Genomic DNA, 72,089 nt, shown 5'->3' on the forward strand with positions numbered 1-72,089 from the left:
TGAATGATATAGGAGACTACATATGGAATCATCTTGAGGCCCCCAATCGGAACGAAAGTCTCATTTGCTTGATATTCGGTGAGGATGTTGGAGTAGATATCTTCATGATTCACTATATCACCAAAGTTGGAGTATTTTGGATTCCAATAAATGCAAGGGCCGGTATTGGGAACTTGAAGCAAAGATGCAAGATCATCGAGAGAGAGTTCAATGGTGACGCCATTGACGAAAGAAGTAAGCTTCAAATCTTCGGCCATGCCACTACATCAAAGATTATTGTAAAAGTAGCGGACTAGGGTGGGGTAGCAAATTTATGGAGGGTGAAGAAGAGATGCCCATCCTAGTGCTTTAAACAAGTCTTGGAGATGAATACCTTTGAACGAGGTGGTGTCAACGGAACGGCCTTCTTCAAGTTTTCTTGAGCACAACAAAGGCCAAGTTTCAACGAATTCTTGAGATGGAAAATGTTGAACGGGTAGATTTTCTTGATGAGAAGCTCCTTGAGATCAAGAAGAGGCACCCCGAATAGGAGTAAAACGTCCTCCTCCTCGTCGTCCACGCTTGGAGGCAGGTTCTTCTCCGGTCATAGGTGCTTTTTCTCTTTGACTCATATTGAATAATTATGAGAAATATGAGAGAGAGTGTGGAAATTTGAGTATTTGAATAAATCACACTTGCTTGGGGTAAATGATAGATGAATAGTGAAAAGTAATGCCAAGAGAGGTGAAAAAGTGGGGTATATATAGGCACAAAACAGTCTTCCAACGGCTAGAAAATAGTCACTGAACCTAATTCAGTATGCCGAATTAGGATCCGGTATACCGTTTCCTGGTCAATGGCTACAAACAGCTAAAAATTTAAACTGATTCGGTATGCCGAATCCGATAAAACAGTACAATTACATTTGAAAGTAAATAGCCATTGTGAATGATTCGGTATGCCGAATTTGGAATCGGTATACTGAATCGGCTGTTTCAGCAACAAATTTCAGAAAAATCATTTTCAAGCAAAACAATACATGTACAAACAAACTTTAATCAAAGGGATTGCATAACCCTAGGTCTCTTCTAAGAGAGCAGAACCTCTCTTCACTCAAAGGTTTGGTGAAGATGTCCGCAAGTTGCTTCTCGGTCTCAATATAATCAAGACGAATTTCACCTCTTTAAGCAGTATCACGTAAGAAGTGATGACGGATATCAATATGTTTAGCTCGAGAGTGTAAAATCGGATTTTTATTGAGATTAATAGCACTGGTGTTATCACATTGGATTGAGGAAGTGTCAAACTTAACCCCATAGTCTTGGAGAGTTTGCCTCATCCATAACACTTGTGCACAACATCGTGCAGTGGCGATGTATTTAGCTTTGGTGGTAGATAGAGCAACTGAATTTTGCTTCTAACTAAACCACAAAACTAAGCATGATCCAAGAAAGTGACAAGTACCAAATGTAAATTCACCTAGAGGAGGGGTGAATAGGTGAAGCTAGTGGAAATTAAAAGAAATAATGCGAAAATAAAACAATTAACAAAACTAAGCAAGTAAATTGCAAAAGTGACACAATCGTTTTATAGTGATTCGGTCAATTATGCCTACGTCCACTCCTCTCACCTTAGAGAGAATTCCACTAATAAGAATCTTGAGAATGAGCAAGGGAACTCGTACAACTCTTGATTAGGAGCAAGAGGACTCACACTACCAACTACTCTTGATTGACGAGTAAGAGGATTCAACACAATTAACTACTCTTGATTTTGAGCAAGAGGACTCACAACATATAATAATGAAAAGTTTACTAAGTAAGGATTACCTCAACCTTAGTGAATGTGTAGCTAACTTCCACTTTGGAGCTTTAATGCTAAGTGAATATAATTAGCTAGAGAGGGAAGTGAACTTGAATGCCTTGATGAATGAATGCTTCAATACTTTGAATGATCAAGTTCGAATGCCTATGTGATGCTTTTGATTAGCCTTAATTGATTGTGATTAGTCCAAATGAGCTTACCTATTTATAGGAAAGATGCTCAAACCATCTAAGGTTCATTGCTAATTTAGGATATAATTCTGTCCTAATCCGGTATGTCATTTTCCAATTCGGTATGCCAGATCATGGAATATATCCATTGTCTAACTGCTAATTCCCAACAGTCATATTGCAATTCGGTATGCCGGATCAGATTTGGCACATGCCGTTTGCTTACTGCAGAAAAACCTTGAGATTACATATGACAGGCCAAAGAGGATTCGGCATGCCGGATTGGGATTCGGTACGCCGGATCAGCTTATTTTGTTAAAAATATCTAAGTCCTTCTGTGGACAAGTGCGGGGCCATTTTCTTGGATTAAGTCCATATAGGAAAGGTCTAAAATAACCTCCTAAGGTCTACTACATGTATGCATGCGTGAGTGTGTGCATTACATAATGTTTGAGGACTTTAGACTTAATTACATCTTTACAAAAAGTTGACAAATGCTTTAATGAACTTGTCTTGGATAGAAGTCTTGAGATATGTTCTTATTCATCAACATCTTTAGTTCAACATCTTGAATTCTTTGTCATGGCGCATCAAGCTCTTACATGCTCCCCCTTATTTTATGCTCAACTCTTATGAAGTCTCTATACATACTAGCACAAGTTAGTACACCTAACTTATTTGTTATCATCAAAATCATACAAGGTGATGTGTGGATTTTACCCCAACACATAGCTCCATTCTGGGGAAGCGAAGTCCTAACCGCTGCATTGTTTGGTCGTGTCGGCTGGCTGGACGAACTTCCTTCCTGACAAAAAACTCCAGGATAAGATCCCTGAGCCGCTGGCATGCCGGCTCCTGTTCCCACCGTGCTACCAACTTGATCGACTGGAGTTTGGCCGATACGGAGTTAAGCAACCTGAGGCGGCCGCTGTTGGGCGAGGAACATCCTGACTAACTCTTTGAAATGGGCCTAGGTGCCATTATAAGCCTGGGCCATGGAAGCCACGATGGCTTTCATGTCCTCTATCCCTGATTGCAGGCACCCTTGTGTCTCAGCGGTCGTGCGGGCTTGCCCTTGCAAAAATGCAGCCACGTAAGGGGGCATAGCAGCATCCAACTGTTGTTCACCTTGCGCGGCCAGCTGATCAGCATTTCCGTTGTCAAACTCATCCGAAGTGCTATCCATGTTACATTGACTCGCTCTAGTTTCCACCATCGCTATCGAGTGTCCCATGCTGAAAATCCTTCAACCAACGTGGTGTGGTTGGAATGGGGTAAGACACTTTGACCGGTCGTGGCTATTTAGGGTTCTACTCGTGCCTCGGTAATCCAAGGACTTCTCAGGAATAGCAAACAGGCGAATGACCCAAACAACGAGGTAGAATTGCACTCTGATTACTTGACATGAACGATCTACAGTGCAAATCAAAAGGGTGCATAAAGTGAAACAAGAAACCGTAAGTTCACACCATCATGGAAGAAAAGAAAGACAATGCAGGAAAAGTAAAGATAGATAAAAATTGCAGGTTGGTTATATGTTTGCTCGATGCCTTCTCTCTGTGCCTCCTGCTTATTTATATAGCAGGTGTAACTGCTGGAGATGGTTCCCTTGATTATCGGCCATGATTGTGCCACATTCAAGCAACCACTCCTTCTCTGTTCAAACTGCAAAGAAATTGCCTGTAGTGGTAACCACCCCCCACCTTGGCCGAAGGAACAACTTTTGACCAAAGGTGCCATGGCACTATCGGTCATTCTGCCTGGCCAAGCTGCCCTACGACCGAGGACTCCTTCTCAACCGTGGCAAGGTAGAGCGAAAACTGGGTGTAAACAACCACCAACTGAGAATCGCTGTGCACGGTGATATTCTTTATCATCAGACTTTTTGCCAGATTCAAACCAGCAATTAGGGCTTCATACTTAGCTCCATTATTCGTAGTTTGGAACTTAAATCTTAGCGCGTAGTGCACTAAAAACCCTCTCAAACTTGTCAATATTAACCCTCCACTGAATCCGGTGCTGCTGGATGAGCCATCCATGTACAAAGTCTAGGATTCCGCCAGTTTCGGGGCATCGCCGTTGACCACTACTTCATCGTCGGGCAAGGTAAACTCAATGACGAAGTCTGCCAAAGCCTGGGCCTTTGATAGCCATACGGGGCTTATACTGGATATCAAATTCTCCAAGTTCCACCGACCGTGCTACCAGGCGTCCCGAATGATCGTGTCTTGCCAAAATTTTCTTCAACGGCTGGTTTGTTACTACCTCTATAGTATAGGCTTGAAAGTAAGGTCTCAATTTTCGCGTGGCCATTACAAGAGCATAAGCATGTTTCTCAATATTGCTATATCTGATTTTCGCATCTAAGAGCACCTTGCTGACATAGTAGATCTATTTTTGCACTCGGCCATCACCTCTGACTAACACTGCGCTTATCGCCACTGTAGTAATGGCAAAATAGAGTTGAAGAGTGGTGGGTCGGTTAAATATTTCTTCAAATTTGCAAATGCTGTCTGACATTCTTCCATCCATTCGAAAATTAGTCTGACCCCTTTTGCCTGTCTCTCCCATGCTCTATTTTTTAATGCCTTCAAGAAAGGGAGACACCGATCTCCTGAAGCTGAAATAAACCTCCCAAGTGCTGCCACTCTCCCTGTTAGCTCCTATAAGTCCTTGACTCTGCCCGGTGGTCGCTTTTCTAGTATAGCTTTGATTTTGGTGGGATTCGCCTCTATTCCTCTCCTTGAGACCATAAAACCTAGGAATTTCCCTGAGGTAACACCAAACGCGCACTTCGCCGGGTTCAACTTCATTTTGCTTTTCTTCAAGACTTGGAATCCTTCTTCCAGGTCGGTTACGTGATTTGATGCCTTCAAACTTTTTACCAACATATCATCCACATAAACCTCCATGTTGATATTCCGCACTTCATCATTACTCCCACATTGATGAAGATCCAAACTGCCTTTACCATTATTATCGAAGCCCCATCCAAACGTCAAAACTATGAGTGGAGAGACTTCACCATGGGTGAAAGAAAACTTGGTCTGATATTTTTTTTTTCTCTTTTTCTTGATTTTTTTTAATTTTCTAAAAAACAAGGGTATATCCAGTGCATAAGGCTTCCGCCACTGTAGGTCTGAAGAGGGTCATAATGTACGCAGCCTTACCTCTACTTTGGCAAAGAGGTTGGTTCCATAGTCAAACCGTAACTAGTTTTTAATTGTTTTTCAGAATCATGGTCAGACTAGTCAAGATTGGTCAAAACTACCCATAACCGGAACCAGCCCCATTTACAGTTTGGGTTGCAAATGAAGAGGACGTAAGATTGCGTACTCTCGTTGTCTCGTTGTTGAGATTAACTACTGCCAAGCCATATGATGTTGCTACCTTTTCAGTATTTGCTCCCTCTTCGTTCTGCAAACAATCTAGCGCCAAGAAATAGAGGATGAGGGTAGTATTCTGCTGCAGCTGCTCGATTCCCAGACGAATAACGAATATCATTCCCAATCATATTTCTCCGAAATTTCTCTGTTTTAACTCTGAACCCAGCTATTCGAAGCACCTCAGCTTGAAATGGCCCCAGAGAGTAATATTCCATGCGCTTACAGGTGCTCTCTCATTTGGGTTACTTTTTTCTGCTCCTTTTTCTTCTGCTACAGAGTCTTTGTTACTTCAAATCCCATCACCACCTTCTTCCGAGTATTGTCGGGAAGAAGAGCAAGACCAGACGGTGGAAACAGCTCCAGAGTTGGTTACTAATGAAGCAATTGTGGAGGAAGCTTGGGAGATCGTCAATGATAGCTTCCTCGATGCTGGGAAGCATCGTTGGTCCCCCGAAAGATGGATGGTACTATGCCCACTTTGCCCATAATGTCATTATGTGTGTGGTGCGGTTCTCTGTTAGGTCAATAGAAGTTATGGTATTAATACGATTTTATAGGTTTGAACCCATTCCAGCGTTGTTTGATTTGAGTTGGAATTGCCCATGTTTTGTACTGATTTGCTGGGATCACAATTTCAACTTTTTGCTCAACCAACAGTTGAGCGGGGAAACATGTTACTATGAATAGCATAGATTTGGGGAGTATTAGTTTTGTAGTGGAAAAGGATTTGAGTTTTGATTTTCATCCCTAAATGGTCATATCACGACTGTTGTGTGAGTTTTACATGAAACAACCGTTTGACAAGTTTCAAATTAAGGAGTAATCAGGTTCAGGAATGCAAGCCATAATAATAGTCATATTCGGTTATATTCACCTTCTGTGTTCTATATTTTTTGGTGCCTATATGCTTATATCCACCATTTGGTATTAAGAGTCTTGATCTATAAATTTTAGGGGGACTTGGACCCTCTTGTTTTTGAATGATAATAATAGTCATTTTCATGTCTTGACTGAAAGAAAAAAAAGAAAAAAAGAAAAAGGAAGGAGACTGATTATATGGTGTCTTAATTAAAGCATTGATGTAACATGTTGCAATAAACTCTATGGATGTGGGGTGTGATAAAAATGCTTATGTTATAGATTCTGGGGATAGTATATCGGAACAGGATTCACTTAGCATGTCCCATTTAGTTGGGATAAGGTTTAGTTGAGTTCAACTGTCTGAGCTATTGGTGAGATATTATGAGACTGAGAATTGCTTGACCTGTTATTGTAACATCTTGTTTCCCACCTTCCTATTTATTTTACGTGCAAAATCACGGATTAGTGTTCATATATTGCCCTTGCCCTTCACTATTTAACTCTAGTAATGTGATTATGAGATAGTGAACATGTATAGGAAATCATTATTCCTATATAGTCCTCTTTCTTTTCCCCTTTTTCCTCCCTCTTTAGTTATAACAAATATTAAAACCTATTGTTTATCTTTTTCCCCCTTATTAAAGTTCACAAATATATCATTAGTTTCAAAAGGACAAAGAGAGTATTCTTCTCTTTGGAATCTGCAACTCCTCAGTCTTACCCTGACCGGTTTAATGGGATTACTTGGAAAATTAATGACACCGATGATAAACTTTTTTTTCACTCCTTTTTTGTGGCTGTTGTTTAATATTATTCCTAATTCATTAGTTATTGGCCTCTTTTCGGTTTGTCTTACTCTCACAGCTTGGCCTTTGTTGATTGCGTAAAGATGGACCAATTCTAAATATTTTTCTTTTCCATTTTTCAGCAAAAGAGGGAAGATCTTATTAGTAGCTCAATCCAGACAAGGTCTAAAGCTCACGATATCATCCGACGGTTGCTGGCTAGCTTGGGTGATCCTTATACACGGTTTATTTCTCCTTCACAGGTAAATTTTCTTAATAGTTTGTTATGAATTCTTATTCATTTACTTTATCTTTTTCATAAATATCAAATTTTATTGAAAAGGAAAAATGAGAATATAGGACTAGTATAAAACAACAACACCACCACCAACCAAGAAGGGTTGGGAAACCTCATTCCTTTCTTGATATGTGTAGTTTAGAATTTGTCAAGTTCAAGCATGTTGTTTGCAGACACTTGTCTGTTTAAACAGTGTCAAAACTCAGAAAGGGTGAACTAATCGAGAATGTCAATACTTCTGATATGAAATTGGCTAAATTTCATACTAGTTCTAACTTTTAAGAGACTATTTTGAAAATCTTTTGCCATATAGGGGTGACATACCTTCCTCAATAATATTCACGTCACTTGTCAATCAGTTGTTCAAGCTTGTTATCGTAATGTTTTTTGTGTTACATTTCCTTTTCCTCAAGTCAGTTCAGTTATCTCGGTTTGGCAGTTCTGTTCCTCCCTTCCACTTATTTAATGTTGTTGCTGCATTTGATTCATAAGCATTCATGTCTCTTCACTCCATCTTGACATCATCTTAGCCTTCCATTGTCCTCCATACTTCTTACGTTAGAGTTTTACTAATCATGTTAAATGTTAATATACACCATGCTTATGCTTGACCCTTTAAGAACCCTTTTCTTTCCATCAATTGTAGGCACTTGCATCAATGTTTAGCATTCAGTGATAAGAATTTGCTGATTTCTTATTTCATTTCTTAATATGCTTTCATCATTGATGAAAGTTCTCCAAGATGGCTAAGTATGATGTGACTGGGATTGGAATAAACCTTAGGGAGCTTCCTGATGTTGATGGACGTATCAGATTGAAGGTATTAGGGATTATTTTGGATAGTCCTGCCCATGCTGCTGGAGTAAGACAGGTAGTGATACAACAACAATTACTCTTAATATTTCTTTAAACTTTGTGCTTCTCTGTATGTATCCTGCATTACTCTTTCTATCTTGCACAGACACACACACACTTGTGCACGTGCACACACATAATATGTTAGCGTAGTTAGTGTGTGAATGTATTTAAATTTACTTGCTTTTAAGTTAATTGGCATTTTGTTTAGCCTTCTCTTAAAAAATAAATAAAGTTGGCATTGTGGTTGTGGCTCTCCTTGTGATTTATAAAGTAGCATTTTGTAGGTTCTTGTTATTTGTTTCCTGAGTCAAGTAATGGGAATTCTTAGCACCATGTTGCGTCTATGGTTGTGAGTCGTGCAATCTGATGTGTATCTGGAGTCTAGGTTTTGATGAACCCTGAAGAAAAAAATTCCTGGAAGTAGCTGTTTATCATAATAATGTAAAAGAAAATAATTCAATCCATAATGTAATTAGCATCTATGGATTATATCATGTACCTGTTGGCATATGTCAATGTCAATGAGCAATATTTTCTTTGTAGACTTGGGGACTTTCTATATAAAAGCTTGAAACTTATGGAGGATGTGAATTTTTTCTATGAAAGTAAGAATAAGAGAACCAATATTGACCCAATCTTTTTGGGTTGACAACAATTTTATCTAATTTGAGAAGATCAAACCTAAAAAAAAAAAAAGGGAGTTGCAAAGAAACTGTGTTTTGTTTGAACCTCAACATATTTTCAACATTTATGTGAGGTTCAAGATTTCGGTTTCGACCCTGATAAAAAACGAAATATGGCACCAAAATAGCCGAAATGACACCAAATATGTTCCATTTCGGTAACTGAAACATTGAACATCCCTCAATTCACATGCCATTTCGTTTCGACCTTTCTTGAAATTGACACAGGTAGTTGAAATTTCGGTATATTGACCAAAATTTCAAAATTTTGAACCTTGCATCTATGAGAGTCCATGCTAGATTCCTTTTACATCTACTCAACTTGGTTCTGTGTATTGTTAAATCTTTGCTACAAGGTAAAGGAAAACTGTCTTTAGTGGGCGTTTTTATTTTATTTTTTTAATTGAATGAAGAATTCCATATTTAATGGCTGCTATCACTGCAAAGAGTCCATGCAAAGTAAGGTTGCTTATCAGATAAACGATCTATCTTGGTCATATCATGTGGATGTGGCTCCTTGTTGCAAAAGAGGGAGGCTGCAAAGGGATTTACCCAATCTATTTAGAGAAAAATCTGTTGGTGCATACAACATGTTTGTAACAGAATCAGAACAATATTTATCAATGTTTAGGCATAAACACAAGAAGAAAAGAGAGAACGAGAAAGGAGGAGAAAGAAGAGAGAAATTTAAGGGGAAGAAGAAAGCAGATCGATTAGGGAAGAAAATATCCTAAGCGGCTGCTAAGGCTTGTATTTATATAAATTTTGTAAATTACAAAGTAGTACCCTGATTTTTTTTTTGTATTTACACAAGTGATGCAACGCCGGGTTCCAAAAACCTAAATTTTGGTTGTTATGGGCCCCCACCTAAGTGAATAAAATTCCAAATATAAGAAACAATGGCAATTCTGTAAATTTGTTTAAATACAAGGCTTGCAAGTGAAGAGAAATAGAATTGTCAATTGTGGACTTAACTGGAATCAAATAGTTAATGGGTGTGTTTCTGGAAACTAACAAAAAGGATGGGGAATGAATACAACAAATTAAGAAGTAGGGGGGCTTTTATGTAAATATGCACAATAGGTTTTAATTCATTTCATGGGGAGCTTGTCTTTAACCTGATGAAGAACAATAACCTGTAGGACCGATTATTGAACACAACTAAACAAGACAGGATCACAATGAGACCAGAATATAGAAACTATGATATCTCAGAATCTAACGGTCGGATGGGGCTGAAATTTGAATTGAATAGTCCTCTAAAGAAGCTGTTTAAGCCCTCCAAATATCAGCTTGATCCACTGGTCGGATAGGCCAGAACAGTTGGAAACAGAAATTAAAAAAGTTAAGAAGATAGAGTTTAGTAACAGAAAACAAGTAGTAATATCTCACAAACCAGACGTCTGAAAGGCCTCCAATTCTGGTCGAAGGAAGTAGTCTTAGGGTAGAATACTTGGCTAAACTTTGAGTCCTATCCAATGGCTGGATTGGGAGAAACAATAGGACAAAGAAACTGTTTGAAAATGAATATAACCAGAAACCATTGGATAGGGGAAAGCAGAAAATAAACCTGCAGAAACAGCGAGTAACAACTGAGAATATTATAGGTATAAAAGAGGGCATAAAAGGGAATATATATTACCTACTGATGGCCACGCCTAGCCCCTGATAAAACGCTTTGTCGCCTAGGTGATGCCTAGACAACTGTGCTGCCATGTTGGAGCTGCTGCACCCGCACCAGGGAAGCTCTTAACTTGACATTTGGACCACCATTAGAGTACCCAAGGGTGGTCTAAAAGGTACTAGTTTCATGTCCTAAAAGACTATGATTGATGGGAGAGAAAACTCTGCAACCATACCTAGCAGATTATCCTGTACACTTGGAGACAGTGATGGTTCATATAGTGTGATTCCAAACCGTCTCAGAAGTTTTGTATTCTCAAATCCAAGGATTAGAGATGATCCTCACATGCTCTTGGTATATAGTAACCCTTCTTTTCTGTTGGGTCCCTTACGCAAAGAATGGGAGTTGTGAAAGCCTTAACCGACTCTCAAAACAATAAACTGCTCTAATACCAATTTCAAACTGTTGTGGTTAGATGCATTGGAGAGGTTAGGTAGAGAGAAGAGGATAACCAGAGGGAAAAAAGAGAAGAAGAAGAGAATACGAAGGGGGAAAAGAGAGCAAGTGTAGAAGTCATCGACCCCCACATATAAATTTTACATGTATATGACCAGAATACCCTCATTAGCTATTCCAACAATAAGAATGCATACAGAATTGAGACGAGTAACAGGGGAAAACATCTCAAAATAATCAACTACATATGTTTGGGTCTAGCCTTTGGTGACTAGACGAGTTTTGAGACTCTCAGTAGTGTCATCAGGGTGATACTTGATGGCATATACCCAACGATACTTCAGTAGTACCTTACTTGGAGGCAAGTCAACTTCCATGTCTTGCGACTGTGGAGTGCATCCATCTCAACATCTATAGCCATCTCAGCATAAGAAAGATCCTCGTGATAAGTTTGGGGAACAGAATTTTCAGATAAGGGCAAAGCAAAAGTATGAAGTGAAGTAGGAAGATGACATACAGAAATAAAGTGAGCAAAAGGATAAGTTACAGGGGATTTTTTAGTGCACGAGCGGGTACCTTTCCTAAGGGCCTCAGACAAGTCAATGTCTGATGCAGAAGGTGGTGGAGCTCCAGAAAGGAATCTGACATTAGAAAGGGCCGCAAGGATGTAGCTTTACCAAGTGTCTTACAGCAACTCTGGTATTGAACTGGTTTAGAGACATACTTGATGTGGTCCAGATCTACCTACTTGCCTATTGCAGGTCGAGATCTCAGTGGACACATTGATGGCACCATTGTTAAACCAACTGAGGAAGGTCCTGTCAAGAACATAGTTATCAAGGCGGCAAGGCGACCATGGCGTTTGAGGGTCTTCCTAAGCGCCTTGGCGATAGGGCGGCCGCAAGGCGTCGCCTTGGCGCACAAGGCGTTCTAGTGTTATTTTTTTAATGTAACCATTTTATTAGGCACAAATAGCATATTAATTTTTGTATAATGCTACTTATATACTAAATAAATATGAAAGAATTGAACTACACAATCAGGGAATTGCAAAATAGAATAATCACAGAATTACAAAATCATTGAATCACATAATTACAAACTCAATGAATCACATAATTACTTACTCACATAATGATAGAATTACAGACTCACATAATCACAAAATAAATAGTTACTTAATCACAGATTGCTAACTTATAATAACAGATGCATTTCATAAATTAAACTAAGAAATGCACAATTTACATTGAATCGCAGAAATTACAGCAGTAGCCACTCCAGCAGCAGCCAAAGCTAGAAGAAGAAGGTAGAGGAGAAGAAGCTTCAGACGTTCAGGGAGAAAGAGGGTTTCAGACAAAAGAGGGTTTCCTTGTCCGAAGAAAAAGAAAAGATGAAGAGGGGGTTTCAAGGAGGATATGAGGTAGGGAGGAGCCACTCAAGTATCCGAAGAAGCATTAGAAAAAAAAGAAAAAAAAAGAAACCAGGAACCAGAAGGAGAAGAAGAGGAGGACACCAGAAGAAGAAAAAAAGGAAACAACTATATACGAGGAGGAGGCCGGAAGAAGAAGAAAAAGAAACAAAAAAATAGAAGCCGGAAATAGAGGAGGAGCAGGAGGAAAAGCAGACGAAGAAGGAAAAAAAGGAGGCAGAGGAAGAAACATACCTGAAAGAATCTACTCGACAGCAGCATCTGCGTCATCTTCGTCGGTTGCAGCAGCGTCATGCTCCATCAAGTTCCCCTTCAAGTTCTTCTTTCTCTTCGACTTCATCTTTGCCAGAGTAGTAGGAGCTGAAGCTTGAGCTGAACAATAAATGAAACAATCAGAATAAAGAAAACAAGAAGGAAGTCGAGGGTTTTATTTTCTCCTTTAAAGACGAAGAAGAAACAGAAACTTAAGGAGAAGATTCAAGGTCGCAGAAACTTAGCGGGAGAAGATTCGAAGTCGCAGTCCGTCATGGTCGTGAAACATCATCATCGAAGGCACTGGAGTCGTTGAGCAGGAGCAGGAGAGTCTGGAGCAGGAAGTCGAGAGTTTCATTTTGTCTAAGACTTTCGTTTTTGTTTGGCTTAGGTGATTCCATGTAACTCAATGTACAGAAATAAGGTATACAAACCTATGAAAATATAAGAAATAGAATAAAATTCTACATATTTTAATTTTGTTTTGTTTTTAAATGATTCGGTGTATCGCAGTGTATGAAAATAATATACAAAAAACCAATAAAAATATAGGAAATAGAATAAAATGCAAATAGAATAATAAAAATAATAAATTAACGCCTTTCCACTAAGGCGCCTAAACGCCTTGACTCTTGAAAACCGCCAGGACGCCAAGGCGACGCCATAGCAACGCCTTGATAACTATGGTCAAGAAAAGATGGACTACAAATGACTCCATGGTGATGTCCTTCTTACTCTACTCTATGCAATCTGATACCTCTAGTGGGTACTTGCTACTTGAAACAGCAGCCCAGATCTGGGCTGGTGCAAAGTAGATATATGGTCAGGTTGGGAATGATGCCCAGGTGTATGAACTCTGTAAGAAGACTCATGACACCAACCAGAAGGAATTATCTGTCTCCCAGTACTGGGCAGCCCTCTGAAGCTTATGGCAGAAACTTGATCATTATACCGACTACCAGCCTACCAATGCGTAGGACATTGCTACGTACCGCAAGCATGTGGACAAGATTCGAGTGTATGATTTTCTTTTTGGTTTGAATGTCGAGTATGATTAGATTCGGGTTCAGATTTTGGGCAGAGTTCCTTTTCCTTCCTTGGAGCAGTCCTATGCATTGGTCCTTAGAGAGGAGAGTCGCCGAACTGCTATGTTGCACACTCTCACTATTGACCAATCAACCCTCCAAGTTGGGGCCAGCCCTACTCCCACTACCGAGAGTTCCGCTCTTTTGGGAGCTTCTTCGGAAGAGGCTGTTCGATGTGAGCATTGCAACAAGCCATTCCATACGAAGGCTACTTGTTGAAAGCTCCATGGGAAGCCTGCTGACTTCGAAGCCAAACGTGTAGCCAAGGATAAGTCCAAGACCAAGACTCATCACACAGAGACTGTTGCCACTCCACCCCCTACCGATCTGGGTCTTTCTTCGGAGGAGCTACAAGCCTTCCATCGCATGCTGAGGGCCTCATCTGCTTCCGTTGCATCCTCCACTGCCTCTGCCCCAGCCTCTTCAGGTTCCCATTTTGACTAGTCAGATATTCCTTTCGATGGTCATTGTGCATCGGTTGTTTCCACTCCATGGATTATAGACTCCAGTGCCACTGATCACATGACAGGTTCTTCCAATTTATTTCATAAGTATTTTCCATCATCTGGTAAAGACAAAGTTCGAGTAGTAGATGACACCCTCTCTTCTGTATCTTGGAAGGGTTCCATAAGCTGCTCTCCCTCTTTTACCTTATCTTCAGTCCTACTTATTCCTAACTGTTAGAATCTGAGAAGAAGAGTAATAGAGCTGAAGTGCTTGAATGATCAATGAGATCAGTCAAGCTTCTATTTATAAAGAGTCACTTAGAAGTGAAATTACATATCTACCCCTACTTTAATTAACTCTAATATTTAGAGTTATTAGATAAGGGAAAAAGGGAAATAAAGAAAGGGAAAATTACATAATAGAATACCAAGTATACCCCCACGGTATACATCATGCAATTCAACACTCCCCCTCAAGTTGGAGCATAGATATCAATCATGCCCAACTTGGATACAAAAGGATGAAATAACTTTCCACTCAGCCTTTTAGTAAACACATCAGCAAGTTGATCTTCAGACTTCACGAAGGGAGCACAAATAAGACCACTTTCAAGTTTTTCTTTAATGAAGTGTCTGTCAATCTCCACATGTTTAGTACGGTCATGTTGAACTGGATTGTGGGCTATGCTAATTGCAGCCTTGCTGTCACAATATAGCATTATAGAAAGAGGAGTAGGAACACCAATGCCTTGAAGTAAACCTCAAATCCATAACAACTCACAAATGCCTTGGGCCATTGCATGAAATTCAGCTTCGGCACTTGATCTGGTCACCACATTTTGCTTCTTGCTATGCCATGTAACAAGATTGCCTCTAATAAAGGTGCAATGCCCTGTTACTGACTTACGATCTAGAGAGCCACTCCAATCAGCATCTGTATAGGCTTCAACCCTCAAGTGATCATGTGGGGATAAGAGAATTCCTTTCCCTGGAGTTGCCTTCAAGTAACGGAGAATGCGAAGAACAACCTCCATGTGTGTGAATAGGGATTATGCATGAACTGGCTTACAAGGCTAACACTAGGCTGAAGGAAGGCGATGGAGAACCAGTTGAAAAAGGTCGTTATCAGAGGTTGGTGGGAAAACTGATCTACTTATCTCACACACGACCTAACATTGCCTTTGCTATGAGCCTGGTAAGCCAGTTCATGCATGAGCCCTATTCCACACATGGAGGCTGTTCTTCACATTTTTCGTTACTTGAAGAAAGCTCCAAGAAAGGCAATTCTCTTATCTCCACATGATTACTTGAGGGTTGAAGCCTATACAGATGCTGATTGGGGTGGCTCTTCAGACCGTAAGTCTGTTACAGTGTATTGCACCTTTGTTGGAGGCAACCTAGTTACATGGCGAAGTAAGAAGCAAAATATGGTGGCTAGATCAAGTGCCGAAGCTGAATTGCGTGCAATGGCCCAAGGCATTTGTGAGTTGTTATGGCTTCAGGGTTTACTTCAAGACATTGGTGTTCCTACTCCTCTTCTTATGATGCTATATTGTGACAACAAGGCTGCAATTAGTATAGCTCACAATCCAGTTCAGCATGACCGTAACAAACATGTGGAGATTGACAGACATTTCATCAAGGAAAAGCTTGAAAGTGGTCTTGTTTGTGTTCCCTGCGTGAAGTCTGAAGATCAACTCGCTGATGTGTTCACTAAGGGGCTGAGTAGAAAGCTGTTTCATCCTTTTGTATCCAAGTTGGGCATGATTGATATCTATGCTCCAACTTGAGTGGGAGTGTTGAATTGTATGGTGTATACCGTGGGGGTATACATGGGACTTTACTTTGTATTTTTCCCTTTTGTTTTTTTTCCTTTTTTTCCTATCTAATAACTCTAAATATTAGAGTTAGTTAGAGTAGGGGTAGCCATGTAATTTTCCTTTCAATGCTTCTTTATAAATAGAAGCTTGGCTGATCTAATTGATCAACTAAGCATTTTCAGCTCTAGACTATTTTCTCTCATATTCTAACAAAACCCATGCGAGGTTCCATGCCTTGCAGCACAGGCAAACGCAGGGCTGCAGTGATGTCGGGGTGTGGTGCTCCAACCGTGTGCAAGAGAAATAGGGAGGGCCATGCGAAGATCAGAGGCAGCAGCTGCAAGGCTGCCTGCAGACCGCGACCATAAGGCCGCATAGGTCAAGGCCAGTGATCGCATAGGACCTGGTGTCAGCCAAGGTCTGGCTTCAGCCAGAGGCCATGCACGATGCAGTGGTAGCGGACAGAGGCTGCGTCTGATGCAAAACATCGCAGCCAGAAGCCGCGGCAGGTGTAGTAAACGCGGCCAGAAGTCGCTGTGGTTGTCTGTAAGGTACGGCGATGCGCGGCGAGGCGCAACGCAACCATGACCAGGCTCTGATGCCAATATTAAACGGAAACGACAGGAGTTTAGAATTACCTCAATGTTGATTTCCACGCAGCGGAAAAGGATCCGGTTGCCCTACGCGTCGATCCGCACAAACTCTGATGTCACAAGCTTCGCAACGATCCACGAACTTGTTAGGTTTCTCTAATGGAGATTCCACACTCCAAATCCAAGGGAACAAGATGGAATCCCTCAGCGATATACACGCACACAAAAGCGTGATCAAACATATATATATATATATATATATATATATATATATATAGAGAGAGAGAGAGAGAGAGAGAGAGAGAGAGAGAGAGCAAGACAAGAGCTAGAGAGTGAGGGAGAGAGAACGTGAGATAGGGGAAAGAGAGGGCTGCAGCAATCCGTTGTGTGCAGACTCCCTCTCTTACTCATTATATATAAGTGGGGGGGGGGACCACCATGGGGCCCTCCTCCTCTAACCCTAGTGGGTCTGTGGGTCCCATGGCTGCCAAGTGGGCGCCCATGGGTCCGAACCATATTGTTTAACACATGGTATTAGAGCTTTATTAATCAGTGTAATAAACAGTACCTACTGATTCTGGTTTGAGAGTCTTCAGTGCAAGATGTGTGGTGCATGCAGAAATCGCTGCTGCTTGTTTGTGATGCGTTTCCTTGTTGGTTAAAATACAAAACAAGGGTTCAATGCGTTGCTGTGATCTGATCTGGAATGTTGCCCAATTGGTGTTTGGCTATGGTCTGATCCTGGTATATCTAAAATTTGTTTCCTTCCAGTCTGAACCTGGTTTTATAAAGTCCTTGTGATAGTAGGATGTTTCAAAATTGGCATATTCCATTATTGGAATTAGGCCATATTTTGTCGACTGGTTTTGCTAATAGGATAGGTCAATATACCTTAATTTCAGACCCATCAGATCAGTTTTGGTGCAGTTCTTTAGAAGTCCTTATACTAGTCGGACTCCTCAAAAGGCAACTTTCCTTTTTCTGGTTATGGTTCCTCCTGCAATTTGGCTCTGGTTTTGCTATATGGTTCTGTTTTGGTTCTGGTCTGATTTCTGGTCCTCATTTTGGTTCTGTTCTGATCTTATATTTGGATCTGGGTCTGGTTCTTCCCAGGGATCTAGTTCTGGTTCTGCTTTATAGCTTTAATCTGGTTCTGTTCTGATATGTGGTGTTGAATCTGATTCTGTTCTGTTTTAAGTCCTGGTTCTGTTTTTATTGGTCCTCCTGATTCTGGTTCACACTGGTGCTGGTTCAGTTATTTTTGATCTGACTACTGATACATAATTCCTAACAATGTCTATGTAAAAGATCATAAGACCTGGTTCTGTTTTTATTGGTCCTCCTGATTCTGGTTCACACTGGTGCTGGTTCGGTTATTTTTGGTCTGACTACTGATACATAATTCCTAACAATGTCTATGTAAAAGATCATATAGTCAGAAAAAATATCCATTTTGCATTGCATAAGGCATTTTTTCCTGGAGGACTGATGATAAAAGTTCCTTTTGTCTAATTTGTCATCTATTAAAGTAGGTAGATGTGCTTAGTTTCTTCATTTTCTGTTAGATTATTTTGGAGTTACTTGGTTTACTTTTTTTGGTCGATATTATTCCATTGGGACAAAGCAGTGCTGATACTTATTTTCTTTAATTCTATGTTTGTTTCATAGGGAGATGAAATCTTATCTGTTAATGGAGTGGATGTCAGAGGGAAACCTGCTTTTGAAGTGTCTTCTATGCTGCAAGGTCCTACTGAAACATTTGTGACAATTGAGGTTGTGATATCTGAAACAGTCACATTGAGAATTTTTAGTGTGTGTATATTTTTTTCTAGACCATTTTCCTTTAGTTTTCAATTTAAATATTGATGTTTGTAGGTTAAGCATGGGAACTGTGGACCTATTCAATCGATTGAAGTTCAAAGACAACTTGTTGCTCGAAGCCCAGTATTTTATCGATTAGAACAAATGGAGAATGGAATCACTTCTGTGGGATATATACGTCTGAAAGAGTTCAATGCGTTGGCAAGAAAAGATTTGGTCATTGGTACATTCTCAATTCTTTAGTTGAGAACCCTCCCCCCCTTTTCTTTAAGTTACTGACTTCATATTTTGACAATCATAGGGAAGCCTTAGGTTTGGTATTCTACAAGGTTTTTTTCATTGTGTGATATTTGGAAATGATGTTAATGATAGTGTGTTGCTTAGTTGTCTTGATTCTTTCCTTTCTAACGGCTGGAACTTGTCTCATTTGACATTCAATATTGGGGAGGAGGTTGGCATGTTGAATGAGAATGCTATACTCAGGGAATGTGCTCTGATTTTTGTGCTTTACTTGAGAGAGTGGATCTTTTAAAAATTTAGCTTTGTTTCATTTCTTAAAAGGTAGGATCTATTGATTCTTTGTATGATATCCAACATTAGGCAGTTCTGTCAACCCTTGGGCTCTTCAATAATTTAACCAATGTATCATACAGTTTTTTTGGCTGACTTCGGAGAAGCACTGGGAATGATTGTTTAAATCCTGAAACCCCTCAACAGTGATTGGGGTAGACCTTGTACCAGTTGAGAACAATGGGGACTCTAGTAAATCTTTGTTTGGATTTTTGACTGCTGCCGGAATGGTTGGTCCACACATTAATGCTGTTCATGCGTAACTGATATAGGAGTAAAGTTCCACAAAGAGTGGATTCAGGTACTAAGCATCCCTAGATTGTAAATTTGTAAACTTTTCTGTTAGAGTAGAATGGAATGCTAAGAGGATTAAAACTTTAATTTTAGGGTGGAAGAGTATTAGGATTTTGTTCGATGGATGGTAGATGAAGGAATAGGTTAGGTGGTGGTGGGTAGGTAGGATGGACCCTAGTTCACGCTAAACACCCCTCTTACAGAATCCCAAGTCTCCCAAATCAGAAATGTCAAAAAAAGTCAACCTTCTCAGATGAAGGTCAAACTTTAACAATCACACACAAACAGTTAAGAAGATGATCCCTAGAATGCAGCAATGATCTAGGATAATTAAAGAATAGTCAAATCTGGAACTAAAAATTCAGGAATAGGAGAAATTTAATTACTCAAGATCAGAAAGTCAGATCAACCTATAATTCTGGTCAAGTATCAATCTGAGATGCCTAATTTAATCCCCAAAATCTGATTCCAATTGAATGCTTAGATTTAAAGTAATTAGAAAACTTCAAGTCTGACTTTAAACACAGGACAGATTTAGGAGAATTTCTAGAAAACCAGATCAGAAGCTCTGATCAGAAATTAACCTCAGTAAAAGGGCCCCTTTTAGTAGACCCTTGAAGATCCCAGAAGCTGGTTTAGATCTGATGGTCGGATCTGATTCAGATGGGACTCTACTCTGACAGAAAAGTGACCCTAAAACAAAGCAACCACAGGTTATGAATCAAGTCGCTCTGATGAAATTCAACAATAAAAAAATACTTAAGAATAGTAGTTAATATTAAGAGTTAGATCACTTGAATCAGAGAATCAAACAGAGTATAAGAAAAGAAGGATAGATAACTATGGCTTCCCACCAAGAACAAGGAACAAAATCTCACTGCCTTTCAAGGATGTCTCACCCCCTACTGAATTGCACAGCATTTTATTGAAGAAACCTTTAAACTTTTTATTCATCTCAATCGTGTCTGTAGCCAATGGCTCTTACAAGTTATTTATAAAAAACTGAATAACAATCCTAAGCTGAATAGGAAAGTAAAATCCTATTGCTAAGCAACATAAATAAGAACCATAATAATAAAAGGAAACCTTCTCACGCAAGGTGAGGGAATTCAAAGCCTATTAAACAACTTAAAATTAAAAGAACTAACTAACTAGGCCTAATCCCGTATGCCTAGTTTCTACCCATATTTTAGGCCCATTAAAGTGGCCCATTACAATGAAAACACATGGGATCAAAGGCTCAACACATAAATAATCCAACCCAAGGCTTATTTCCAATAAAATAAGCCCTTTAGGTGCCTTTTTTGCATCATTAAGGCGGAGGAGAAATAGGAATTTAACGGTTTAATGGTGGGTTACCGAAATATAAACAAACGACCATAACCTTATCCCAACTAAATGGGGTCGGCTACATGAATCCGAAGAGGCTGCGACAGTAATAGAAATAGGAGAAGTAGAAGGGAGTAAAATGTAAAAAAAGTTAGGAGTAAAAGGAAGTAAAAAAATAAAATAAAGTTACTAAAGGAAAAAGTCTAAGCAGCAGTCAAAGCAGCATCCCAGGAACATCCCCCTATAAGGGGTCGGCTACACGGGTCCTTGTCCTCCAAACAACTCTATTCGTGGTCATACTAGGGTCGAGCCCTACCACATGCATAGCCTTTCTTACCACTTCTCCAATAGTCATTTTAGGCCTGCCTTCACCTCTTTTAGCTCCTTCAAACTGAATCTGGTTACTCCTCCTTACTAGTGCATCCATGGGTCTCCATTGAACATGACCATACCACCTTAAGCGGCTCTCACGGAGCTTGTCTTGGATTGGTGCAACTCCCAATTAGGTTTTAATACAATCATTCCATACTTTATCTCTCCTGGTCTTGCCGCACATCCTCCTCAACATCCTCATCTCTACTACACTCATCTTATCTATATTACTCTTCTTAACGGCCCAACATTCCACCCCATATATCATCGCTGGTCTTATTATGGCCCTATAGAACTTCCCTTTAAGCTTACTAGGCATGCGTTTGTCACATAAAACTCCTGATACACTTCTTCACTTCATCCATCCTACTTTAATTGTATGTGAAACATCATCCTCTATATCACCCTCATTGTTAATGGTTGACCCCAGGTATCTAAAGTATTCACTTGGTAGTATCTCTTGCTCCTCAAGCTTCACCACATCATCATCACCTCTCCTGGTTTGACTGAAGTTACACATCATATATTCTGTCTTTGTTCTGCTTAACTTAAAACCTCTTGATTCTAAGCAAGATCTCCATAACTCTAGCTTTGCGTTAATCCCCTCCACTATCCCGTCTATCAAAACAAAATCATCAGTGAAAAGCATACACCAAGGGACCTCATCTTGGATATGTCTGGTTAAATCATCCATGATGAGTGCAAACAAATAAGGGCTTATAGCTGATCCTTGGTGTAACCCAAGTAATTGGGAATTCACTACTTTGGCCCTTTGCAGTTCTGACACTTGTCACCACACCTTTATACATGTCCTTAATTATATCCACATTGTTACTTGCGCTCCTTCTCTTCCCTAATACATGCCAAATGAGCTCTTTATGAACTCTATCATAGGCCTTTTCTAGGTAGATAAAGACCGTATAGAGGTTCCTTTTGTAAGCTCTAAAAATTTCCATAAGCCTACTTAGAAGGTAAATAGCTTCAGTTGTGGATCTCCCTGGCATAAAACCAAATTGGTTGTCCGATATATCAGTTTCTTTTCTTAGGTGTGCTTCAATGATTTTCTCCCATAACTAAATGGTATGACTCATTAGTTTAATGCCTCTATAGTTATTGCAGTTCTAGATATCACCTTTGTTCTTATAAATTGGAACTATAGTGCTTCTCCTCCAATCATCTGACATTTTCTTTGTACTCAAAATCTTGTTAAACCGCTTGGTTAGCCAAGATACCCCCCCGTACTCCTAAGCTCTTCCACACTTCAATTGGGATCTCATCCGGTTCTGGGGTTTTGCCTACCCTCATCTTTCGTAGGACCGAAATATAAATTATGGAGTAAAAACCCATTCAGCTGGGTGTTCTAGGAGAGAGCTGTTTTAGGGTTGAATACAGCAGTTTTTGGTAGAGAAAACATGAGATTAAGAGGGTTGGTCATCGGTTAGGTTTGTATTGATGTGAGCTCAACTAAATATAGAAAGTTGAAGTGAAGAAGAAGAAGAAGAAAGTTGAAGTGAAGAGAGATTATATGCTGAATGGTATGAATTTTGAAAACAAGCTTTTTTTGTGTACTTTATGAGATGCTCCATTCTTTTGAGATCATTTTCTGATGGCTAACTTGGATCTTTATGCCTTTGTGCGCCTTGTTTATATTTGTGGTGTTCATGGACAGGGTTATTTCTTCATCTTGTTCTTTATCTACAAAGTTCAGTTGCTCCTGAGATAAAGCTAAGTAAATAATGGTTGTTGCAGCAATGAAGCGTCTTCAAGACCTTGGTGCATCTAATTTTATTCTGGATCTTAGAGATAATCTTGGTGGACTAGTTCAGGTCTGCTTCGCATCTTTGTCTTCTCATATTTTGTACAATTTCTCCATCCTACATGAAACAAAATTTGAGAGAGAAAAGCTTTTCCCTATTGAAAGAATTGATTTGCATTGGTCCAACCATAGTTACCTACTTTGTGGTGTGTTTCAATTTTGTTGGATAGAAATTATTTTCTGATCTAAAGGGTTAATTTTCTAAACTTTTTTTTTGTAGATAGAACTAAACCTGGTTATCATTTTCTTCCTTTTTTGTTTCTTCAATATAGATTTCGGTAACAACACAAAAAGGAGAAATCCCCAGACATGAAATATAAAAGGTGTACAAAAAGCTTTTCAGCTCTTTTGATGTATCCCTGTGATTTTACTTCTAGAGATAGATCAACTGTTTAAACATGTTTAAAGAAGTTTGCATGCTGAGGTAGTATTCTATTCCAAGAATGGCAAAATCACTTTACAATAGAATTTGCCAATTTATGTGTCCTTTTCCAATCCTTCTGGATAGAGTACTTAGAAATAGAATTTTTAAGGAATGACAAAGATATAACTAAACTCAATGAAACCTTTTTCCAACTACATGGGATCAGCTACACAGACCCTGTTTAGACATTCAAAACTGTTTAAAGCCATGTTTATTGTTAACCCTTAGTCAATAGCAGAGATGCTGCTGAAAATATTATTTGGACTGGGAATGTATCTGCAAAGAAAGGCTTTATTTTGTTCCTGAAGAATGATAAACAAAGCTCTCCCTGGAAAATGGCTTTTAGATTTTTGTGAGAAAGAGGGTTGTTGAGAGCTGTATGATTAGCATATTAGCATCTTACTGCTTTTAGACCTGAACCATGCAACCCTAAACTTTCTCATCCCGTCACGCCTCCCCACCGTGCATTCTCCTATATCCTACGGTGAACAAGGTTCGCCATCACCGTCGCAGGCGCTTCATCTGCGAGCCGCAACCCCTCTTTGGTTGCCTCTCACTGGCGCCGCTGCGATCCCTTGGTTGCTGCACCTCCGTCCACTGCGAGACGCGACCCTCTTTGGTTGCATCTCACTGCTGCCATCGCGATCCCCTGGTTGTTGGGCCTCCGTCCGCCGCGAACCCCTTGCCATGCCTCACTGCGAGCCGCAACCCCTTTGGTCGACTCTTGCTGCCGCAACCGTGACCCCCTGGTTGCCGAGCTTCCATCCGCCGCGACCCCCTTGTTGCTGCACCTCACCGCTGGCCTCTCTTGCCGGTGCCACTACTACCCACTTGGTTGCCGCGCCTTCCCGCTGCCCTCTCCTATCGCCGGCGCTGCCGCTGCCCTTAACTTTGGTTGTAGAAGTATACTCCTACTTTTTTGGATATCATGGCCGATGAAAATGCTAGTGCTACCTCCACTAGTGCGCCCTTCACTGGCACACCTGAGGTGTGCCCACGTGGTCGTTCGAGTCTCCCTGGCCATCCTAGTACTCTTCAACCTGGCCCGGTGGCCCCATCAAGTTGAATGGCTAGAATTACCTCACTTGGTCCCGTGCATGTCTTCTCACACTTCGGGGACACAATACTCTGGCCTTATCACAGGAGACACTCCCAAGCCTACGGATCCTACTGCATCGAATACCTGGTCCTCTAATGATGCATTGGTTATGTCCTTCTTGTGGAGCTCTCTACCAGTCCCAGTTTTGTTCTCTTCAATTCTGCTAAGGAGCTATGGGATGCAGTCTGACAGACCTATTCTCAAGCAGGGAATTATGCCCAAATATATGAGATACGACGTCAGGTTCGTAGCACTACTCATAAAGAGCTATCCCTCTTTGCCTACTATTCTACCTTCACTTACTCTTTGGCAGTAACTCGACTTTCATCACCTCGTTCCCATGGTCCATCCTGATGATGCTGATGCGTTTCAAAAGGAGGGAGATGGAGCGTGTTTATGATTTTCTGATCGGTTTGAACCCGGAGTATGATCAAGTTCACATTCAGATACTTGGGCATGACACCTTCCCTACTCTTTCTCAAGCATACAATTTGGTTCAGTTAGAAGAACATCGCCGGACTGTTATGATGCCTCCAACTGTTTCCGCGCGACCTGTCTTACTACACCTCTTGTACCTCCAATTGCAGATTCTTCTTAGGCACCTTCTACACTGGACCCCGTGCAATGTGATTATTGTGGTCGCCGTCGTCATACAGGGGAAACATGTTGGAAGCTTTATGGGCACCGCAAGGGAGGGCGCAATAGCAAACATGGCAGTACTCGTTCCCAGGCTCATCTCTCTGAAGTTCTTGATAGTTGCCTGCTACCTCTACTACGACACCTTTCTCCCCGGAACAAATGGCTGCCATCCAAAAATTGGTGACACAACTACACACTAGTTCTTCCTCTTCCCCTATTTCTAAATTTGCTCAGTCAAGTAATTTTCATGTCTACTCTATGAATCCCTTATGGTTAATTGACTCTGGTACTACAGACCACATGACTAACTTAGAGGTTTTCCTTACTTATTCTCCTTGCTCTGACCAGGATAAGGTACGTGTAGCCGATGGGTCTATGTCCTCTATCGCGGGTAAAGGTTCCGTTTATTATTCTCCCCACCTCTCTCTTTTCTCTGTTTTACACGTCCCAAAATTATTGCAAATTTACTTTCCATTTATCGTTTGACAAGTGAGTTGAATTGTTCTGTTCACTTCTTTTCTACTCATTGCTTATTTCAAGATTTGGTGATGGGCACAACGATTGGGTATGGTCAGGTCCGTGATAGTCTCTATTACTTGGATTATCTACCAACAATGCCACTACTTCAGCTCACACCCTTCGTTCTGATAGCGCTTTGACAAAACTCCATCACTGGCACAGTCGTCTGGGACACCCTTCTTTTAATATTTTACGTTCTATGTTTCCAGATTTAGTTAAATTTTGTGGTTTGGTCACTTCCTGAAAGCTATGTAGAAGTTTGGATATCAACAAAGTCAAGCTGATCATACTTTGTTTGTGAAAAGGAATGTTATCCAGATTACAACCCTCATTTTGTATGTAGATGATATACTGATTACTGGGAATAGTGATATGATGAAATCTCTCATCTGAAATCACTATTAGCAAAAGAGTTTGAAACAAAGGATTTAGGACCTCTCCGGTACTTTATTGGGATAGAAGTTGCAAGGTCTAACAGGGGTATTTTTATTTCCCAATGGAAATATGTCTTAGATCTTCTCAAGGATACTGGTATGCTTGGGTGTAAGCCTACAAACTTCCCTATTGAGGTTAATCACCAACTTTACAGTGCCATGGGTGATCCTGTCGACAAGGAACATAATGTAGCTCTAGATAGGAGAAAAATCCCACTAAGGCCAAGCAATAGGATCAAAAAAGGACTGCTGGTTCGAAGGGCACAGTTAGGGTTTTTAGGCTAAATTCTAGGGTTAGGTATGGGGGAATGGGGTAAGTTATATCTGATTTTAATAGGCAGGTTTAGGGGAAGCTATTAAAACAGGTTTTAACAAGTTTTGAAACAAGATTCAATTTCCAGAATTTTAGGGTTAAGGTTTTGGGTTTTAGGCAAACAGTAAAGTAGTCAAAACTAGGGTTTATAATGGGAATCTGAACCAGGGGTTAGGGTCGAGTGTTCAGATGTGAAGGGAGGTTCGACTGTAATATGGACAGATTCTGATGGGTGGTTAGCTCTAGACAGAAATTAGGCTATTTAGGGTTTTTAGGGGTTTTAATGGTGGTAGGGGAATCTAGGGTTTTGGTGGATATTTGAGACTGCTGGTCTGGTCGAGTGGGGGGGTTGGTATGAGGGGGCTGTGGTCTGATTTTTATGAAAAACAGATGAAGGATGAAGGCTGGACAGGTTCTAGATGAATTAGGATTTATGGGATTCAAACTAAAAATAAAGGGAGAATCGATTGGGAGGGAGGATGAATGGAAAACAGAATTTAATCATTCAAACTTACATCAGGAATCCACCGGCAGCAGCTTGAAATTTGAAGGAACCTTCCGATCTTCTCGATGCAAGGAGTCGAAGGAGTCCACCCACCCTATCCACCTTGAGATCCACAAGGATATACACTCACAAAGGACCAGGAGCAGCAGCAGCAAGTCTATTTTTTAATTCAAAATTCAATGTGGGGGAGCCTCCACGATTTACTTTATTTATAATATGGCTTTATGCCAAATCCTAATACAAATTAATGACTTCTCCTTCACAAAATTGTGGAAGGGAAGGAATTAAAACTAGAACTAATAACTTAAAACAGTAAAAGACCTATTTAACCCTACTAACTTAAGTTAAAAGACATCTAACTTAAAACAACTAATTTAAAAGAAGATTCCATATTAGCCAATAGGATTTAAGGACCTATTAACCAATAGGAACACTTCACTTAGATTAGACCAATTGAACCAATTGGGTGCAACCAATTCTAAACCGGTTCAATCTAAAAACAGGAAAATAAACTAAGTATGGAGAATAACCAGGAAATAAACCTACTCTACGGCTCCCTAATCAAGCCGTAAGTTCAGGACTTCTACTTCTTTTTCTTCCTACTTGGTGCTGCATCAACTCTACCTTTCTTGAAAGCATTCATCTCCGATGAATGGCTTGAGATCACAGAATGGTCTTCCAAATCAGGATCAAGTTTCTTAAGTTCATCTTCAGCGGATGGTTCAAGCTTGTATGCGGACAGCAGCTCTTTGACGGATGAAGAAGGCTGGAACTCTGGCTGGGCAGTAGCCTCTTGAAGGATCACATGAACGCCTCTAGGATCATTACCTTCGTCTTCAAGATAAGCAACCACATCGTCATCATCATCAGGAGGAAGTGCATGGAAATGAATTTTGCCCTAGTCTTCACCTTCACCTTGAACTCCTTCCTTTTCAGTCACGTTGACAGACTTCTTCTTGTGTGGGCAGTCCCTAGAAATATGCCCCTTGTCTTGACAGTAATAACAAGTGAAAGGGTCATTTCGGCCCATAGGTGCTTTACCCTTATCATCCACACGTGGGGGAACAGCAGGGCGAGAGGTGCTGCTTATAGAGGAACCTTGTTTTGAGGTGCTGGTGTTGATGTAGGCCGGCTTGGAAGTAGAACCCGACTGTTTACTTGAAGCTAATAGCTCCTCTGCTTTCAAGGCCTTCTCAAAGCAATCTCGAATGTCAGCTACATCAACCACCCCAATTGCCCTGTTGATCTCACTTGAGAGACCCAACCTGAACTGGGAAAGCATTTAGATGCCCTCCTCCCTAATGCCAGTACGAGAAGAAAGAGCATCGAATTTCCTCATGTACTCAGTCACAGTCATGGTCCCTTGGCGGAGGAAGTTGAATTGATCCTGCAGCTGAGACCTGAAGTGCCTAGGCAAGTATTGCTTACTCAGGTCGTATTTCATGTCTTCCCAAGTACTGGGTGCAGTACCATTAAAGTGTTAGCTTTTAAAGTGGAAGAGGAAGAAGAGAAGAAACTTTAAGAGAGCAGCCACGGTTTTGGTTTGGTGTGTTATATCTCAAAACAAGAGACTAACATGCTTATATTGAAAAGAATATATAATTACACACAGGCCCTTGGCCTTATACAAATGACATAAAGAATACATAAAAGAGGGGTTATGTACAAATATACCCCTGATACAACTATTCTTAACACTCCCCCTCAAGCTGGGTGGTATATGTCATACATACCCAGCTTGTCTAGCATAAAACTAAAGTGATGAGAGCTAAGTCCTTTGGTGAAGATGTCTGCCACTTGTTCATTTGTCTTCACAAAAGGAGTACGAATAGTCGTAGACTCTATCTTCTCCTTGATAAAGTGTCTGTCAACCTCAACATGCTTTGTCCTGTCATGTTGAACTGGGTTGTGAGCAATACTTATGGCTGCCTTGTTATCACAATATAGACTCATAGGTTCAGTCGTCTCAAATCCCAATTCTTGAACAAGTTTCTTCAACCACAAGATTTCACACACACCATGAGCCATGGCTCTAAACTCTGTTTCAGCACTTGACCTAGCTACCACAGGTTGCTTCTTACTTCTCCAGGTGACTAAATTTCCCCCAACAAAGGTACAGTATCCAGAGGTGGATCTTCAATCAGAGATAGACCCGGCCCAATCAGCATCTGTATATACTTCAATTCTCAAGTGACCGTTCCTAGAGAAGAGAAGGCCTTATCCAGGGCATGACTTCAAATACCTGAGGATCCTGTAAACTACATCAAGATGTCCCATCTTGGGTGCATACATAAACTGACTCACCACTCCAACAGCGTAGGTGATGTCAGGCCGGGTGAGGGAGAGATAGATTAGCTTACCTACTAATCTCTGTTACTTTTCAGCATCCACAAGAGGTTCACCACAATCTTCCCCTAGTTTGTGGTTCTGCTCAATAGGGGAGGAGATTAGTTTGTATCCTAAGTAGCCTGTCTCTGTAAGTAGATCAACAACAAACTTCCTTTGGCAAACATTGATCCCTTGCTTGGATCTTGAAACTTCAATCCCCAGAAAATACTTCAATGGACCGAGATCTTTGATCTCAAATTGCCGAGCCAAATAAAGCTTAAGCTTTGAGATTTCAGCTTCACTGTTTCCCGTGACCACAATGTCATCAACATAAACAATGAGAGCTGTAATAGTGCTGCCCTTCCTTTGTATAAACAATGTGTGATCAGCTTGACTTTGAGTATATCCATTTTGCAGGAGGGCTTGTTTGAACCTCTCAAACCAAGCCTTAGGAGACTGTTTGAGTCCATAGAGAGCCTTCCTAAGACGACACACTTTCCCATTGTCACCAGGATGCTTGAACCCAGGAGGAGAGTGCATATATACCTCTTCTTCTAGGTCACCATGTAAGAATGCATTCTTTACATCAAGCTGGTACAATGGCCAATCAAGGTTTGCAGCCATAGAGAGAACTACACGAATGGAGTTATGCTTGGCCACCGGAGCAAGGTTTCCTGATAGTCAATGCCATACACCTGTGTATAACCCCTGGCGACAAGTCTTGCCTTATACCTCTCCACAGTACCATCAGACTTGAACTTGACTGTGAATACCCATCTGCATCCAACAGGGATTCTCCCTTTAGGGAGTTCAACAAGGTCCCAAGTGTGATTCTTCTCAAGAGCCAACATCTCTGTGTTCATTGCTTCTCTCCATTTTGGATCTGCCATAGCCTCTGTTACATTCTTGGGAATAGATATGGATGAGATAGCTACAGTGAAGGCTATACCTGTAAGGGAGATAGAATCATAGGAAACAGACTTGGCAATGGGATTAGTACATGCCCGAGTTCCCTTGCGGTGAGCAATAGGAAGATCTAGGTCTGAGGATGTAGAAGTAGAGGAAGGTATACCTGTCTCGATGGATGGAGGCTCAGGATGAGGAGACGAAGAAGGATTTTGGCAGGTCTTCTTTATAGGAAGCCATGAAGAAGGATTTCTCCTATCCTTCGTATACACCAGTAGCTCCCCCTGTTCTCTGTTCACTTGTGCACTAGGAGGCTCCCCCCCTCAACAACAGTATCCACAGAAGGTTCCCCCTCAACAACAGTATCCATAGAATTTTTCTTTCCCTTGTCAATCTGAAAAGGGGAAATAGGGATAAGAGAGGAGAAAGGAAATGAAACAAACTTGGGAACCTCTTCACCCTCGACACCACCACCAAGAGATGAACACTCCTCCTGAAGAGGTGACTGAAAATACGGTATGGTTCAAAGAAATGGACATCTTTGGAGAGAAGCCACCGACGAGTAGGAGGATGATAGCATTTATACCCTTTGGATGTGGAGGAATACCCAAGAAAGATGCACTTTAGAGCCTTAGGATCCAATTTAGTGCGAGCAGATTTGCTAATATGTACATAGCAAATACAACCAAACACCCTTGGAGGAAGAGAAAAGGAAGAAGACCGTGAGGGTAAGACATCAAGAGGAACCTTGAAGTTCAAGACACTAGACGGCATGTGATTAATAAGAAAGACAGCAGTGAGGAGAGCATCAGACCAAAAAGTTTTTGGAACATGCATGGTAAACCAAAGGGATCTAGCCACTTCAAGGAGATGACGATTTTTTCTTTCAGCCACCCCATTTTGTTGTGGGGTATCAACACAGGCCACCTGATGAATAATGCCATGGTCAGAAAAAAAGGTTTCCAAACCACTATACATATACTCCCCACCTTTGTCAGAACGAACAATTTGGATCCGAGTTTGAAATTGGGTATACACTACTAACTCATAAAAATTTTTAAATGCAACATAGACTTCACTCTTGTGTTTCAAAAGGTAAACCCAAGTAACCCGAGAATAATCATCAATGAAAGAAACAAAGTAGGGGAAGCCACACAAAGAGGTAACAGGGGAAGGTCCCCAAACATCAGTATGGGTAAGATGAAAAGGTGAAATAGATCTATTACCATTAGATGCATAAGCTGTTTTACAACTTTTGGCAAATAGACAAGGTTCACAATGAAAAACATGAGTGACAGGAAAAGAAGTAAATAAATGTGGCAATAGTTTTCTCATAACAGAAAAAGAAGGGTGCCCCAAACGATGATGCCAAAGCAAAATATCCTCCTGAGTACGTCCACCTTCTTGCCCATAAACATAGGACTGAGCTTGCACAACAGGGGAAGCACCAGTCTCAAAAACATACAAGCCGTTAGTTTCACGACCACTGCCAATCACCCTCCTCGTCACCAAATCCTGAAAAAGACAATGGGTAGGAAAGAAGGTGACAAAGCAGTTCAAAGATTTAGTCAATTGGCTAACTGAAAGGTTAGTGGCAAAGTTGGGAACATGAAAGACAGACTTCATGGGTAAAAGTGGTGTAACCTGGATATCTCCCTTACCAGAAATGGAAGAGAAGGAACCATCAGCAATTTTTACCTTATCTTTCCCAGAACAAGCAGAGTATGAATTATACAGCTGAGGCCTACTAGTCATATGATCCGTGGCACCTGAGTCAATGACCTAAGGTGTGGTGCCGGAGGAGGAAGAGGCCTATAGTGCAGTGGAAGTAGGAGTAGCAGAGGAACCATCCAGGTGGGCTACAATCCGGCGAAATGCAGCAATGTCTTCTTTGGAAAGAGAGGATGGATCAGATTCAATGACTCCAACATGAGCCTTAGGCCCCTTCTTCCGCTGTCCCTTCAGTCCCTCAGAGGAACCAGAAGGGGGCTTCCCATGGAGATCCCAACAAAAGTCCTTCGTATGCCCAGATTTTCTAAAATGGTCACATAAGAATCGGCCCTTCGCAGCTCCCTTAGCAGCCCCCTTATCAGCTCCCGTAATGGAGTCCTGAGGGGTGGAAGAAACAAGAGCAGAGCGCTCAACAGTGGGAGTAGTCCCCATGGCACCCCTGCGGGTCTCCTCACTCTGTAGATATCCACACACCTCCTCCAGTGCGGGAAGACTTGGTCGGCCAAGGATTTGTACCCTAAGAGGTTTAAAGTCAGAATTAACGCCGCCAAGGAGAAATAAGACCCTCTCTTTCTCAAACAACCGGTGCACCTTGACCTCATTATCAGGACACAACTGAAGATCTCTATAGTGATCATACTCCTCCCACAGGCCCACAACACGACTATAGTAGTCAGAGATGCTTCTATCACCGTGGCGCAGGCTAACAATCTGTTGGAGAAGTTGGTATACCTTTGTAGAGTCCCCAACCCGATCAAAGATATGGGCCACACTGTCCCAAATGTCTTTGGCAGTCTCCTTGCCCATAAACCTTCTTCCAATCTCAGGCTTCATTGAGAAAAGAAGCCAAGCCATCACAAGAGAATTCTCAGTGTCCCATTTGGAGTACCCTTGCTTGGTAGGGAGGGGGGCTTTGATGCTACCATTTATGTACCCCATCTTTCCCCTACACCGAAGAATCAATTTCAGTTGTGGTTCTCAAGCTTGGCAATAGGAAGTTGGATATTGGGGCTCTCAAAGGAAGAAGGAAGAGATGGAGCTGTTTCCACAAGGGGCAAGGGTGTTTCAACATTTTTCTCACCCATATTTTTTCTCAAATCAGCCGCTTAAAAGGAGGAAACAGCAGCACTTCAAGCAAACAGGTTTGTCTCAAAACAGCAGGCACAAAAACAGGGCACCCAATAGCCAAAAAAAGGCTTGAAACACTTGTAGATCTTCAGAAAATACTCAAATAGCAGCGGAGTAAAGATGAGTAATGCTCCTTAACCAAAAACGATGCAAATGGACCATAAAAAATGACCAAACAAGGCTCTATTGAAGAGCCGGTGCCAAACAAGAACTCTAGCTAGCGGAAATTCTGGGCAGAACAGCCAAACTGAGATGCAAACCTGATGAATGGGTGCTTGCAGAAGGTTGGAGAGAAGCAAAGGAGATCAAAGAGGACCCCCAAACGAAACTAGAGCACCAAGAAGCACTCCATTTGGATTCTAAACGAGAGAGAAACAAGCTGGAGAAGATGACCTAACCAGTCCTTCGAACAGCAGCAAAAAACAGGTGAATGAAACCCTTCTTCACATTCCAAACTTCCTTCGAACACTTGCAAACAGCAGGATCAATGCTCTGATACCATGTTAGCTTTTAGAGTGGAAGAAGAGAAGAAACTTCAAGAGAGCAGCCACGGTTTTGGTTTGGTGTGTTATATCTCAAAACAAGAGACTAACATGCTTCTATTGAAAAGAATATATAATTACACACAGGCTCTTGGCCTCATACAAATGGCATAAAGAATACATAAAAGAGGGGTTATGTACATATAAACCCCTAATACAACTATTCTTAACATAAAGTCCATCTCTCTTTCAGTGGTTCTCCACCACTCACGTGCTGGTCCGACAAGTTTAGCACGGACTGACTTCATTTTCCTCTCTTCAGACAGATCATACCAGTCGAAGTAATCATCCATTGCAGCAAGCCAGTTATAAAATACCTGGGGGTCAGGGTGACCATCGAATTCTTTCAGCTCAAGCTTCACCTTTTGGTTGTCTGTATAGCGCCGATTAGTGCCCTGGTCTCCAGTGAAGTAGGACCTCATATACTCCTCAAAAGTAGGCTGGCGACCTTTGTCTCTGTCCCAGTCTTCTCTATCTCTGTCTCTGTAGCCTCAGTGGTGATCTCTATGTTCCCGAGAAGGCTCACGGGCATCTCTAGGTTTGTCCCGACGATCTCTGTAATGATCTCTACCATCCCTGTCATCTCGATCACCTCTGAATCTGTCCCTATGACCTATGTGTCCATCTCTATAACCCCTGTAGTCATCTCTGGGGCTCCCATCTTTGTTAGGCAGCCTCTGTACCACTGAATGGAGTTGGTACCTGTCTTCTTCTACGGGCAAGTTTCTGTCCCTATCAAGAGGGATTCTCTGTCCTTCCAAGTGTTGCAATCTAGTCATGATTGCATCAGTTGTAGCCTTTTGGTCAACAGTAAATTTTCTGAACATCTCTAACATTGCTGCCATAGGGTCGGGTGGTTGTGGCAGCACCGGATTGCCATGTTCATCCATGGCTCTGATACCAAGTTAATGTAGCTCTAGATAGGAGAAAAATCCACTAGAGGCCAAGCAATAGGATCAAAAAAGGACTGGTGGTTCGAATGGCAGAATTAAGGCTAAATTCTAGGGTTAGGTATGGGGGAATGGGGTAAGTTATATCTGATTTTAATAGGCAGGCTTAGGGGAAGCTATTAAATCAGGTTTTAACAAGTTTTGAAACAGGATTCAATTTCCAGAATTTTAGGGTTAGGGTTTTGGGTTTTAGGCAAACAGTAAAGTAGTCAAAACTAGGGTTTATAATCGGAATCTGAACCAGGGGTTAGGGTCGAGTGTTCAGATGTGTAGGAGGGAGGTTCGACTCTAATATGGACAGATTCTGATGGGTGGTTAGCTCTAGACAGAAATTAGGCTATTTAGGGTTTTTAGGGGTTTTAATGGTGGTAGGGGAATCTAGGGTTTTGGTGGATATTTGAGACTGCAGGTCTGGTCGAGTGGGGGGGGGGGGGGTTAGTATGAGGGGGCTGTGGTCTGATTTTTATGAAAAACAGATGAAGGATGAAGGCTGGACAGGTTCTAGATGAATTAGGGTTTATGGGATTCAAACTAAAAATAAAGGGGGAATCGATTGGGAGGGAGGATGAATGGAAAACCGAATTTAATCATTCAAACTTACAGCAGGAATCCTTTGGCAGCAGCTTGAAATTTGAAGGAACCTCCCAATCTTCTCAATGCAAGGAGTCGCAGGAGTCCACCCACCCTATCCACCTTGAGATCCACAAGGATATACACTCACAAAGGAGCAGGAGTAGCAGCAGCAAGTCTTTCTTTTATTCAAAATTCAATGTGGGGGAGCCTCCATGATATACTTTATTTATAATATGGCTTTATGCCAAATCTTAATACAAATTAATGACTTCTCCTTCACAAAATTGTGGAAGGGAAGGAATTAAAACTAAAACTAATAACTTAAAACAGTAAAAGACCTATTTAACCCTACTAACTTAAGTTAAAAGACATCTAACTTAAAACAACTAATTTAAAAGAAGATTCCATATTAGCCAATAGGATTTAAAGACCTATTAACCAATAGGAACACTTCACTTAAATTAGCCAATTGAACCAATTGGGTGCAACCAATTCTAAACTGGTTCAATCTAAAAATAGGAAAATAAACTAAGTATGGAGAATAACCAGGAAATAAACCTACTCTACGGCTCCCTAATCAAGCCCTAAGTTCAGGACTTCTTCTTCTTCTTCTTCTTCGTACTTGGGCTGCATCAGAACATTACTAGGGACTTGTTGGTCGTTTGATCTACTTGTCCCACACTAGACCTGATATTGCCCATGTTGTTGGCATTGTTAGTCGGTTTCTCCATGATCCTAGGACATCTCATATTGAAGCAATGCACCGTGTATTGAGGTATTTAAAATCTGCCCCTGGGAAAGGTATTCTAATATCTAACAATGGAAATTTGAGACTTGAAGCATTTAGTGATGCCGATCGGGCTAGAACTATTGATAATCGAAAATCTACTTCTGGGTATTGTTCCTTCCTTGTGGGTAACCTTGTCACGTGGCGAACCAAGAAACAGTCAGTTGTATCATGTTCCAGTACTGAAGCCGAATATCGTACCATGGCACAAGGGATTTGTGAACTGATGTGGCTTAAGGGATTATTGAGTGATCTGGTAGTTGTCTCTGAAGACCCTATGCACCTCTATTGTATTAACAAGGCTGCCATTAGTATCACTCACAATCCAGTCCAGGATGATAGGACGAAGCATATCGAGATCGATAGACACTTCATCAAAGAGAGGCGTGAAGAAGGGATCATTTGTATTCCTATTGTTAGTTCTGTTAACTAGTTAGCTGATGTGTTTACTAAAGGTTTAGTTTGTAAGGTATTTCATCCACTTGTCTCCATGTTGGGCATGTATGATATACTTGCACCAATTTGAGGGGGAGTGTTGAGAGCCATGTGATTAGCTTATTAGGATCTTACTGCTTTTAGGGTTTTATGTTTTTCCCTTTTTACCCTTTTAGGGTTGTAATCACATTATAAATAAAGAGGATCTCTGTCATTATTGACAAGTCGCATCATTCCCTTGACTCTGATTCTGAAATAGGGTCAACTATGGCATACAGTTAAATAGAGCAGTATATTTGCGGTTTCATGAGTGGGACTGTGGGAGAGCAAGTTGTTCACAACTTGTTCGGTTTAGTTTGGGGAAGGGGATCTTAATGAATAGGTTTCATCACCTTGCCCATTTGAAGTTGGAAGCAGAAGTTGTGTGAAGTTTGTGGAGCACCAATGGTGCAGTCTTTACTCTGAGTCATTGTTTCCCTTCATTATGCAGGGTAGCTGATTCCAAGGACTTGGAAGTTAGATATTTTTTCAAAGAAGTTCATGAATCTATCGTTCAATCCAGAGGTTTTGATGAGATATGAATGATTAGGAAGTAGACTTCTTGGATGATTTGGCATCTCTTTCAAGTTAAATCTACCTTGGGAAAAGAGAGAGGAATTCAATGGCCTCTTCTATTGTCAAATAGTTAGGCTTAAAGTTTCAGATTGAGAGGTGCAAGGCACCTTATCCCCATCCCTTTTAATTTAAACACCATAAGTCAGATTGAAGATCACTATTTTTCCTTGGATTGCCCACCGTTATAAGATTTTGACTGTTAACTACAACAACAACAACAAACTCAGCCTTATCCCAACTTAATGGGGTCGGCTACATGGATCCAAGCAAAACGAAGTAGGAAAACTGAATATCTATATAAAAAGGGAATGAAGAGATGAGAAAAGACGGATGAGAAATCCAAAATGGACAATAAAAGGAAATGAAAGAAGAAAGATGAAAGTAAGAGGAAAGAGGCACAACCTGTAAGTCAGGAGAATCTTAGCTAAATGGGGTCTACTACATCGATCCTTGCCCTCCAATAAGCTCTATCTGAGGTCATACTTGGGATAAGACCAAGGCTATGCATGTCCTTCCTCACAACTTCTCCTATGGTCAATTTTGACTGTTAATCATCCTATTTTTAAAGATTACAATATCCTTTCATTGTAAACAAGAAGATGAATTGTTCAGCCATTTGTTACCTCCTTACCTAGGGAAATCTCTTATTTATTGAACAGCTTATCCATTTATTAATGAAATTCAAAGTTACTGACTGAAGAAGCATTTTATGTTAGATACTTTTGTCTTTACAAATAAATAGAGAATAGAGAATAAAATCTTAGAAGGTGGATATTACTATTGTCCTAAATATGTTTGAATAAAGTTCTAATTACTTGTAGTTGGAGTTAGATTCTAGGTTTAGGAAATAAGAAGGGAGAAGAAAGAAGTTGGAGGAGGAAGAAGATAGCAAGAGAAGAGAGAAGAGAATATTAGGCTGTAATCGATTGTGTTGGAGAGGCTTCTCCATACACCATATATTCATTCAATCATAACTAATAGAGAATTACATCCACCTCCCTAGGGAGGTATAAGGGAAATAAAGAAGAAAAACAGAATTACATAATAAGGCGCAACTAGTAATAGAACTAGTTCCTAAACTACCCCTATTACATGACTTTTAACACTCCCCCTCAAGCTGGAGAATATATATCATGCATTCCCAGCTTGCTTAGGAAAGAGCTAAACTGAGGAGAGCCAAGAGCTTTGGTGAAGATATCTGCTAGCTGATCACCAGTCTTCACAAAAGGAGTACAAATACAGCCAGAGTCTATCTTCTCCTTGATAAAATGTCTATCAACCTCAATGTGCTTAGTCCGGTCATGTTGAACGGGGTTGTGAGCGATACTGATGGCAGCCTTGTTGTCACAGTACAGCCTCATGGATCCTTTAGTGTCAAATCCCAATTCCTGAACCAGTCTTTTCAGCCAGATGAGCTCACACACTCCATGTGCCATAGCTCTAAATTTTGCCTCGACACTAGATCTGGCTACAACATGCTGTTTCTTACTCCTCTATGTGACTAAGTTACCTCCCACAAAGGTACAATAGCCGGAGGTAGATCTCCTGTTTGTAATGGAACCAACCCAATTGGCATCTGTGAAACCTTCCACTCTCAAGTGGTTGTGCCTTGCATATAACAGTCCTTTCCCTGGAGAGGACTTCAAATACCTCAGAATGCGATATACAACATCCAAATGGCCACTCTTGGGAGCATGCTTAAATTGGCTGACAACTCCCACTGCATAAGAGATATTTGGCCGAGTCATAGAGAGATAGATAAGCTTCCCCACTATCCTTTGATACTTTCCCGCATCAACAAGAGAAGGGCCACAGTCCTCTCTTAGTTTGTGATTCTGCTCAATAGGAGAGTTTGCTGGTTTGCAGCCTAACATTCTTGTCTCTGTCAACAGGTCAAGAATAAACCTCCTGTGACATATGTTGATTCCTTTCTTGGTCCTTGATACTTCTATTCCTAAGAAGTACTTCAAGGGACCCAGATCTTTGATCTCAAATTGCTGTGCCAAGTAGCTCTTCAATCTACCTATCTCAACTGTATCATCTCCTGTGACCACGATATCATCAACATAGACAATGAGCGTGATAGTACCATTACTCCGCTTGGTAAAGAGAGTATGATCAGCAGCTCTGGGAGTATCCATTCTTGAATAGCACTGTCGAGCGCTCAAACCATGCCTTTGGTATTGTTTGAGCCCAAGGGCTTTCTTAAGGAGGCACATTTTCCCTTCAGCTGAAGGCATCTTGAAGCCTGGTGGAGTGTGCATGTACACTTCCTCTTCCAAATCACCATGAAGGAAGGCATTCTTCACATCCAACTGATATAAAGGCCAATCTTTATTGGCAGCCAAGGATAAAAGAACTCTTATTGAATTATGCTTGGCCACAGGGGCAAATGTCTCCTGGTAGTCAATTCCATAGACTTGATTGTACTCCTTGGCCACCAACCTTGCTTTGTATCTCTAAATACTGCCATCAGATTTATACTTGATTGTATAGACCCATCTGCATCCAATTGGGACACGTCCCTTGGGGAGGTCAAGAAGTTGCCAAGTACCATTCTTCTCAAGTGCCATCATCTCCTCAGACATGGCTTGTCTCCACTTTGGGTCAGACATAGCATCAATGACATTCTTGGGAATGGAAGCAGTAGAGAGAGCAGTAATAAAGGCAAGGCCTCTAGGAGAAATTGCATCATAGGAAACAAACTGGGATATAGGATTAGTACAAGTTCTTTTCCCTTTCCTAATAGCAATAGGAAGGTCCAAATCAGATGGAGGAAAAGAAATGTAACCTGATTGAGGAGGATGAATCTCAGGATGTGGATCTGGATCTGAAGAGGACTCTTGGTAGATCATCTTTCTTGTATTATGCAAGCTTTCACCTTTTTTGTATGTAAGGTGGTAAGCCTTCTCTACCTTCTCTTTACCAGAACCACTTTCAACAACCAAATCTGTATTCCCCCCTGGTTGATCATCAACCTCAACCACATCTACAGTCCTGTGTTTCCCAATGTCAAGCATAAAAGGGGATGTAGGTAGAGGAGAAAGAAAGAAATCATCAGTTCACTCCCACAATTCTCCCCCTGAAGAGGATGCTGAGAAGGGACAAAGAAAGGGATAGACTCAAGAAAGGTAACATCCTTGGAAATGATACATCGGCGGGAAGAAGGATGATAACACTTGTACCCCTTGGTAGTAGAAGAGTACCCAAGGAAGAGACACTTTAGAGCTTTGGGGTCAAGTTTAGTGCGAGCAGATTTGTTAACATGCACATAACAAACACAGCCAAAGACTCTAGGTGGAAGAGAAAAAGCAGAGGCCTTGGGAGATAAGATGTCCAAGGGAGATTTGAAATTAAGAAGCTTGGTAGGCATACGATTGATGAGAAAGGAGGCAGTGAGAAGAGCTGCGGACCAGAAGGTCTTAGGGACATGCATGCCAAACAATAGGCTACGGGTGACCTCCAGTAGATGGCGATTTTTCCTCTCAGCAACCCCATTTTGTTGGGGCGTGTCAACACACGTTAGCTGATGGATAATGCCATGAATAGTAAAGAAGGTTTGAAGGCCACCAAACATGTACTCTCCCCCTTTATCAGATCGCACAATTTTGATGCGGGTCTCAAATTGAGTAAGGATCATTTGGTAAAAATTCTGAAAGGCATCACAAACATCACTCTTATGCTTCAAAAGTACAGTCTATGTGGCACGGGAAAAATCATCAACAAAGGACACAAAGTAACGAAAGCCAAATAAAGAAGTAGTAGGGGAAGGACCCCAAACATCAGTATGCACAATATGAGAAGGAGCAACAGTTCTATTACCATGATAAGGATATGAAGACCGACAATGTTTGGCAAACATATATGGTTCACATTGAAAAACATAAGAAGAGGCAATAGATGAAAATAAGTGAGGCAATTGTTTCCTCATTACTACAAAAGATGGATGGCCAAGACGGCGATGCCATAACATAACAGAATCCATAGAACTACTATCATTTCGACCACACACATAGGAATGAGCTGTGGGCAAAAACGGATAAAAAAAGTAAAGGCCTTGCTCCTCACGTCCATTACCAATAATCCTCTTCGTCACCAAATCCTAAAAAAGACAGTGAGAAGGAAAAAAAGTGACACGGCAGTTGAGAGATTTAGTCAAATGACTCACAGATAAAAGATTCAATGTAAGGTTAGGGACATGAAGAACAGAAGAGAGGGAAATAGATGATGTCACAGGGATATTAACCTTACCAGATATGGAGGAAAGGGAGCCATCAGCTACCCTAACCTTGTCCTTACCAGAGCAAATGGTATAGGAATCATAATAATGAGACGTACAGTCATGTGGTCCGTGACACTCGAGTCAATGACCCAAGACTGGGCAGCAGTGGAAGCTGAGGTGGAGACCTGCAAAGCTGAGGATGATGAGGATCCAACCATACTAGATGTAGAAGATGTGCTCAACTGTGACACAACCCTGCGAACCACTGCATCCATAAAGGTGGAGTCATCCTGTGGGGCATCAGCATCAGTCGCCGCTGCGGAATGAGCCTGAGCTCCCCCTCTACGGCCACCACGACCACGCATACCCGAAGGACGACCATGGAGAGACCAACACCTATCCTTGGTGTGTCCAGTGCGTCCACAATGATCACATTTAAATTTGTCTCGCCCAACTCCATTGGCACCAACTGTCTCCACAGTACTAGCTTCCTCACGGTTAGGCCCTGGGCCTCTACCACCTCCACGGGTGTCTCGAACAGAACTAGAATTGAGGGCTGACCTCTCAGATGATGCTGGTGGTGGTGCCATAGTAAGTCGCCTGGTCTCTTCACTCTGTAAGTAACTGCAGACTTCACTAAGAGAGGGAAGGGGAGACCGGCCTAACAGCTAGAGTCTAATTGGCTCATAGTCAGAGTTCAGACCACCAAGCAAAGAGAAGACATGCTCTTTTTCAAGAGTCAGATACACCTTGGCTTCATCCTCTGGGTTGGTCAAATAAAGGTCTCTGTAGTGATCATACTCTTCCACAAGGCTAAGGAAAGCACTGTAGTACTCAGAAATAGTGCTGTCACCCTGTTTCAATGAGTGGATTCTTTGATGGAGCTGATAGACCTTGGCAGTGTCACCTACTCTGTCAAAGGCCACAGAGACACTATCCCAAATAGCTTTGGTAGTTTCCTTCCTTATAAACCTTCTCCCAATCTCGGACTTCATGGAGAAGACCAACCATGTCATAACTGTAGGATTTTCAGTCTCCCATTTATCAAAAGTAGGTGAACCAGCTGTGGGAGCCTTGATAGAACCTGTGATATATCCAAGTTTTCCCTTACTGTTAAGGGAAAGTCTCACAGAATGTGACCAATCTAGGTAATTAGTACCATCAAGCTTCACAAAAGAAATCTGTTGATGAGTACTCTCATAAGCCAACTGAGGGACAACCGTGGGTGGCTGTGAATCAGCAGTACCAAGCACAGATGTATCCGAATCATTCATGATGGATACCAACAATAAACAAGATCACCAAAGGCAAGTGGGGAGTACACACTCAACCCAAACAAGCAAGAAGTCCAATAAGCAGCCTAGGATAGCACACTGCCGAAGCAGTCCTAGCAGCAAATTTCTAAGAGGATTTAAATCAAGCACTTCTAGTGCATAACAACAGCAGTCCAATAGGCAGTCCCTAAGAAGAGGCCTCACAAAGGCTTACAAGGTGTAGTAATAACTTCAAACAAGTAAAAAAGCCTCACAAAAGCTATGCATACACATCCCTCAACCAAGGGAGCATCAAACTGCAGCTTGAAGCAAGAAAAAAAGAAGTAAACACTCTCGGGTTTACCTGGGCAGAACAGAGGATCCCACACAAGGAGCAAAACTGCTCATATAGCTTCTTCAATCAGCAAGGGAGATCATATCCACTCTCATAAGTGTCCTTGGGCGATACAAATGGGCCAAACCAAGACACAAAAGGAATCCGAGAATGGCAGCAGCTGCAACCTGAAGCTGAGACTGGCGGAACTTGGAGCAGCAGCTGTGGGAGATCCAAATCTCCAAAGAAGCTTCAAAAGGTCTCAAGTAGATCCTTCAATCATCAAAAGAGGCTAGAATGAGCCTATTCCATATTCTTTAAGCAAAGCTGTAGGTAGAAATCTCCTCTTTGGAATCCTTAGACACAAAGGATTTCAAAGAGAAGAGAAAGAATGAAAACAGGGACTGAACACGACTCTCAAACCTTGAGCCTGCTCTGATACCAAGTTAGATTCTAGGTTTAGGAAATAAGAAGGGAGAAGAAAGAAGTTGGCGGAGGAAGAAGATAGCAAGAGAAGAGAGAAGAGAATATTAGGCTATAATCGATTGTGTTGGAGAGGCTTCTCCATACACCATATATTCATTCAATCATAACTAATAGAGAATTACATCCACCTCCATAGGGAGGTATAAGGGAAATAAAGAAGAAAAACAGAATTACATAATAAGGCAACTAGTAATAGAACTAGTTCCTAAACTACCCCTATTACATGACTTCTAACAGTTGAATCCTCAAAAAAATAAGTGGGTTTATGAAAAGTAAATTATAGGCAAGGATAAATATTAACTGGGAAATATTATCCATTCAGAAGTTGCTGACTGCTCTCCTGTAGTTGTCGTTTAAGAAATTTTCCGTCTTCAATTTCTCGTGTTTTCCTTATGATTTGCATATATCTGTGTGCTCATTATTTTCATTTGTTATGGTTGATAGTTTTAATTTGTGAGTTTGTTACCAACTTACCACCATGTTGATCATTTCAGGTTGGCATTGAAGTTGCTAAGCTTTTTCTAAATGAAGGGGAAACGGTATCTTAATTCTCATCAACCAGTTATATGTTTTTTTTCCATATTTGTTGAAACATTTTTTTACCGCATGTTTAAAAACTTCATCTGTCCTGGAATGATTTCTCGTTGCTATGTCTTGAAGACTACATCTGCATCGCCTAGATAGATTTTTTAATATTCTTCCATGTGGCAATATCTTTGTGATGTTTAACAATCCCCATGTATTTTAATGTGTTGAAAATTATAGTTTACCTGGTCTCATTCCATTTGTTCACTAACTCCAAATAAACCTGATACTGTAGGATTACCTGTCCTTTTGTTTGATCAGAGCGACAGAGAGACTTACATGGAGAGGGATATAGGGGATGCCCACTCCAAGAAAAAGGTTTACACATTATGCTCCTCATGAAGAAAATACACTAATATTGGGTTCTTCATTGGAGAACCCCCTATTGATACTGCCTGTGGCAAGGTTAGAAATTTCGGATTTTGCCCCCCATTTCACTCTCTGCCGAAACCAAAATATTTCCTTGAAATTTCGGTAAAATTCATAAATTTAGGTAAATTCCGCATATATATTTCGATAGTCATCTCAAGAAAATGAAATATTTTTTCGGTAATTTAGGCGAAATTTTGCCAAAATTTCGAACCTTGGCCTGTGGATTGGAGTCTCTACTAAGATATTAGTTGATCTTTTTATCGAGGGACAAGAAGTTCAGTATGGAGGTTAGTTAAGTTGTACCAATGAAACTATGAATTGATTCGCCAGAATGGTTCTTGATTCTCAAATAACTAATTCACAAATTGGGGCTGATCAAGGTAATCCAGTCTTCACTGGTTTTATCATGTTAGAAGTAATGAACTAAATAAATTAAATTTGCTTATCTCACTGGTCAAGCTCATGTGTAGTATGCTAGCCTTGTGAAATTAGCAGGTTGACCTCCCAAACATATTAAAATCATTTTCATGAATATAATATTGAATCTATTACAACTCTGAATCAAGCAACTCTGCCAGTGTTCTTTGCCGGGTAGAGGAGGATTGGTGTGTCATGTTGGAAGCTGGCTTCCTAAAATCCTTGGTCAAATCCTTCAGCGTAGATCCTGGACATTCACTTTGAATAGAGTTGAATGGAAAAATAGGATCCATGTAACCAACCCCATTTAGTTGCGATAAGGATTAGTTGAGTTGTCTTCATAACTCTGAATCGAGCATGAAGCAGATTCACTATTGGCCAGGACATCCTTATTAAAGGATAAAATTTAGCTGCCAAGATCCCTTTACAGAAGATTAAGCTTTATTAATCATGATGCTTCAACCTCTTTTGACCAATAAATGGATGTAGCTGAATGTTACTGGATGGCCTAAGACCTTGTATGAGGTTAAAAACCTCACTCTATCAGAGTTCCAAAAACCCTATTTGTCTCAAGAAGACTAGAAAAATGTCTATACCTAAGGAACCTGTGTCAACCATTGTATTCCAGCTTTGTAAAACTTCATCTTTAAGAGTGATTCCCAACTGTTTGGTTTAGTGGCTTTGTGATGTAGATTGGCTGTCTAAAACCACCCACAGGTGTAGGGATTCTTACCTACACCAGCAGTGGTGTAGGTGTAGGGGAAATCCCCAGCACTAAATCTTGGGATTAGGTTTAGAGTTTATTTAATTTAGTCTTTTATTTGAGTTCTATTTGGAGTTGTAATCCTAATCTGGTTTTAGCTTTGAATCCTAGTTCTACTTTGAGTCCTAGTTAGAGTTTGATTTTAGTTCTGCCATTGTGGCTATAAATATGGTTGTTTGCTCAGTTGAGCCGACGATTGAATGAATACAAAGCTTGCTTATAGCATTATGGAATCCTGATATCTCTCTTCTATTCCTATCCCCTTTCTATTGAACTCCTCAACAAGCCCAGTTCTGCCCTAACCGATCTCGTGGAGAATCATTCTAGTTGCTGGAAATTCTCTGCAAGGTTCAAGAATACTTTCAACAGATCTGATACTTTCAGTTATTCAAGATGACCATTCTATCATTGTTTGAAGGAGGATCAGTCCACAGCATTGTTTGAATTCTGGGTTTTCTCCATTGAAGCTCGACCTGCCTGTTTTTCAAGTTCCTGTTGCTGTAACTTCTGAATTCTATTTCAAGTTATTAAAGCTGGGTTTGGAGCACAGCCTGCAAGCATTATCTTCTCTTCTCATTCCAGATCTGACATTCAATTGGTGACTGGTTTGTCTGAAACCCTAAGTTTCTATTTTCATTCTTCTACTTTCTAATTCTGTGATTTCACCGTAACTTTACATCAAACCATCAAAATCCACCCAAACTTGAACCGAGCTCCCTCACACCTAGTGCCCTAGTGGGAAACTTGATCTTGGTTATAGCCCCAACAGACAACCCTAAACCCTAGATTCCATCATTATTCGCTTTCCAGAAAGCCACAGACGTAACCCTAAATTGCTGCAATTCAATTCCAGCACACTTTCCCCCCATTAAAACTTAATGTAACCTTCATTGATAAACTCTTCTACATCAACTTAGCCTAACCCTACCATCAAACCCTAGGTTCCACGAAACCCTAATCCTAATTTGACCAAAATCCCAATTTTGGCCTACCCGATTTACCAGTTCATAGCAGATCCTGGTTATGACTCCTAGTTGGATTATCTACCAATCTAGGACTACATTACTTTGTGGACAGTTGAAGAGAAGTGAAACATACCACATGCATTTTAAATTGATAATTTAGCAGGATATTGTTGGTCACCAGCCCTAGATTGCTACATGCGCAAACATTGTATCAGTTCGTTGATCCTGATTTACGACTTCGATTTCTTCTCATGATTATGATTGTTTGGAATGGTGTGAAATTGCGACTTTAGGCCTTGTGTTTGCATGATCATGATATATGAACAGTTTTGTATTGATGAGTCTGATGCTACATGAGCAGCTTCGCATAATTACTCTTTTGAAACTGAGATTCATTAATCAAATTGTTTTTGCCAGTGCCATTCCTAGAGATTAAATTGCATTAAAGTTGGAAAATCATTAACTACCACACTACCTATTCTGGATATATGACACTTCACCAATTTGAGAACTGTCACTTAATTATCTCAAACTGCAGTTTTAGGATTTTTATAGAGTTAGTGATGCTCCATTTTATGGATATTCAATCATGATATTTTTTTCTTATTAAATGTATGCAGGTAATTTATACAGTTGGAAGGGATCCACAGTTCCAAAAAGTTATCATTGCAGAAAGTGCCCCTATGGTTACGACTCCTGTCATTGTATGGATATCTTTTATAGATGAGATGTCAGATTGATCTATCTTCAACAAAAATTGTTTAATGCAGCATTCATTTAAAATCTCCCTTCAGTGATAATATCTATCTGACATGTTAGTTTTCTTCATGGGGGAGGGTATCTTTTTTGTTGAATGAGGTAGAAACATATAAATTTGTTTTCTTCTATTTTATTTTGGGTCTTATTGGGTCTATGAGGTTAACAAATATAAGCCCTTGTTGGACCTCCAAGTTCCATAAACGATTTGTTTTTTCTCTCTTCTTTCTGGAGGAATAAAAATGACATGCTTGTTTGGATTTGAGGTGTAGAAACTGTACATCTCATTCATGTCTCATTTACAACTCATGCCTGAAAAGGCATATCATATGCTCACACTACCACCTTGCATTGATGTAGGACAATCTTGGACCGGGCCGACCCAAATGGTGTACCACATGGGACCGACCCAAACCCAGTTGAATCGGGTCCAGTTTGAGTGTTTGGATCTAGTAGGATTTTAGGAAGTTTATTTTATTTGGAAAATTATTATGTAATATTTTATTTTAAGGTAGTTATTAGACATATAGGGAAATTTCCAATTTGAGTTTTATTGGGTTCCTATTTTAGTTAGCCTGGTTTTAGTAAGTAATTAGGAGTCTTTAGTTTAGGGATTTACATTTTTCTTGTCTTTATTTAAGATTACTCAGCCATGTTTTGGGAATTAATGAATGCAAGAATGAATTGAAAATAAAGTGAATTTGTGCGTGTGCACCCCCCCCCTTCTTCTTTGTGCATGGGCACCCCTCCCCCCCTTTTCTTCTTCTCACGGCATCTTCCCCCCCCCCCCCCCCTTTGATTTCTTCTCAGATTCCCCCCTTCCTATTCTGTCCCGCATTATGTGGTATCAGAGCAAAGTAGATCAATCATCCATCCCTACCACATCAGCCAAAACACTTCCGCCAAAAAAAAAAAAAAATCTCAACTTTGTTGAAACAGAAATCGAACCAAAACCCAAACCCTATCTCATCCCTTCCCCATAGCAGCTTCCGTTGAATCCCCAACCCACCCTTTCGTTTCCCAGTTTCCCAACCCACAACACTTCAGTTAAAAAAAAAAAAAAAAAAAACCAAACCCTATGTCCCCTTTGCACAACAATCCTCTTCCTCCCATCTCACTCTGAAACCTTACCCTTTCTCTGTCCATCGATCCCACTGAAACCCAAGCAGCAACCCCTGCATATCACTGAACCCCAACCCGCAACAACACCCACTGTCGATTTCTAGCGACATCCCCATCGTCTTCCTTTTTTTTCCCCGTCTGAAATTTCCCACCGTGAAAAAAAAAAAAAAAGAGATAGAAGAGGAGACACAGAGAATCAGAGTCAAAATAAAAAAACAGAAGAAGACATACCTGGTTCAGAACTCTCCCGTGAGTCGACTCCCAGTATCACCACCATCTTCGAAGTCGCGAAGCCACCTCCCTCTGGGCATTGTCTCCTTCGAGTTTGCAACCCCACCACTGAGAATCCTTCATTGACAAAGCCTGGTCCAACTCAAATCCCTTGATCCAAGGATTCCGCAACACTCTCTACAGAAGTTGCGTGAGGAAGCACTCTGAGAACCCAAAACCCTATTGGTTTTCCAACTCCCAACGGTAACCCCACCCATGATCCCACTTTTGTCTCTTCTTCATTTATTTTTATTTCCTAAACTACCCTCCCCCTTTTGTCCAATGCTAACTTACCCTTTATTTTCCTTTTATTCCAAGTATACCCCTCCATCTCTCACGTGTCATTCAGAATTTTAGTTGAATCTCCATAATTACAAATCTGCCATCCATGTAGCATTTCAAATTAATTACAATTCTGCCACCGTCCTTATAACCTTCATTGTATTTACAATTGTGCTATCAATGTTCTCCAAACCACCACCCAACCGAATTCTTTTAGTTACAATCCACCAGCTGCTCTATCCTATAACTGTGAAAGCATTGCATTAAGCGTTTTCTCCTCATGGATTTGTTGAAAAGATCAAGATCTTTCATCAATCTGCTATTGTTTGTCAAGCTTTTATCCAGTATCAGTTACTCCTGAGTGCTGTTTCAGCAAGGAATATTCTTCCGGGCCGTAATATTTATGATGATTTTTGTACACTGAAGATTCAATTTTCATGCCTAAGTGAGGTACAATTGAACAACAAACGGTCAACGGGTTTCAAGAACACATCCGTGCCTTAAGCACAGAAAGACAGAAAAATTGTGATTGAGGCAATCATCGATTGAATCACTTCCAGGAGATTCTATTGCAATGACGGAAGACTCTACTGAAAATGTCTCTGAAGAGCCAAAAGGCGAGCCACCATTGATGGAAGTGATGGCATCGATAGTCGTTCAAGAAAAGGTGGAGCTGAACGATCAGATCAAGATTGCAGTCGTGGAACCGATTAATGGTCCGATTACAGTGGCAAAACCCCGTGGTCATATTCCAATCAAAGTCATATCATTTGTTGATGACCATCGGGAGATCGTAACGGTTGATTGGGAAATGTGCGGGATCATCACCTCATCTAAGCTTTTGATCGTGGATGCTGATCAAGTGGTGCTGATCCTTTCCTTCTTTAATACTTGTGGACAAGTTTTTCTCAACATCGGGAGAGTTGATGCAGGACAATCTTGGACCGGGCCGACCCAACTGGTGTACTACATGGGACCGACCCAAACCCAGTTGAATCAGGTCCAGTTTGAGTGTTTGGATCTAGTAGGATTTTAGGAAGTTTATTTTATTTGGAAAATTATTATGTAATCTTTTATTTTAAGGTAGTTATTAAACATAAGGGAAATTTCCAATTTGAGTTTTATTGGGTTCCTATTTTAGTTAGCCTGGTTTTAGTAAGTAATTAGGAGTCTTTATTTTAGGGATTTACATTTTTCTTGTCTTTATTTAAGATTACTCAGCCATGTTTTGGGAATTAATGAATGCAAAAATGAATTGGAAACAAAGTGAGTTTGTGCGTGTGCACACACCCCCCCCCCCCTTCTTCTTCTTTGTGCGTGGGCACCCCTCCCCACCTTTTCTTCTTCTCACACCCCCCCCCCCTGATTTCTTCCCAGATTCCCCCCTTCGTATTCTGTCCCGCATTATGCATGTTTTGGCTATGCCTTTCCTTGAGGCTTTGTCAAGGTTTGGATCAGAGTTGTTTTGGTTCACCAGATATGATATCTTGGACATCTTTCTAAGTCTAATCAATTAGTCATTGCTCTAATGCAGGTGCTGGTCAACCACAATACTGCTAGTGCTAGTGAAATTGTGAGCAACTTCCTTCTCCATTCTTGTGGAATTACTTCAGGTTTTTCTTACAAAATTAGTATTTAATCTGATACCATCTTGTCAGGTGGCAACTGCTCTTCATGATAATTGCAAAGCTGTTCTTGTGGGCGAAAGGACTTTTGGCAAGGTATGAATAACTCATCTGCTAATCATTGCCTTTGAGATGCTGCTTTTGAAATGTTTTTGGAAATTTAGTGGTGTTGTATTGTGGACCTAAGGTCCATCACACCCATTGGACACTACAGTCATCTTATACCAATCCTGCATTCCCACTGGTTCATTCCTGCATATCCTTCGAACTGAAATCTAGAAAAGGTGTTGTTTGCAGGGTCTTTAACCTTCCAATTTAGAGATCTGGCTGTTAAAATTATGAAGTTAATAGGTAAATTTCTGATTTATGAGGGGCTGAAAGTATTGAAGTATATCTAATTTGTGGGCTGAAAGTATTGAAGTATTGAAGTATACCAGGAAAGAAATGTGCCCCAATTAATTGGGATGGGCTGTTGAGTTGATTGGTTGCATAAGCAAAGGAGCTAGGGTCTGATGAGGCTGATGGATCTCAAGTCCATTGTAGTATATTTAGCTTGTCTCAATTGTTTGAACAAATTAACAGGGTCTGATTCAGTCTGTTTTTGAACTCCACGATGGATCTGGTGTGGTTGTCACTGTTGGGAAGTATGTCACACCAAAGCGCATGGACATCAATGGAAATGGAATAGAGCCTGATTTTCGAAGTATCCCAGGTAATATATTTTCATTTGTTCTATGATGCAACCTAAATAGGTACTATAAAATCTACATAATCTCTATTGCAGCTTGGGATGAAATTACAAAGCATCTTTTGCAGTGCCATTTGCAAAGACAAGGATAATACAGGTTTGCAGCATTCATTTCTTTTTAAGATCTGTTTCGTCATTCGCTTTTTTTATATTTAGGCTGAATATTATGGTTTCATAAGGAGGAGTCTTTTGATGAGACATTTTCTCTTTTAACTACAGGGGAACTATAAGAGTGGCAGTATTATTTTATTTAATTTTTTTAGGTGGATCTAATGTGCAAATCATTACCAAAAAGAAAAGTGCAAATAGGATCTAATGGACAAATCATTGATGATAGAAAATTTTGTTCATTCATGATGTCCCTGTTATAAATGAGGATGCTAGGTGATGTAAATATACGCAATTGTAAGTATCATACCCCTGAGAAGCTTTCTTGTTCATGAGGGAAAAAGAAATCTCACTTTGAAGGATGCTTGGAATATTTAAACATCTGTGTTGAGCCTCATTCTAGTATGCTTCATTCTGATTCTGCGCACCTTGTTTGTTATTTCTATGCCTAAGGTTGTTGGTCATTTGAATTTCATCATCACATAATTTTATCACTGGTCCCCCCACCTAGCCTCCTGTGCCCACACACATTGAGATTGCAATCTATTGAAGAACTCCTAGAGAAAACTTAGCCGAGATTCATAGGCCAATTATGCAAATATTTGATCCTACTCACTAATTGAGGTCAGTTGGAAGTTCCCAGAGAGAGAGCAATACTGGTGTCATTGTGTCACATGGCAGCTCAGCTAGGGTCAAAATTTTATTCATTTGTGGGTCCCAACTTCCCCTACTCATATTTCAAATTTGAGTCCGAAAAGACTGCCAATTGAGACTTTAAAATAAAGTAACTAGTAAGTCCTTGAAAGATTTTGGACAACTGAAAATCAAGGGGAAAACCATGGGGAGTTGATGGACCATATGACATAGAAGGATAAATAATTTGTGTGTGTGTGGAACTGGCAGTCTGGTCAATGTTTGCAGGGCCATGTAGCTATTTGGGATATGCATGACAATGTTTCTATTCCAAATTAGTATTTCTGAGTCAGAAATACTTTTTAATGTTTTTGTTAATTTTGAATACTTCTATACAAAAAAATGTTGTATGGTAAAATTGGAAAAAAAAATATTTCTATTATTAAAAAAGAACAAAAACAGGTATGGAATGCAAATTAACAGAAGTGGTGATGGTAGCAGTGAAAGAGGCGGTGGTGGTACCAGTAGGGAGAGTAATGGGGGACCGGGAAGGAGAAGAGAGAAGTTAGGAAGAAATCATAATTGCAGGGGGGGGGGGGGAAGAGAAGCCGTGAGAAGGAGGGAGGGGCGCGGGGGGTTGCACACACACAAGGTCACTTTTCAATTCATTCTTCCATAATCTCAATGATGGGGATTACATCATATATAAAGAAAGATAAAAGACTCCTAAAAAAAATAAAACTCACCCTCTAACTAAAACTTCTTATCCAAAGAGGGAAACTAAAACAATAGGAAACCAAATATTCTACATAACTAACTTCTAAGATAAAGAGATAATAAAATAAACTAAAACACACTATTTCCCCAAATAAGATAAATTCCTAAAATCCTATTAGATCCAAGAATTCAAATTGGATCCGGTTCATCTCCATGCAATTGAGTTTGGGTCAGTCCAAGGTAGTGTACCAGTTGGGACAGTCTGGTCCAAAATTCTCCTGCATCAGAGAGGTAGAGAGCCGGTTTTATTGGGCTGGTCAGTGGAAGGTGGTGGTGGTGGTGCCAGTAGGGAGAGAGAGAGTTGGGTTTATTGGGTTGGTTTTGTTACAAATCTGTATTTCATTGGGTCGGTTTTGTTACAAATTTGTATCTGTTTTTTTAAAATCACTTTCAATCTGTTTCTCCAATGATCAAGAAATGTGTTTCGTAACACCCAGGTAAAAGCTTATGCAGGAGATCTGAGTGTTACTTGTTAGTTCATTTGAATATTTTAATGTCCATGAGTAGTGTAATGGAGTTTTTTTTTTTTTTTTTTGTTTTTTCCTAGAAGTGTAAGGAAGTTGTATTACGAAAGTGGTAAGTGGGGGTGAGTAGTTATAAGAGATTTAGTTAATTAGTAGATAAGTTGAAAAATTGTAGGAGTAGTGGTTAGTTCCTTAACTATTTGAGGTAAACTTTGATTGTGTTTGATCCTAAAACAAATTCTTATAATTCTCTTACAGTTGTGAGGCGATTCTTGTCTTAATTTATTTTTTCCCTTCTCTCTTATTCCAAGATATGTAACATGTACGTATCACTGGGTTTCTTGGTAAGCGTAACAAAAATGTCCTTTAAAACCATTTTGAACTGTGTAATCAATGAATGCTCTCCATCTTCCTAATAACGACACAAGTTTCCAATGCTTCACAGTATCAATCACAACAGGGGTCTTGCCAATACTGTTACATCTGTAACCAACCCTATACTAACTTAGACTTTTGTTTAGGGGTGGAACTCTCCTATGTTGGTGATCTTTGGACCATTACCATGAAGCCAACATACAAGATCTTCGGGAGGTCAGATGGCAACCCAGTCGAGGAAAGGTTCCTTGATAGGATCCAAGGAAGGTTCGCCAATAATTCCAAACTTGTGGACCTCCCTCTGTGTACTTGTCAGAAATGTGAAGAAGGCCGTAGGGGATACCCGAGATCATCCTACTTGGATGAATGAAGGTAATGTATTTTATATGTTAGAATTCCAAATATATCCTTGCATATCAACTAAAAGAGGCCGCGCAATGGGGTTAGCTCCACAAGCTAGTGAGAGAGCAAAGGGGAATGCACATACACACAAACACACAATTGCCAATAATTTATGATGCATGCACATGTTAGATTCATTTTTCACCTAGCACACAGTTCTAAGTCAGGTATATGCTACTATAATAACTCGGGAGACACTGTGGGTCACTTAACTTATCGTCACAATGAAGCCTCAATTATCACAAGGGAGCCTATGGCAGTCGAAGCCACCAAGATCATCCAGTGGCGGACCCCGATAGCCATTACTACCCCTGACTTGACCTCTCTCCCCTACAGGCAATAGGTGCTTTGACTACCCAACATATAAAAAAAAATCCTAACCACAAATATACTATATGCAAATCCTATCGTCTTAAGAGGTATTCCGAGTGCATCAACGTCCCATTCCATCTAGTACCCGAGTACCAGCACGGCACGGCCCATACAGTGCAGGATGATAGTCAATAAATTTCATAAATATTTCTGGGGTTCTAGTACCGGTACTCCCGACACCGTAATCCGATACAATAATGAAACAATTCATATATCTACATTCAAATTAGTTCACCATCAAGATAAATAATGCAAATATGCAAGATACTTATTAATTATATAATAGTATGATAATGAATATCTAATGAATATCAAACCCAAATAATCACCTAAAACCGAAGGTGTGTAGAGGGATCCTAAGCCGAATCCCAAAGACTAAAGTTGGGTTCTAAACAAGATAGCACGAACAGACTCATGGACAAAACCAACAGGGTGAGTCTGTCCCTGGCTCCATATAGGCCAAAAGGTCAAAACAAGAGGGATGGATTCACAGACGGAACCTCCTCATGAATCCATTCGTACATCCGTTTGATCCCTAAGACATTCCCAAGAGGGAACGGAACCACAGACGAAACCAGTAGGTGAATCTGTTCCTGGCTCCGCTCAAGCCAGTTACCAAAAAGCTTTGGACGGATTTACGGATGGAACCACGACACTGGATTCGTTCGTGCATCCGTTAAGGTTCTTTCCAAGATTTTTAAGGATTTTCCTCCCCATCTTGGAACCTGGAAGTCACATGGCCCTAAAGGTCATAGTGGGGAGTCATAGGCCTTCCTAGGGTCAGTAGAACCTAGTGCCACCTTATGAGTCCAAGGTCACACAAGGATTCTACTCCTTTGGTCCAAGTATTAGATTTAGAATTTGAAAAAACATAGAAGAACAATAATGGCTGTAGGTGGACTGAGTGGAGCTAACATTAGGGGTAGGTCTTCATTAATGGAACCCCATTATGGACCAAGCTCCACCCTGAGTCCCAAATGGAACCCTAGGTTAACTCTTCCTTAGTAAAACCTATCTAAACCCAAGAATAAATGGAGAAGGGGGAGGTGTAGTAGGATGGAAGCATACCTAGGTGAGTGGAGTCCAAACCCCAGCTTTAACCAGCCTTGAAGGTCCACCTTTTTCCTCCCTTTTTCTTCTTTTCTTCTGTCTTTGACCGGACAGCAAGAGGGGAGGAGGTAGGACATCAAGACCTCTTCTCTTGCTTCCCCTTCCTTTCTCTTCCCCTCTCATTCCTCTTCCTTTCTTTCTTCTCCTCCACGGTTTGGCTTGGAGGGGGAGAAATGGGAATCCTTGAGCCAAGCCCTTCTTTTATAAAATGAAATGGGCCTTAGAGCCTATTTGCCCAGGTCCCCCTAGCTAAGAACCCTTTTAATTCAAGTTGGGCCTTAGGGCCAGTTTGGCTAAGGTTCCAAGCCCCATTAGGTCCAAAAAATGTATTTTAGTCACAAGCTTGTTTGGCTCAAACCAAATAAAGAAACCATTATTTGTTCTAGTTAAATCTTGTGGGCCCACTTCATGGCCCAACAAACCAGGAGAAGGTAAGGGTGGGGGGGTCTATCTTGTCCGAGAGCTTAGTCATTGTGCCCAAAACACGGGGACGTGGGTCTCACATGAGAAAACAATAAAATGGTCTAAAATAACACGGACGGATCTACGAACGAAACCAGTCTTATGAGTCCGTTCGTGACTCCGTTGCTGCTGTAAGGGCTAAAAACGTAAAGGAAGTTATTGGGCTTTGACCCACACTCTAGGAGTTCGAAGGGGATTTGTATACTAAAAATTTAGGGTTCAAGGCTTACCCATAGTGTGGTCCAGTAGCCCATCAAGGTGTGAATACAATCCTTGTGTTCGAGCTTTCCCTCTTGACTGTTATGGTCCAAGGTCACAGGTGTTAACCATTGGCATCGTGGCATCACCCGTCAGTAAAAGTTCAATTTGACCCGGGATATCAGGGTGTATTTTGGGTGTGGGTGTAACATTTTCCTAACCTTATAAAAATTTCATCCCCAAAATTTGACGTGTTTGGGGACTCCAATGAGTGAGGATACTTTAAATAACAACATTTCCTACTCAATCACTACCAGGACTATGTTAAGGGTCCAGCCAAAAGTGGGGCAGTGCCAACACAGTATACCACAGATTAAGGACTCACAATTTCTTTTCCTTACAGAATCACATCACCACAGGGGTTAAAGGTCAACACTTCTAAGTATTCAGGGAGATTCGAACCTCAGATACAAGGTTAAACCATAAGGAACAAAAGGCCTATTTGATCTTCTAGATCATGCCGGTATTAAACTCACATCACCTTGAGTTGTAAGGTTAAACTTATACTACCCTTTGCACAAGGTTCATATCCGGAATGCTTTCACTTTAGATCCTTCCATTACCTAACCCAACTTTAGAATGAATTGGAATATTGATGGAATCTCCTATTGTTCACTCCCAATACGGAGGGAACGCATTTGGTGACCCATTACTCCATTCATGTTTATTGTTGGAAAAGTTCCTGTCACTTCTTTCAGTTCCAGCCTTTGAATCACATAAGCCTACAAGTTAATCACCCGACAGAAGGTAAGTTTATATCAGCCCCCTTTCGAGTGCTAACATTCACTTCTTAGTCTCGGTCTAAGTCAACTCTTCTAAGTGATGTTCAAGGTTAGGCAAACCTTGCTAACTAGCTCACTCGAGGCTCACCCAGGGCCCACATCGAAATTACCAACTATTAATCAACAAATCGCCTAACCGAGGTCAGTGCTCAAGCCAAATAACACAGTAAGATCAAGGCTAAGGTCATACCAGCAGTGTAGGGAAGCCATCTAAGTCAAGCATTTAGGGATTATGAAAGGTACCTACTCAGTTTCAAATTCATTTATGCATTTAGGCAAAAAATAAATGCAAGAGAAAATACTCACATCCCTAAAGGATGCACCAGCCAAACAAGGGTAACCCATGAAGAAAGGTCAACCTCAAAGTACAATATGTTAGAGGATCCGGACCAGAAGATATTGGACACAGATGGGTCGGGTATAAGTACTGGTCATGACTCGGGTGTGGGTCCAATAAATTCTCATGGAAATGGAAGAACCTGTGATTAGTTCTCCACTACGTTTTGAGGAATTGTTCAATATTAAAAGCCTTATTACTTTCGTGATGAAGGTTATTTGGAAGTTCTAAGCACAATTCGACATTCCATCCATGGGTCTAGGTAAGGGTTTGGATGATCTGAGTTTAAAAATCAAAATAGAATTGCTATTGATTTAGGGGAATACATGAGTAGGCATTCACTTATACAATGTCTCCATTAATCACTTAAACTAAGTTATTTAAAACAACAAGACTGTTATAAGGTCATTTATCCTTTTCTCCCTCAATTTAGCCCCGAATTTGGATCCTATACATTTCATTAAAGGTTTCTACATTGTATAGGTTCAGTCTTCTTTTAATAATGAACTAAGGGGGTTGCATAATATTACCCCGCACTTGGTCAATTATCCTACATCTTGTACTTCAAATTGGGGAAAAGATTCCACTCTATTCTATGTTCTTATTGATACTATTTGATTCAACTGTAGTGAACGGGGTTCATGCTTCTTGACTAATTTAATTTCCTCTGCTCATGAGGCTTACAATCTTTGAAGTAAAACTTATATTTCCTACCTCATTACGTACTCTAACCCCTCTTTATTAAGATTATTTGTTTAATATCATTAATGAAACCTATTTCCTTCTACTTTTCTTCACTTCATCTAGAAGGCATGACATCTCTCATTCCGGCGTTTCATTCCATTCACTTTGCCTTCTAAGGGAGAGGGACTCATTGGTGCCTAAGGACTTTCATTATCAAGGTAAATAACTCCCTTTCTCATGAGAGGGAAACTATCGTTTGGACTAACGACTGCCATTCCCTACAGACTTGTCTCGCTTGTGCAGGCTTTAAACATTATTACCTCAAGGTTAAAATGAAGATCAGACAAAGTACATTAGTAGATTGCAATAATATGAGTGTAGACACGAGGATATAAGCATATAATCATCATACAAATCACAAAGTTTTAAAGATTGGGCTCAAATGCCCAAAAGAACACGGATGGAATCAATGTTGTGAGTCCGTTCGTGACTCCGTTGCAAATAGGCAGGATGGATTGATGGATGGATTATGTAACGTAAATCCGTTCGTGTGTCCGTCCTCAGAGGGTTTGGTTTAATAAAAATACTGAATCGAATGGAACTACGGAAGGATCCTTAGTCGTGGTTCTGTTCGATGTTCCATGCAGTTCTAGGAACGAAAAATTATAATTTTACGCTGGACGGATTTACGAACGAAATCACGATAGTGGCTCCGTTCGTGCGTCCATTCGCCAAAGTTTTATAAAAACACAACTGCGAGCTTTTCAAACTCATTTTGGCTCTCAAGGATGGACGGAACCATAGAGCAAGGGAACCCCAAGCGCCATCTGTTCGTGCATCCTTCGCCTTCCTTTGGTGATTTCGTGACCCACAACATCAAGATTCGACTCCATTGCTATAAGGTAAGGATTCCTCCTTCCTTCCTCTTCTTCCAGATTTTCTCTCTTCTTTCCTAGGGTTTTTCGGTTGTCTCTCTCTTCCTTTTCCTCCTCTCTAATCAAAGGATATTCATAGTGAGTTTGTATGTATTATTGTTTTTATTTGCATTCTCATAACCATGTAAATACTGAAACCATGCCAAAGTTTCGATTGAGGCTAGGGTTTGGTTGAATCAAGCCCCCAACCGAATAATGCTACTGTTTTGGGTTAACTACTGTGTACTTAATTGTGTTTTGAATATGTCAAAATTCCTTCCTAGGAAACTCTTAAGATTGTTGGTCAAGTATACTATGCCTAGTTGAATCATTCCAAAGGTTTCTAAGTAACGGTTGGAATAAACTCCCAAATTCTTATTGTTTAGGGAAAGAACTCCAAGACATGTTAATTTCATTGCATTCCCTGCCATTTCCATGGGAGTTAATTCATTAGCACTTCTTTAAGCACATTTTGATTGTTTGTGTGGCTTCTAAGGTAGGAATTTGAAGCACTCTCACCTTCACATTGATTCTCCCCTATTCAAATTTTGTTGTTGCTTAAAACTGTCACTGCACAACTCATGAGTTTGATCCTTCGCTTGGAAACATTTGGTAACCAAGCGCATAGGCTTTTTTCTATAAAATCACCTCCTTTTAACCCATACTCTTGGGAATTTATTTCCCTTAAGGATACTCACACAACCTATTTGTTAGTTATAGCTTATCTAATTGCCGTGTAACTTCTCTTGTTCTATTAATTCCTACATGTATACATGTTTGCATATATATAAATATATATATATATATATATATATATATATATATATATATATATATATATATATATATATAAATATATATATATATATATATATATATATATATATATATATTGTCTTCTTTATTTGAGTTTAACTTAATCATGGTAATCGTTTATTAGTCTCTTGTGTGTAGGGATTAATCCATGGCCCGAAGGAGAAGGAATGCTCCAGCCGCCTCCATACTGCCTTTACCCCCGGCCTTTAATACCGAAAGGTTTATATCAGTAGAAGCCGATGGCCTATACCATGAGCAATTCCATGACATGAAGTGTCAAACCTGCCCCTGACTGGCTGGAATTTTGGTTAAAGGACAGGAACCACTGACATGGCATCCAAGCACATTGTGGAGTATCACTCCAGTGATTGAATTTGATGGAGAAACCCTGAGGATGTCCTCCTACATAACTGTCAGAAGATGGATCACTGATCCCTGCAGTTGCACAACTCACAGCATAATGTACTGGCTGGACTCCAGGTATTCTCTATCCACTCCATGAATGTGGGTCCCACACCTGAAAATAGGCAAAAGTCCCTGAGTGACATGTGGGTGCAAGGCCCTAGCCCTAGGTCAAACCCTGTGCAAGCCCATGAAGAAACAGCCTTGCTATAATCTCTGGGTGATGCAGACATCACCCAGAGTGGAAAAATGTAATATTTTAATGATCAGATGTCTGGGGACCACCCATATTGGATATGGGTACCCTCCATATGTTGAGGGGAGCCTGGGGGACCACCTCATGCCCTTGGATCCTTGTGGACCCCACCTGAGTGTCCAGAATGACAGAAAATCTGGTTAAAAACACATTCTCAAAAAGGACTTGGGCAGGCAAATAGGCCTCAGTGAGAGGCTGGCCTATAAATAGGGGTGCCTTAGCTCATTTTAGTGCTTTGGTTACTATGGAAATCGTGGAGAGAAGGAGAAGAAAGAAAAGAGAGAAAAGAGACGGAGAAGAAGAGAAAGGAAGGAGAAGGAAGGGTTGTCCCTCCCTCCAAACTCGAACTCTAGCTGCCTCCCTAGACCAGTTCAGGTATAAAACCCCTGTCCCTACCTGCTGCCTTACTGGTTTACTGCTATTCTCCTTAGATCTCTGTTGTTTAGATAGGTTTCTGGCCATGAATGGCCCAGAACAGCTGGGGGCTGCCATGAACCATCTCAGATCCATCATGCAAACATGATGCATGAAGGATCTGAGCATTTTGACCATGTTTTGATGGTTGTTACAAGCCAGAGACCGAAACCGAGCTAGTGCCAGACTGCACTGCATTGTTACACCAAGAACAGGCAGTCTAGGCTCAGGTCTGTGTGCCCTGGCTGCATGCAACCTAGCCCTAAGTTGTAGCAGCCCTAGAATACTGTAATACATGTGAATCAAGCCTTGCATGCAGCCAAATCCTTGGTTTGCAGCTGAGACTATGCTGAGTTACTATTTACTGGGCTGTCTGGGCAACTCCTGGCAGCCAAGTAGTGGGCCCAGGTAAAAATCCATGGTGTCCAATGTGAACTACACCCCAGGGAGTCCATGATGACCTAACATGCATGGGGGAATGATCCAAGCACTGCCCATGGCCAAAAACCTAGGAATCTCAGCCTGTTCATGTTCTATATAGGCTCTGGGCGATGCAGACATCACCCAGAGACATCGTCTAGTGAATGAAAACTTGCAGTTTTGCTGATCTGACTTGGGGATCTTCACCCATGGACCACAAATCAATGTAGGGAGGTGGAAAATGACCAAAATACCCCTCCCCACATCTGTCCACATGAATGAATACCTTGGGTGCCCAAGTGGGCCCCACAAGGAATGGAAACCCTGTCTGTGATGGTCCTACAACACTGCCAAGTTGGGAACAGTACTGTGAAGCTAATATAACCTAGAATCATGTACAATGGTGGAAAATGACAATTCTGCCCTTAGGTTACAATCTCTGGATGATGCACCGAGACATAGGCCTAAGGCCCAGAGAATTCCAAGTGATGACCAATTGTACACCGAGTCAACCCAGTGAGCTCAGATCAACCCTAGGACATCCAAAAATAGTTTGGAATATTAAATGCCATATTTTTTATTTATACTTAGGGTTTGATCCCACGCTCGAGGCCTACAGCCAGACTGCAGCTGGAACTGAAACTGCAATTGAGTCCATAGAACCAGACCCAGGTGAGTGAAATATTATCGTGTATGTATGTGTAACAATATTATTATGCTGGCAATTAAATTCTTTGGTTATAATGCTGTGTTAGTTAATTCAATTAAATTTCATAAATTCTTTACACATCGTATGACTGTTGATCAACTCTGTGGAAATGTTATGATGAATGTGATTGTTAGATTAGATGTCGTAGCCGGCTTGAAAATGAGGCCTGTGGTAGCCCATATTATGGGATTCAGTTGACACCGCCTGACCCATAGGATGCCATTTAGACATGGGGTTAGAGATTCATCACCCGTGCTACGCACCCTTGCCAGCAGGGGTTAAGGTGTTGGATGACTGTGAGGACTACAGTAAAACCTCGGGCATTTACGCTAGGAAGCCTCAGCTCAGCTGGGATGCCCCAGGGCAAATATGCCAGGAAGCCTCGAGCCACATGCTTGGGAAGCACCAATAGGTGAATCATGGCTATATGCCCAAACAAAGTTTATGCACCGGTAACGTGAATTGATATTAAGTTGGTTACCTCACAAGTTCAATCTAGAGGGCCGATCGGGCTGACCTGGGTAGGGAGATGCTGGAGCCGACTGGTTCTCTCAGACAACTCAATGGGCGTATCGCGGGAAGGGGTAACCAAGCCCACACCATGGATACATGCATTCGGGATTGTAGTAGCACTAACCTGCCTTAGCTGTATTGTTAGTTGGCTAATTAAATAATCTGGACTTGCATATCATGTAGGATCATATGGATTGTGGCTGCATATGCATGCATGATGATATGTTTTACTCACGAGCTCAGTGGGGCTCACACTTTGTTATATATGCTTTTCTTTCTAGATGATTGTGCAGATCGATTCCACTGTGGCATGGAGGCTCATTGCGAGGAGGAGAGCCCTTGTGGTTATGATGATATTGGTATGGACCCTGACGGAGGTCGTGCCGATGATGCCAGCATTCTCAGTGGTTATTGATGAAGACCAATGAGGGGCGCTTTTGATGCTTTTTGTCTTGGGGACTCCTTTTTGCTTTTGATAGGAGTTTATCCTCGTTCCTGTTTCTTGTTTAGCTTTTTTTCTTTTTTTTTTGGGGTTGAGTTATCTTGCCTTGTATATATGTGTACTTCCTTTTCGCTTATGTATATGTCAGCTTCACTTTTCAGTTTGTGGGTTGTACTAGGGAATGGAACAAACTTACATATGTATATGTATCACTATCATTTCCCGTATCGCTACGCTTTCTCTTTCGTTATTATAATTGTAGTTTATCTGCAGCACTCTGATCTTACTTATAGTAATGTTACGAATGTGGGACCGTGAATGTATTAACTGCTTCTAGATCCGTGGGATTTGGCAGATTGCCGTTATGCAATTTGGGTCACCTACCTAATCCTCCCAGGGGGTGGTTTGGGGTGTGATAGAGCTTGGTATCAGAGCGAGAGGCTCTTCTTACATTCACAGGTTGCAGAATAGGAAAAATAAGCTACCAATGGTAAAACATGTCTTAAGTAAAAGTTACAGAGGAGGTAGATGTACTTAAAAGACAAAGATGCTTAATTAAATTAAGATAACTGTGGCCAAGCCACTACAAGAAGTTTGATTGAAAGTACAACTTTCAATTTACATATGCTGACAAAAAAAAGAAAAATAAGAAAATACATAAGCTAAAAAAAAAAGAGGGATAAGACAAAAGTCAGAACTGCATAAAGTCAAGTCAGGCTAGAACATGTAAAAGCTGGCTGGGGTACTACTCTGGTGTAGGTAAATCACCCAGTGGGGGCTGTGAATGCCGTGAGTCAACACGATAGAATGTATCCCAAAAGTCTAGGCGTCACTCCACTGATCCCACTCTTCCCTCAAGAGACGAGAAGCCCTGAACCACCCACGTAAATAACTCGGTGAGCTGGGTGCTGAGGCCCTGAAACTGAGACATCATCTGCGACCACTCAAAGGACTCTAACACATGTGAGCTAGTGGCACCTATCGCCTCATACGGGGGCAAATCTGTAAACTATGCACCAACCCCCTCAAAATGGCCCTGCACTGCATCTCCACCTGATCTCCCTCCTCTGCATCACCTTCATCTTCAGGATCGAGGTCTTGTTGATAGGTCTAGACCTGTCCCTCTCCATATACTCGCCACCAATGGGAACCTCAAAGTCTCTGAAGACCAAAGTGAGGAACTTCCCATATAGAAGGTTCCCATCGGAAGGGTTTTGGGCGTGATATAGCATAGCCTGTCAAACTCTACCCCTGGCTGACTGGAATTTTGATAGAAGGACAGGAACCCCTGATCAGGAAACCAGGATCACTATGGAGCATCACCCTAGTGACTTGGATTGATGAAGAAACCCTGTGTGGATCATCCTACATGCCTGTCAATAGGTGGTCAGCAGACCCCTGCAGATGTGTAGCCCATTGCCTGATATATGGTTTGAATCCCAGGTAATCTCTCTCCTCCTTATAATGCTGGGACCCACCTCTGTAAAAGTGTGTAAAATCTCCTATGGGGCATGTGGGGACAATACCCTGACCAAGGGTCAAACCCCTGTGCAAGCCCATTGAATTTTAGCTTGTTGGAATTCTCTGGACAATGGCACTGGGCGATGCAGCAAGGCCTAGTGACATCGCCCAGTGAGTGAAACAGTACATTTTTAATAATTTTCAATTATGGGGACCACCCAATATGAACATGGGCACCCTCCATGGATAGAGGGAAGTCTGAGGGACCACCTCATACCCTTGGTTCATTGTGGACCCCACCAGTGTGCCCAGAATCAGTTTAAAAACTTATTTTCAAAAGAGGCCTTCCTAGGCAAACAAGCCTCAGTGAGGGCTGGGCCTATAAATAGGAAGGTCTTGGGCACATTTTAGGGCCCTTGACAGATCTGAAATCCATGGGAGAGAAGAGAGGGAAGAAAGGAGAAAAAGGAGAAGAAGAAGGAAGGGGAGCTGCTGCAGCCTTGCTGGTTTGAGTCTTCTCAAACTTGCTCAGGTATAAACATACCTGCATATACCTGCTGTCCCCATCTCTTCTCTGTGTTTACTGTGTTTTTGCTCCCTGGGCAGCCCAGAACAGCTAGGGTTTGCCCAGAACAGCTCCAGATCTGCCATGCAAGCTTTGTGCATGGAGGATCTGTGATCTAGGTATAATTTCAGTGGGCGGATATGCTGTTTATGGGAACCGAAACTGACTGTGTACAGCTACACTGCCAGATTGCCCTGTTGCTCTATGATTTGGAACCCTGGGTGCAAGCTAGGGCTGCACAGACCTAACCCTAGGTAATCACAGCCATGAAACCCTGTTTTGCATCCATTTCCAGCCTTGCATGTGGCTGGAATTGAATTCCAAGATTGAGAAAAACCCTGTGATACTATTCACTGGGTTGTCTAGGTAGCCATTGGCAGCCTGATGGTGGGCCCAGTGGGGGATCCATTAGGATCAAATTAAAGGTCATCCCAGCGGCTACCTAACCCCCCTGACATGCAGAGGATCAAGTCTAACCTCAGCCCTGTGGGCCCAACCTTGGGAACTCAGCCCAAATGTCGATTACAGCCTCTGGGCGATGCACTGGGCGATGCAGATACATCACCCAGAGCCATCGCCCAGTGAATGGAAAGTTGTTGTATTGTTGATCTGACTTTGGGGAAACTCACCCTTTTGCTTTTGGACACTGTGGGAGGTTGGGAAATGACCAAAAAGCCCTTCCCCACATCTGTTTATGATCAAGGAATACTTTGGAGCCCTAGTGGGCCCCGTAGGTGAAGGAAACCCTGCTATGCTTGGTCCTGTAGCATAGGCAAGCTGTGGACAGCACTGTGGACCAGATCTGACCTAGGGTCAGGTACAACTATTGAAAATGACCATATTACCCTTGTGCCACTGACACTGGATAATGCACCAGGACATGGGTCTAAGACCTCGTGCAAGGCCCAGTGATCCCAAATGAGTACCAATCAAGCACCGGGTCAACCCAGTAAGCTTAGATTAATCCTAGGAGTACCAGTGATAGGCTGAAAGCTTAATATGACAACTTTGATTTATATCTAGGAATTGATCCCGCGCTCGAGGTCAACAACCAGACTACTGTTGGAACTGAGTTTGCAACCGAGTATTTAGAACCAAACTCAGGTGAGTGAATAATACTATCATATGTGCATGTGTAATTATGATGCTATGCCGGCTAATAAGAATTGAATTATATATGCTGTGTTATTTACTTCTGTTCAAATTACTCAATCACCGCATAATGACTGTCTGCTGATCAACACTGTGAATTCTTATATGATGATTGTGATGGTTAGACTAGATGCCGTAGTCGGCTTGAAAATGAGGCCTGTGGTAGCCCGTAGAATGGGATGCGATTGACACCACCCGACTCATACGATGCCATATAGATATGGGGTTAGAGTTTCATCATCCGTGCTACGCACCCTTGCCAATAGGGGTTTAGGTGTTGGATGCCTGTGAGGGTGACCATATGTATATGACAAAAGAAATGAAAAGAAATGAAAGAACACCGGAATGGTGAATGAAAAGAAATGAAAGAACACCAGAATGGTGAATATGGGCTGTAAGCCAAAGAAAGGAAAAGAGGAAAGAAATGGATTGCCCTACAGCTTAATCACAGAGGGCTGGTCGGGCTAACCTTGGTGACTAATGCGGGGGCTGATTGGTCCTTTCCGACAACTCAATGGGTGTATCGCGGGAAGGGGTTAGAAGCCCGCACCAGGGATACATGTATTGGGGATTGTAGTAGCACTGACCTGACTTAGTTGTATTGTTAGGTGGCTAATAAATAATTTGGACTTGCATATCATGTAGGGACATATGAACTGTGAATTGTGATTGCATATGCATGCATGATTGATGTTATTTGCTCACGAGCTCAGTGGGCTTCACACTCTATTATATATTATTTTTCTTAGATGATTTTGCAGATAGATGCCAGTGTGGCCTGGAGGGTTATCTCAAGGAGGAGAGTCCTGGTTGTTACGATGATGTTGGGGTGGACCCCGACGGAGGTCATACCGATCCTGCGTACTTTCTTGGTGGTCATTGATGAAGACCATTGAGAAGTGCTTCTGATGCTTTTTGTTTTGGGGATTCCTTTTTGTTTTTGCTAGGAGTTTATCCCCGTTCTGACTGTGGACCGGTTGTACTTTTTACTTTCTTTTCTTTTTGGGGTTGAGTATGCTTACCCTGTATATATATATGTGTATATAGTAGTTTTAGCTTTGGTTCTGTCAACTTTGTTTTCTACTTTGTGGGTGGATGGGAAATGTAACAAAACAATCTTTCTTATGTATATATTATCATCATTTCCCCATATCACTATGCTTCCTATATTTATTGAAATTGTAGTTTTACTGCAGCACTCTGATCTTACTTATGGTAATGAGATGAATGTGGTTCTGTGAATGTAAGCACTGCTTCTAGATCCGTGGGATTTGGCAGATTATCGTTATGCAATTTGAGTCACTTACCCAATCCTCCTAGGGGGTGGTTTGGAGTGTGGCAAAGCTTGGTATCAGAGCGTGAGGCTCTTCTTACATTCATAAAGTGCAGACTAGGACTAATAAGCTTGAAATAATAAAATATGTAATAATTAAAAGCTACAGGGGAGGTAGTTGCAATTAAATAAAAGATGCTTAATTTCCATTAAATAAAAGATAACTTTGGCCAAGCCACTACATAAGTTTCATTGGTAAACTGAAAATTTAATGATTACATAGCTAAACAAAAAAAAAGGTACATAAGCATAATGGAAGGAAAATAGTCTGAAACACGTAGTATGGACTGGCAGGAGCTGATCAAGAACTACTCGATGGGAGGTAAGTCATCTGGAGGAGGTTGTGTCTCGCGAGAGTTAACCCCATAGAATCTGTCCCAGAAATCTAACCGCTGCTCGACAGACCCCACTCTCGTCTCCAAAGAAGCGAAGCCCTGGTCCATCCGAGTCGCCATATCAGAGAGCTGGGTACCGAGGTTCTTGAAATGTGTCATCATCTGCACCCAATCAGAAGGCCCTGGCACCTGAGAACTAGTAGCACCGATCACCTCATAGGAAGGTAAGTCAGTAAACTGAGTGCCAAAGTCCTCGAAGTCACCCTGACCTATGCCCTGCTCCTCTGCATGTAAGCCCTGGGTATCCCCCTCAATGTCCCCTAGCTCTACACCCTGAACATCTTCTCCTTGGTCATCTCCACCATGCATCGCTCCCTGCTCATCACCGGGCATCCCCATCTATTCCTCACCCTCTGGTGGATCCTCTCCTGGCACTTTCATCTTCAGAATAGAAGTCTTGTCAATAGGCCTGGATCGGTCTTTCTCAGCGTACTCACCCTCCAATGGAACCCCAAACTAACAGAAGACTAAAGTGAGGAACTTCCCATAAGGAAGGTTCCCATCAGCTGGGTTCCTAGCATGGTAAAGCATTACTTGAAGTAATAAATACGAAAGGTTTATAACTGGACCTCCCTTCCCAGCTCCCAAGAGACAGTATGTGATGTATGCCCTCAGCATGGATATGCTGCCTCTGTTCCCACCCTTGGGATAAATGTTGTAGGTTACACACCTACTAATGACCTGGGCACTGGGTTTGTAAGAAGTTTCAGACCTAGGTGTGCTCTATGACCCTGTCAATGCTTTGAAGACCGTCCTCCTGGTCTCCAAAGAAAACATCTCCGAAATGTCCATCCGTGGCTGATAGTAAACCCTCCCTCCTGTGTCAGGCAAACCCAAAATCTCTGCTAATAGGGTAGTGGTTAGCTTAATATCTACTCCCTTCACCCTACTCTCCACTCCAAATTCCTGAGAACTAGAAGGCCCTAGGTTGCAGTAAAAGTACCGAACCAAGAAAGGATAGCATGGCTCTGTGGGTGCCAACATGGGGGTCCAACCCAAAATGTTGAACCTAGTATAGAGATTGTATTGGTGAAAGTCTTCTACCCGGACTACCCGACCATTCACAATCTTTAGAGATTCAAAAATTTTCCACTCCTTAGCATATTCGTACCTAGAGAAGAGGAAATGATCGAAGTTGGGTTCCTCCGAAGAAGAATCATCACTAGGAGATGAAGGAGGTACTGTGGATGCTGAAGAATCCTCTGACTCAACCCGTAGTCGCTTCTGGGCTACCGATTTCCTAGCCGTATGGTGACTTGTAGACATTTTCTACAAAAGAGAAGAAAAGAATATAGTTAGGGCAAGAGATTTGGTAAAACCCTAACCAAAATACTAGGAAAGCAAAGGAAGAGCCAAAATAGGGAAAATAAGTAAAAAGTCATACCTAGGCACGTGTTGATTTGCGAAGAACACAAGGAAGCGCGAGGACTTGGTGTAGAATGAGTCCCACTACCCTCCAAGTACTTCTCCTAGGTGTTTAGAGAGGTTTAGAAGAAGTTAGAAGTCAAATGGGGCCCTCTCGGATATAAAAAGCCTGTGCTCGATTCTCTGGGTGATGGCACTGGGCGATGTGGCAATGTCTAGAGACATCGCCCAGTGTGTGCAATTTTGTTGTTTGGGCTATTTACATACAAGGACTTGAGATTTGATCATATTACCCTTAATGAACATAAAAATATGAACTTTCTCAGATGATTTAGGGGAAAAAATAAAATAAAATAAAATAATATATAAAAAAAATATATAATGATAATAAGTGATTTTACACTAATCAAGTACAATTTTCTTAAACCCAAAGGGGTGACATTTCTCGATAAGGTTGAGTAAAACATATCGGGCTTGGGAAGATTGTATGGATGTACCTACAATAAATATTTAGAATATATATAGAGATAAACATATGTGTAGATGTACTTATGGGATATGGTGTGTATTACCTAATTACTACATGTTTGAATATTGTGATGTACAAAATGATTGGGGTGTTGCCATGTAAACCAGACATAGTTACTTAGGTATGTTGTAATACATATGTACCATGGGTGGGAAACGTAGATTTTACCCAAATCACAGACTAGGTCAACCAAGAATAGGCTGTCTAACCAATCGAAGTACTTAGATGATAGGGTACCTCGAGCCAACCCAAGAGTTAGTATTAGTGATCCCTAGTCATTTAAATTTTAGTAGATATGTACTTAATTCTTTTAATTAAGTATGACCTAATGCCTAGAACCATTTTCTATGACAGGACCTATTATCTTGACCGAGGCTGGAGACCCCAGCATCATGATCTATATTAGACATCTATGAGAGAGACTGAGACGGATACGATTAGTGTTGCCCCAAGCCGAGAACCGGTTGGATTTCTATTTAGCCATTGTTGCCATTAGAGGACCAGAAGAGCGAGAGTATTTTATGACCCTAGCTGAAGAGGTAAGAGCTGACATAGAATTTCTGCTCGCGATGGAGTTTGTGACTGGGAAGAAGCTGGAGATGCTTACCTGTTAGATCAGGTAAATAATTAAAAGTTTTTTATTTAAAAAAAAAATTGAAATCTCTCATATAGTGCCATGCATAGTATATTGATACATAAAATGCATAAGAAAGTGAAACATAATGCACTCAATAAGACACATCACATAATAAACCAAGACAATGTAATCTAACAATCCACCTTATTGGTGTGACTCATGAAACTCATTAGAACTATGGACTAGATTTGTACCTGCTCTAGTTAGGAAAGAATTGTTGATCCATACAGATGATATTGGAATATTGAACACGCTCCTCTTTTCAGAGAAGCAATAATGGTTAACACCATAAGAGGTTCTCATGGTGGTCGCAAAGGAAAACAACCTTGAGTTGTACCGAAGGTTGAACTGCCTAACGGAACTGAGGCTCAAAACTCTGAGGCATCGGCTGCTTAATCAGAAGCACCAGTGTCACACCCCAAACCACCCCCTAGGAGGATTGGGTAGGTGACCCGAACTGTACGACCGCAATCCACCAAATCCCACGGATCTAGAAGCAGTGCTTACATTCATGAACCAAAAACCACACCTTAACCACAAGTAAGATCAGAGTAATGCAGGACATCTACAATTTATCATATATAAACGGAAGCATGGCAATACGGGAAATGGTGATAATATATACATATAGAAATTTGTTTGTTACATTCCGCAGCACACACAACCCACAACAAAAGAAAACATAAGCTGATAGGCGCAGCAATATATATATGATTATATACAGGGTTAGGGCACCCAACCCCAAAAGAAGAAAGAAAAAAAAACAACTAAAACCAGTCCACGGTCAAAATAGGAAACCTTCTAACACAACAGAAAGGAGTTCCCAACACAAAACATCAGAAGTACTCCTCAAAGGTCTTCATCCACGACCACCGAGAAAGTATGCAGAATCTGTATGACCTTCGTCGGGGTCCATACCAACATTGTCATAACCACCAAAACTCTCCTCCTCGAAATAGCCCGCCATGCCACAACGGCATCCACCTGCAGGATCATCTAAGAAAAGAGCAACATATAATAGAGTGTGAGCCCCACCGAGCTCGTGAGCAAATAACATCCATCATGCATGCATATGCAACCACAATCCATAGATTCACATGATCTACATGATATGCAAGTCCAGTTTTATTATTAGCCACCTATCATTACAACTAAGTCAGGTCAGTGCTACTACAATCCCAATGCATGTATCCCTGGTGTAGGCTTGGTTACCTCTTCCCGCGATACACTCATGGGATTGTCGGAGAAAACCAGTCGGCTCCAGGATCCCTTCCTAGGTCAGCCTGACCAGCCCTCTGATGATTATCCTGGCAAGCAACCGTTTCTTCCCTTATGCACCATATAGGTGTTCTGAATCTATGCACCTTTCGGTGTTCCGATATATGCACCTTCCGATGTTCTGATAATTGCACCTTTTGGTGTTTCGATCCTAGTCACTCCCTGATAATTGCCTCCCAGGCATCCAACACATTAACCCCCACTGGCAAGGGTTTGTAGCATGGGTGATGAAACTCTAACCCCATGTCTATATGGAATAGTATGAGTCAAGCAGTGTCAACCGCATTCATAGTACGGGCTACCGCATGCGTCATTTCCAAGCCGAGTACGACATCTATTCTAACAATCATAATCATCATATTCATTTCACAGTGTTGATCAACAACAGTTATTATGCAGTGATTTGAGTAACTTTGATTGTAAGCATGTAAATGGCATAACAGGCAAGATTCAATTATTAATAGCCGGCATCAGATCACAATTACATTTGCACATACGATAGTATTATTCACTCACCAGTACTTGGCTCTAGGTACTCAGTCACAGATTCAATTCCAGTTGTTGTCAGATTGTTGTCCTCGAGCATAGGATCAACTCCTAAACATAAGAATCAAACAGTGTTTTATTCAGTTATTGGCCCTACACAGCAGCCCTAGGGTTTCCCTAACTTACTGGGTTGACCCAGGGTTTAGTTGGTCTCATTTAGAACATCGGGCCTTACACTGGGTCTTAGGTCATGTCCCGGTGCATGGGCCAAAGCCTAGGGCACAGGGGCAATTTGGTCATTTATAGTGCCCACACCTACCTCTAAGTCAGATTTAGTCCATAATACATTTTACATT

The 72,089-nt window shown here is 41.2% G+C and overlaps 1 protein-coding gene across 4 annotated transcripts; it reads left to right on the forward strand.

The window, feature by feature from the left end:
• Positions 1 to 5,359: 5,359 nt before the first annotated feature.
• On the forward strand, positions 5,360 to 51,068 carry LOC122640684 (carboxyl-terminal-processing peptidase 1, chloroplastic). Of its 4 annotated transcripts, none has more exons than XM_043833910.1 (12): positions 5,360 to 5,816; positions 7,149 to 7,268; positions 8,087 to 8,174; positions 18,221 to 18,325; positions 18,428 to 18,596; positions 22,688 to 22,764; positions 43,472 to 43,516; positions 46,700 to 46,783; positions 50,044 to 50,082; positions 50,168 to 50,230; positions 50,717 to 50,846; positions 50,919 to 51,068. In XM_043833910.1, the coding sequence occupies exons 1-12, from the start codon at positions 5,422 to 5,424 to the stop codon at positions 50,972 to 50,974; spliced, it is 1,371 nt and encodes a 456-aa protein (XP_043689845.1). In that variant the 5' UTR covers positions 5,360 to 5,421; the 3' UTR covers positions 50,975 to 51,068. The 4 variants fall into 4 exon arrangements, with proteins under 4 accessions (XP_043689845.1, XP_043689846.1, XP_043689844.1 ...); XM_043833909.1 differs by having other exon boundaries at positions 5,363 to 5,823; positions 8,037 to 8,174; XM_043833912.1 differs by having other exon boundaries at positions 5,685 to 5,823; positions 7,085 to 7,268; positions 8,037 to 8,174.
• Positions 51,069 to 72,089: the final 21,021 nt, after the last annotated feature.

This window comes from Telopea speciosissima, chromosome 9, assembly GCF_018873765.1.
Source record: "Telopea speciosissima isolate NSW1024214 ecotype Mountain lineage chromosome 9, Tspe_v1, whole genome shotgun sequence".
In the NCBI taxonomy this organism is placed as follows: Eukaryota; Viridiplantae; Streptophyta; class Magnoliopsida; order Proteales; family Proteaceae; genus Telopea; species Telopea speciosissima.

Coding starts and splice junctions, on each gene's coding strand:
- LOC122640684 (XM_043833909.1), top strand. CDS start 5,422: ATGAGGGTAGTATTCTGCTGCAGCTGCTCGATTCCCAGACGAATAACG. Junction 7,269..8,036: donor GGTTTATTTCTCCTTCACAG/GTAAATTTTCTT, acceptor CATTGATGAAAG/TTCTCCAAGATGGCTAAGTA. Junction 50,083..50,167: donor CTGCTAGTGCTAGTGAAATT/GTGAGCAACTTC, acceptor CCATCTTGTCAG/GTGGCAACTGCTCTTCATGA.